The 72,089-nt window shown below is 40.5% G+C and overlaps 1 protein-coding gene across 1 annotated transcript; it reads right to left on the bottom strand.

Annotated features, from left to right (window-relative positions):
* Window positions 1–15,759: 15,759 nt before the first annotated feature.
* Window positions 15,760–59,959, bottom strand: LOC110196078 (speedy protein E4). The gene is made up of 11 exons (XM_078149200.1): window positions 59,785–59,959; window positions 47,317–47,478; window positions 45,593–45,663; window positions 43,673–43,871; window positions 43,277–43,335; window positions 42,615–42,700; window positions 41,274–41,442; window positions 41,026–41,122; window positions 40,149–40,266; window positions 16,875–16,987; window positions 15,760–16,005 (listed from the first exon to the last, which is right to left on the bottom strand). The coding sequence occupies exons 1-8, from the start codon at window positions 59,957–59,959 to the stop codon at window positions 41,063–41,065; spliced, it is 981 nt and encodes a 326-aa protein (XP_078005326.1). The 3' UTR covers window positions 15,760–16,005; window positions 16,875–16,987; window positions 40,149–40,266; window positions 41,026–41,062.
* Window positions 59,960–72,089: the final 12,130 nt, after the last annotated feature.

Below are 72,089 nucleotides of genomic sequence, written 5' to 3'. Positions count from 1 at the left end.
GATATGATACAAAACATATAAGTGCTTACTATGTACCAGGCACCAGGAGCTGGTGATACACCTAAGAAAATGAAAGATAATCCCTGCCTTCAAGGAGATTACAGTCTACTAGGGGAAAACAATACACAAAAGGAAGATAAAAAAGTGGGGGCAAGCGCCACAGCGTACCTGGCCAGTGGCACAATGAGGAGGGTGGAGTTGAAACCAAGGCAGAGTACTGGGCTGCAAACCAAGAGACAGCTAGGATCTTTGTGACTTCTGTAAAGGGTGGCTAAGGGAAGACATTTTGCTAGATCCTCCAGCCCTTCAATCAGAAATGTAAACTCAACTAAGGTGTTGAAACACTCTCCATGATGATGAGTTTCCTGGTGATGATGAGCTTATGTTGGGAAGAAGTGGGGTGCAGGAAGAGAATAATAACGATGGTGGAGTCAAAGCCAATCAGAGCATCTGGTCACCCTCCAACCTCTGATATCACACCAGTTTGGCTCTTCTTAAACATGACAGCAAAAATCAAGCACAGCATTTCAGATGTGGTCTGATGAAGACAGAGGATGACAGGACTATTCTTCTTCTGTCCCTATCTGGATACTCTATATCTATTATTGAAGCCTAAGATCCTGATAAGTCTTTTGATTCTATGCCATACTGTTATCTCATATTGAAGTTAAAGACTCCAAAGATGCCATACTTTTTCATATAAACTCTTGTTTAGTCATACTTCCCCATCCTCTAGATGGACAGTTGATTTTTAGAAACCAGATGTATGACATATCAATTTCAATTAAGACTCTAATTTGTTGAGATTAAAGGAGGAGGCTTTACACTATCATCCAATGTTTTAGCTGTCTTCTCCCAGCTTTGGCACTGGTAGATTTAATATCATCATTTTTGCCTTAATCCAAGTTCCTAATGAAAGAGTTGAGAATGAGGAAAGATAATTCCATGGAGTACCCTTTTAGATCCTGCCTCTGGATTGATACTAATCTATTAATAACTGAAACTCTTGGGTCCTCTCATTCAATCAGTCTTTTTCCCAAAAACTCTATAATCATTTAACTCTCATGTCTACATCCCTTTCATAAGGATAATAAGAGATCTTTTGACAATTTTGCTGAATCCCTAGTTTACTATGGCTATGTAATTTAATATTCTTCCATTCTAATATTCCTATCAAAAAAGGAAATAAAGTGAGAGAAATGCAAATTAAAAGATGAGGTTTCATCTAACACCTGGCAAATTGGTAAAGGCAGCAAAAAAATGGCAAGTGTTCAAGAGCTTATTTGAAGATAAGCACACTAATACATTGTTGGCAAATCTGTAAAGTACTGGGCCAATTTTTGTTGATATCACCTTGGAATTATGCAAGAAAATTGTGTAAATGCTCTAAATCCTTTGACTTACCAATCCTACTATGAGGCATATATCTCAAGGAAGTCACACAGAAACCAAATGCTAACAGATGCCAAAATAATCTTGGCAACGTGTTTTATAGTAGCAAAGAACAAGAAACAAAATGAGTAGCCATTAATATGGCATGTGAATGCATGATAATATTATGATGCAATAATGACTGATCAATATGAAAAATTCAGATAAACATGGGAGCATTTGTACCAACTGACACAGAGGGAGAGAAGTAAAAGCAGACTCACAATGTGTACAATGACTACAATCTAAATTAAAAGGTCACTACAAAAAAATCAGACTCTGAGTAATGGAAAAAATATATAATAATCCAGGAGAACAGACAATGAAATACAAATCCAGGTGGTTTTTTATTTTAAATCTGCCTGTTCACCTTTCTTATAGCACAATAGTATTCCATTACATTCATATACAACAACTTGTTCAGTCATTCCCCAGTTGATGGGTGTCCTCTCAATTTCCAATTCTTTGCCACCACAAAAAGAGCTACTATAAATGTTTTTGTACATCTGGGTCCTTTTCCCATTTGTATGATCTCTTTGGGATACAGACCAAGTAATGGTATTGCTTGGTCAAAGGGCATCACAGTTTTACATCCCTTTGGGGATAATTCCAAATTGCTCTCCAGAATGGTTGGATCAGTTCACAACTCCACCAATAATGCAATAGTGTTCCAATTTTCCCACATCTTCTCCAGTATTTATAGTTTTCCTCTTTTGTTATGTTAGCTTTTTTGATAAGCTATCAAAATGATGTGGTACCTCAGAATTTTCTTCATTCGCATTTCTCTAACCCATAGTGGTTTAGAGCATTTTTCATATGACTATAGAAAGCTTTAATTTCTTTATCTGAAAACTGCCTGTTCATATTCTTTGAACACTTATCAACTGGGGAATGACTTGTAGTCTTATAAATTTGACTCGGTTCTCTATATATTTTAGAAATGAGATCTTTATCAGAGACATTGGTTGCAAAAATTCTTTCCCAGCTTTCTGCTTCCCTTCTAATCTTGCTTACATTGGCTTTGTTTATGCAAAACCTTTCCAATTTAATGTAATCAAAATTGTCCATTTTGCATTTCATAATGTTCCCTATCACTTGCTTGATCCTAAGTTCTTCTGTTCTCCAGGTAAACTATTCCTTGTTCTCCCAGTTTGCTTACAGTATTGGCCTTTATATCTAGTTCATGTAGTCATTTTGACTTTATCTTGGTGTAAGGTATAAGATGTTGGTCTATGCCTAGTTTCTGCCATACTATTTTCCAACTTTTCCAGCAGTTTTTGTCAAATGGTGAGTTGTTATCCCAAAAGCTAGAGTCTTTGGATTTAGCAAACAGTAGATTAATATAGTCATTGACTCCTGTATCTTGTTTAACTAACCTGTTCCATGGATCCACCACTATTTCTTAGCCAGTACCAAGTAGTTTTGATGATTGCTGCTTTATATTACAATTTAAGATATGCTATGTCTAAGCCACCTTCCCTTGCATTTTTTTTCATTAATTCCCTTGATGCTCTGAAAATTTTGTTCTTCCACATGAACTTTGTTATTTTTTTCTAGCTCTTTAAAACATTTTTTGGTAATTTGAATGATATGGCACTGAATAAGTAAATTAATTTAGTTAGAATTGTCATTTTTATCATATTAGGTCAGCCTGCCCATGAGCAGTTGACATTTTTTCCAATTATTTAGATCTGATTTTATTTGTGTGAAAAGTGTTTTATAATTGTGTTCATATGGTTCCTGCGTTTGTCTTGGCAGGGCACTCCCAAATGTTTTATAATGCCTACAGTAACTTTCAATGGGATTTCTCTTTCTATCTCTTACTGCTGGGCTTTGTCGGTAATACATAGAAATGCTCATGATTTATGTTGGCTTATTCTGTAGCCTGCAACTCTGCTAAAGTTGTTTATTATTTCATGTAGTTTTCTTTAATTTTACTTGATTCTCTAGGATGCTCTAAGTATATCATCATATCATCTGCAAAGAGTGATAGTTTTGTTTTTCTTTGCCTGTTCTAATGCCTTCAATTTCTTTTTCTTCTCTCATTGCTAAAGCTAACATTTCTAATACAATGTTGAATAACAGCGGTGATAATGGACATCCTTGTTTCACCCCCAATCTTATTGTAAATGCTTATCCCCATTACATATAAGGCTTGTTGGTGGTTTTAGGTAGATGCTACTTATCATTTTAAGGAAGATTCCATTTATCCCTGTGCTCTCTAGTGTTTTTAATAGGAATGCATGTTGTATTTTGTCAAAAGCTTTTTCTGCATCTATTGAGATAATCATATGATTCTACTAATTTTGTTACTGATATGGTCAATTATGCTGACTCTTTTCCTAATATTGAACCAGCCCTGCATTCCTGGTATAACTCCGACCTGATCATAGTGTATTACCCTCAAGACAGTTGCTGTAATATCTTTGGTATTTAATTTAGATTTTTTTTTTGCATCTATATCCATTAATTAAATTGGTCTATAATTTTCTTTCTGTGTTTTGGCTCTTCCCGGTTTATTTATCAGAACCATATGTGCATCATAAAAAGAATTTGGTGGGACTCCTTCTTCATGTATTTTCCCAAATAGTTTGTATAGTGTTAGAATTAATTGTTCTTTAAATGTTTGATAGAATTCATTTGTAAATCCATCTGGCCCTGGAGATTATTTCCTAGGGAGTTCGATGATGGATTGTACAGTTTCTTTTGCTGAAATGGGGTTATTTAAGTATTTGATTTCCTCTTCCATTAATCTGAGCAATTTCTATTTTTGTAAATATTCATCCATTTCACTAAGATTGTCAAATTTATTGGCATACATTTGGGCAAAATAGTTCCTAATTATGTTAATTTCCTCTTCATTTTTGATATGGTAATTTTGTTTTCTTCTTTCTTTTTTTATCAAATTAACCAAAGGTTTATCTTATTGTTTTTTTTTCATAAAACCAGCTCTTAGTTTTATTTATTAGTTCAATAGGTTTTTTTTTAATGTCTATTTTGTTAATCTCTCCTTTGGTTTTCAGTATTTCTAATTTGATATTTAATTAGGGATTTTGAATCTGTTCTTTTTCTAGCTTTTTTAGTTGCATGCCCAATTCCTTGAGCTCCTCTTTCTCTATTTTATTCGTGTAAGCATTTAGAGATGCAAAACTTCCCCTAAGAACTGCTTTTGCTGCATCCCATAAGTTTTGGTATGTTTACTCATTTTTGTCATTCTCTTGGATGAAGTTATTGTTTCTATGATTTGTTGTTTGACCTACTCATTTTTTTGGATAAGATTATTTGGTTTCTAGTTAATTTTAGTGTATCTTTCCATAGTCCTTCATTATGTGTAATTTTTATTGTATCATAATCTGAAAAGGATGCATTAAATATCTCTGCCTTTCTGCACTGCATTGTGAGGTTTTTATGCCCTAATACATGGCAAATTTTGTGTAGGTGCCATGTGCTGAGGAAAAAAGTGTATTCCCTTCTAATCCTAATCCATTTTCTCCAGAGGTCTACCAAATCTAACTTTTCTAAAATTCTATTCACATCCTTAATTTCTTTATTGTTTATTTCGTGGTTATATTTATCTAGTTCTGAGAGTGTGAGGTTGAGGTCCCTCATTAGTATAGTTTTGCTGTCTATTTCTTCCTGTAATTCCCTGAACTTCTCTAAGAATTTGGATATATGTTTAGTAATGATATTACTTCATTGTCTATGGTGTCTTTTAGCAGGATGTAGTTTCCTTCCTTCTCTTTTAGTTAGATCTATTTTTGCTTTTGCTTTGTCTGAGATCAACATTGTTACCCCTGCTTTTTTTTTTCAGCTGCACCATAAAATATTCTACTCTAGCATTTTACTATTTACTAGCATTTTGCTACATTTTACTCTATGAGTATCCCTCTGCTTCAAATGTGTTTCTTGTAAAGAACATATTGCAGGATTATGGGCTTTAATCCACTCTGCAATCTGTTTGTTTTGTTTGAGAGTTTACCTGATTCACATTCACAGTTATGATTACTATCTGTGTCATTCTCTCCAACCTCTTTCCCCATTTACGCTTTTCTCTCTATATTCCCTCTTACTAGAGTTTTTCTTTTGTCAACCTCCTCTCTCAATCTGCCCTCCCTTCTATCAGCCCCCTCCCCTTTTCTTTCCCTCTTTCCCCCACTACTTCTTCCCTCCTTTCTATTCATCCCCTCCCTATTCTTTCCCCTTTTCCCTCCTACTTCCTATAGGGCAAGTTGATTTCTATACCTATGTTATTCCCTCCTTGAGCCAAATCTGATAAGAGTAATGTTCAAACAATGCTCATCTCCCTTCCTTCTTTCCCTCTACTGTAATAGGTGTTTGTGCTTCTTCATGTGATGTAATTTACCCTTGTCTGCCTCCTCCTTTCCTCTTCTCCCAGTGCAGTCCCTTTTCACCGCTTAATTATGTTTTTATCATCACACCAAAGTCATGCCCTCTGTCTATTTATACCTATTCTAAATGTCATATTAAAGATATAATTCTCAAGAGTTACAAGTATCATCTTCCCATGTAGGGATGTAAATAATTTGCCCTTATTGAATCGCATGTTGTTTTTTTTTTCCTTTCCTGTTTACCTTTTTGTGCCTCTCTTGATTCTTGTATTTGAAGAGCAAATTTTCTGTTGAGCTCTGGCCTTTTCATCAGGAAGGTTTGGAAGTCCCATATTTCACTGAATTTCCACCTGCTCCCTTGAAAGTTTATGCTCAGTTTTGCTGGGTAGTTGATTCTTGATTGAAATCCAAGCTCCTTTGCCTTACGGAATATCATATTCCAGGCCCTCTGATCTTGTAATGTAGAAGTTGCAAGGTCCTGAGTAATCTTGTGTTTCCATAATATTTAAATTGTTTCCTTCTGGCTGCTTGCAGTATTTCCTCCTTGACCCGATAATTCTGTAATTTGGATATATTATTCCTTGGTGTTTACAATTTGGAATCTCTTTCAGGAGGCATTTGGTGGGTTCTTTCAATGACTGTTTTACCCTCTGGTTCTAAGATCTCAAGGCAGTTTTCCTTGATGATATCTTGAAAGATGCTGTCCAGGATCTTTTTTTTTTTTTATGGCTTTCAGGTAGACCAATAATTCTTAAATTATCTCTCCTGGATCTATTTTCCAGGTCAGTTGTTTTTCCAATGAGGTATTTTACATTTTCTTCTATTTTTTCATACTTTTGATTTTGTTGGACTGATTCTTGATGTCTCATAGAATCATTAGCTTCCATTTGCCCAATTCTAATTTTTATTTGATTTTATTTTATTTTTTGGTGAGGCAATCAAGGTTAAGTGACTCGCCCAAGGTCACACAGCTAGTAAGTGTAAGAGGCTGTATTTGAACACAGGTCCTCCTGACTCTAAAGCCAGAGCTCCATTCACTGCACCGCCTAGCTGCCCCTCTAATTTTTAAACGAATACTTTTCTTCAGTTACCTTTTGTACCTCCTTTTCCATTTGGCCATTTCTATTTTTTAACAAATTGTTTTGTTCAGTGCATTTTTTTTTCCATTTTGCAAATTTTATTTTAAAGAAGTTATTTTCTACAGTCAATTTTTGTCCTTCTTTTTCTAAGCTGTTCACTATTTCTTTCATATCTTTTATATATTTTCCCAATTTTTTTTTCCATCTCTTGACTCTTAAAATCCTTCTTGAGCTCTTCCAAAAAGGCTTTTTAGGCTTGAGACCACTTCATATTCCTCTTTGAGGGTTCAGATGTTAATATATTGTCAATGTTGTCCTCTTCTGAATTTGTGTTTTGATCTTCCCTGTCACTATAACAATTATTTATGGTCAGCGTTTCTCTTTGTTGCTTTTTTTTTTCATGGTGTTTTCATTTTTCCTGGCTTTGAAAGTTGATCTCTACTTCTGGGGCAGAGGGGGCACTGTCTCACACTTCTTGTGCTGAGGGATAGGGGCCTGGTTACTGGCTTTGTGTGCTATGCCTCAGGTGCTGATGGATGAATGCTGTAAGGGTCCAGTAGCTTACCTGGTGCTGAGCTGGGGCTGGTGTTGGTGGCTGGTGTGTGCCAAGGCCAGGTGGGGTTTTTCTGCTTTTGCCTGGAGTTTCACTGAAGTTTGCAGGGTGGGGGATAGGGATGTTCTGCCCACTGGAGGTTGCTGTGCTAGAGCACAGGTAGGTTCAGCTGCTGGTGGATAGCTGTTCACCTATGCATGTGGCAGATTCTCCAGACTGAAATCTGCTGGTTTCCCTGGCTGTACCAAGGCACACAGTGGCAGGGAGGGGCGAGGTGTCTTGGTGTTGGCACTTGCTTGCTCCTGGGGCTCAGGATCTCCTGTGGGATTGTTGAGATGTGGCTTGCTGCTGGGTTACTAGAATGCTTGTACTGGTCCCCTTCAACCACAGAAAGAGGGGCCTTTCCCATTAATCCCCCAAGACTTCCAAGCTAAAAGACTGCTGCACCCCATCTTTCTGCTGGCTCCACTGTTCCTGGATGTTTCCTTGGGTGATATTTTCCGGGTTTTTCAAGGTCAATAAGGGAAAGTGAGAGAGACTCGTTACTCTGCCATCTTGGCTCCCAGAATCTTTCTTCCTTTCTCTCTCTCTCTCTCTCTCTCTCTCTCTCTCTCTCTCTCTCTCTCTCTCTCTCTCTCTCTCTCTCTCATATTCTTTCTTCCTTCCTTCCTCTCCCTTCCCTCCTCTAGAAGAGTCTTTAAGGGGAAAGCAGAGGGAGAAGTTAGGATGCTAAGCTCTATTGTTCCTACTTGGAAAAGGATTTTGAGTGCTGTCAGTCCCATCTATAGTCAATACCTTTGGGCAAAAACCCTATCACTCTACCCTTGTTGTCATTCTAAAAATGATAGTCATATAAGTGGGAAGCTCAACAATGCCTGTGTGTGAAAGCAAGAACCCCAACCATATATTATACATGCATCATACCATACATACAATGTAACCTGGTTGGAGTCTTGATAAGCATGGCAGGTGAGAAGAAAGTGGACCTCCTGTCATAGTTCAGGATTTATGAACCCTTGAGCTAGCCTTGACAGAGTTGTACAAGTTATGGTTGGGCCCACATTTCTCAGAGTGATTAAATAACCAGAGTTGTCAAGAGAAACAGATTTTATTTCAAAATTTTCCTGCAGCTAAAAGAGAATGTCTCTGGGAAATGTATTAATGGCCCCTCTCCTAGAAACAATATCTGAATACATTTTTTCAATTCATAAATCAAGTTACAATCATAAGACACTTTCTGGGCAAAAGTGGGCAAGAATACTTCTCTTGAAGGTCATACAACAGGGAAGGGTTGAGGCCAGACATGAGCAGAAAGGAATCAAAAAAGTCAGCATTCACCAAAATGGACTGGCTGAACTGGTTTTGTGGAATTTCTAAGGAATAAGAGACAAGAAGGAAGGTAAATACAATGGTATAATTTTAAGTTTTAAACATTTCTTACCTCAATGCTGATGTCATGCTCCCACCTAGTTTCCAAACTGAGGGAAGACATAGGACCATGGGACCATAAAAATCAGAGTTAAAACTAAAAGGTGATTTAAAGAAGGAAGGAAGGAAGGAAGGAAGGAAGGAAGGAAGGAAGGAAGGAAGGAAGGAAGGAAGGAAGGAAGGAAAAGAGAGAGGAACAGGCAGAAAAAGAAAGGAGAGAAAAGAAGAGAGAAGGAGAAAAAGAAAGAAAGAAAGAAAGAAAGAAAGAAAGAAAGAAAGAAAGAAAGAAAGAAAGAAAGAAAGAAAGAAAGAAAGAAAGGGAGAAAGAAAGAAATACATAACTGTTGGAGCTAAACAATAGTGCAACTTACTGCCTTAGATGATAGTGAACTCTCCACTTAAAGAAAATGCCAAGAGCTTCCATTATGAATAAGTGACAGATAAAAGAGGGCCTTTTCAACTGCTAATATTCTACATTCTGATATTCCATGTTCTCAGGCCCCTCATAACTCTAATATTCTGTAACTGAATAATAGCAATAAGGTCAAGAATTTGAAAATCTGGTGTAAAAAATCCTCTCCCCGAGGATAAGAAAATTAGTTTGGTTTTAGACATATTTAATTGAACACAGTGGTCTCCAACTTTTTTTTTAATCAAGCACCCTATCAGTAAAAATAACATTGAGTATACAAGTCAGATATACATTGTTTTTAATTTGCTCATTTATAATTAATTTGCTACTACATAGTAGTACTGCACTAACAATTGCATATACCATGAAATAAGTATAATCAATTGTTAGTGCAGTTGTACTATATATGTTTAAAAGTACATGTTTAAAAAGGTGGAATGAAGATGAAGTAATATTTTATCCTAGCAGCCATAGAGAGCCTCTGTAGTTTATTGAGGATAGGACTGATGGTGTCAAGCTTGTCCTGTAGGAAAATCACTTATGCAGGGGTACAGAGGATGAAGTAGGGAGGGGAGAGACTAGAAACAAAATGGAAGGCTACAGTATTATCACTCAAGCTTTCTCAAGAAATCATGAAAATCAAAGTCAATATCTTTTTTTTTAGGCAATTGGGGTGAAGTGACTTGCCCAGGGTCACACAGCTAGTAAGTGTCAAGTGTTTGGTCTGAGGCCAAATTTGAACTCAGGTCCTCCTGACTTCGGGAGCCAGTACTCTATCCACTACACCACCTAGCTGCCCCAATGTAAAAACAATTTTTACTTTATTTCTTTCACATTTTGAGTTCCAAATCATCTCCCTCTCTCTCTTGCTTCTGCCAACACTGAGAAGCAATTTGACATAGGTTATACATGTATAATGATGCAAAAATACATTTCCATGTAGGCCTTGCTCTGAAAGAAAACACAGACATGAATAAAAACAAAAACATAAAGTAAAAGTATCTTTGATCTGCATTCAGACTACATCAGTTATTTTTCTGGAGGTGGACAGCATTTTCCAACATAAGTCTTTCAGAATTGTCTTAGATTGCTGTTGTGTTGAGCTGATTCTCATTTTTTAACGTCAATAGTTTGGTTTAATAAGTCAGATTGTTGCAGTCTCACCTGCATATTCTATCTCAATCCTTCATTTTAATTTGGTATTAATTTTGATCATTGCTTTAAATAGTTAAAGGTTGAAGGTGAAGGATAAATAGTTAAAGGATGAATCCCTTATGCATATTTCATTATTTTTATTAAGATTTACTATAAATATGCAAAATCTTTATGAAGATGAATCTATATGTGTATTGAGGGCATCCTTATTGTTAAAAAAATATATGCAGATATTTTCAATGGGAAAAATTGTTTGGAGCAGATCACATCTCCGCAGTCACAAAACTGACTACAAGGTATACACACAAATGTATTTCTTGTCTGTTGATTATAAAGAACATTCACTTTAATAAGTTTATCAAGAATTGGCCTCTCTTCTAAGTTAAGGGGTTGCAATAGAGAATGCATTTGTGATTTTATTGGGACAAGAAACCTCTGGAAGAGGAAACTCCCTCAACCAATGCAGGTCATCAGCTTGTCTATAACTTGTAGTCTCACAAAGTTACCTAGAGCACTAAGGGGTTAAGTGACTTGCCCAGTCACAGAGCCAGTAAGTGTCAAGAAATGAGGCTTGAACTCAGGTTTTCCTGGATCTTAGACCAGATCTCTGTCCACTATGTCTCACTGTTTTCTTCACAAGATCATGAGATTTAGAGCTAGAGGAAATCTTGGTGATGCTCTGAACACCTCATTTTACAGATGAGGAAACTAATCCCCATTGAGAATGGACTTGTTCAATATCTTCCCGTCTTCCCAACTCAAAATCTTGGGCTCTTTCTACTACACCAAACTGCCTCCACACACAGCAAGTACTCAACCCACTGCACACAGTAGGAAACTAAGAAATGTTGATTGTATAAATATTGAAATTAAATGTCCAAGTATAAGTCTGATATCACTGAGACATTATTTTTTTCAGAGAATAGCCAGAGTCTGGTTCTTTGATCTTTTTTTGTAACCTGGAAAATCAGTAAAATTCCATTCCTGTGTCTTACTTTCCAAAAATTCTTTAAATCATAGGAAATCTGATTCTCTCACCGTGTTTTTAGGCAGAATGTACATTGGTTCCCATAAGTCTTCTTATTAGATGCACATACTGGATCAATTGCATGTATACAATACATCTTGATTCTCTCAATTTGAAGATAAAATGCGCTTAATAACCAAGTACATTTAATCTGTAAAAGTAATTTTAAAATAAGAATTTAAATCAGATAGCAAGTCCTATAGCCATGGATTAGGCTTATCAGACCAACAGCATTAATGATGATTACTCTCCTAGGATTCAATGCCACCCATAGGCAAAGAAAGGCTGAGATCTTCCAGGCTTCAGCCTCTAATTGACTAGAATTCAGGCCCTAGACCTGAGTTTCCAAATCATGAACTTCCTCCACCCTGCCCTTAACTAAGGTTTACGTAATCATGACTGCATCCTACTGAACAAGCTTACCATTCTTATCATGCTAAACCTCTATAGTATAATTGACTCTGAAAGATAGGAGAGCCTCACAGAGGATGTAATGCAATCCATAATTAAGAAAGGCACCCACCACAAAATGTATGACAAATTGTAATTCATCCTTCATTTGGTTGTTGAAACTGATGAGGAAACTCCAAATTCTCCAAGGAGCTTATTCCACTTTGGGAAAGGCTAGTTATTAGAAAGTTAGTTTTTCCTCATACCAAGCCTAGATTTTCTTCCCCATAGATATGATCCACTAATTTTAGTGTGATACTCTGGGGACTCATGAAAAAGAAGAATCATAGAATAATAAAATCTCAGAGTAGAAAGGAAGTTCAGAGGGCACGTAGTCCAATTCATATCTCAGTAGGAAACCCCTCTTCAACAAACCTGACCAGTGAAAATCCAATCTCACATTGAAGATCTCTGATCCTTTTGTAAAATGTCCCTTTCATATGATATTCCTTAAAATACTGAAAGTCAAAAATTATCCCCATCTAATCTCCATCACCTCCAACCAAGTCATCCATTCCCCAGTTCCCCAATTCAAACCATTTCATCAACCAATCAGCCTATGACATGGTTTCCAATTCCAGTCAGAATCCTGTTCCTCAAATCCTAAATATATTTTAGATACCAATGCCCATCTAAAATTATAGAATTCATATCTGGATATAATATTCCAGATATGATCTCAAAAGGGTAGGGAAAGGTATGAAAATTACCAGTCTTACTTCTTACGGAACCAAAGATCACAATAGCTTTGAGGACTGGATCACTTTGGTGATACATAGTATATCACTAACTCATCTGAAACTTTTCATTCACTAAAACTGTCAGGTATCTTGAACACAAGCTGCTTCCAAACCATACTTTCTACATCCAGTACTTGTAAATTGATTCATTTTACCCATAATATAGACTTTACATGCATCACTATTCAATTTTATTTTATTAATTTCACCTCATTATTCTGGCTTGTTGAGCTCTTTAAGGACCACCACCACCACCACTATCATTATCATCAATGATAGGGGTCAGCATGTTATGGCTAGAACATCATTTGGCCACTTCATTCTTTTCATATAGCCTTAGCACTCAGCCACATAAAACAGGTGGCAGCCAAATTTGGCTGACAGAACATATTTGTTGACTCCTGATTAATACCCATAATGACTTACTTAACACAGAAATTTAAGATTTACAAAACACTTTATGTGGAACAGTCCTTTGAGTCTGATAACATAGATACTATTCACCCAATTCATATAGGCCTAGTTTGCAAAGTCACAGGGCTATTAAACATCAATTTGAGAATTGAAACTCAAACACAATCATCTGAGTCAAAGTCTAAAATTCTTTCCACAGTACCATAGTGCTCATCTAGAATGCTAGCCATCATTCCCTGTTTCATATCACCCTTGAATATGACATTCACAATAGATATGCCTCCATCCAAAGCACTGATAAAAATAGTGAACATCATAAGGCATGGGGAAGTCCTGAAGTACACATTTAGGGACTTCTCTAAAGGTGAATATTAATCCATCAATCACTACCCCTTAGGTTCAGTGATTCGACCCTTTCTGAATTTACCTAAAACAACTATAAACTAGCACATTCTATTTTTGTCCATAAGGATATTAAGAATCCAGTTATAGTACGCTTATGACATTCCTTTGCAATTCAGTTCTAGGAATCCTGTTGGAAAAAGAAATGAAGTTAGTGTTATTTGACTTATTCTTGCTTAATCCATGCTGACTTGTAGTCATCACTGATTCCCTGGGCAAGTGCTCACCAACCATCCCTTTGATAATACATAATAGTGAAATTAGAAATTATTGACACTAATATTCATCCAATCTGACATCTAACTCACGTTCATTTGCTATAGAACACACAGAGATAGAAAGCTCTTCTCACAGAGTGTGTTCTAAAGCTCTATTTTACCCCATAACAACAAATTAGATGCTTTAAAATGTGGAATAAAAGCGATTTGGCTAATGTTCCCTCATGCTTTACCTCATTCATTCAATACATAGCCATTAAGAGCTGTGATGGCTTTATAACATGGAGTTAGTTAGTTCACACAATTCCCACAGTTCTCTAAGAGCCCAGTTGCTATGTGCCAGGCCCAATACTAAGTACGCAGGGAGATAACACAGAAAAATAACCTGTAGTCTTAAAATCAAAAACCACTGGGATCTGGAAAAGAACCTTAGAACACAGAACACAAAATATTGGAGTAAGAAGAGACCTTAGAAATATAATAAAAGATTGAGGGTTGAAGGTGATCTTAGACATTATCCAGCCCAATTCCCTCCTTTTACAAATGGATAAATGGAGGCCTTAAGAGAGGATGGGATTTTCCCAGCATCACTCAGGGAGTCAGAAGATCTGGTACCAGAAAGGTCTCCTAACTTCCAAACCGATGATCTTTCCATTACACCACACTGCCCTCATGAGGCTCACAACATAATGAGGGAACTGAGACACCTACACCAATAGTTACCAGACAAAGTAGAGTGTTGCACACACAAGTGAAGTACAAACAAAGAAGTACTGGTTTCTCCCTTCAGATTTAGGTTCCATCAAGTTGACATTGAAGCAGTGTGATATCATGGAAGGAACACTGGGATTGGTTTCAGAGAACTTGGGTTTGCATTCTAGTGTTGTGACTTACCTCTATATGACCATGACCAAGTCCCTGAATGTATATGGGCCTCAGTTTCCTCAGCTTTAAAATGGGAATGTTAAACCTGGTTGCCCCTAAACTTCTTTTCAGCTATAGACCATATGATCTAAAATGAAAATTTGGCCTAAAATCCAATCTGTACATTTCTTACCTTTATTTTTGGTTTAGGTTTTTTCCCACTTAAAACATCTGCAATCAGAGGATAGAAGGGTATATTAAAGCACTTAATCTTTGATAGAGAATGTTATCAGGTTTCGGTAGAATAAGACAACACCTTCTTATTATGCAGGCCCTAGCAGAAATCCATAGAGTGTTCCTAACCATGTGGTACTTGAGGTCTAGGTATTCACAAAACAGCCTCATATTGATTAGATAGGCTCATTTAAGCCCAAGAAATCATCAGATGTTTTTTGCTAGGATGATGTCAATGCTCAGGACCCCTGCCCTATTAGAATACAAGCTCTTTGGGGGCAGGGCTATGTTTAATCTTTGTACCCCTAGGGCCTTGCACTGCCCTGGCACTTAAGAGGTATTTGCTATATGCCTGTTTCTGAAGAACAGTAATTATGTGCCCAGAGACAAGTCACTTAACCCTTCTCAGTGCTTCAGGCATCTCTCTAAATCTGCGGGATAGAAATGAGTTGCATATGAGTATCACTGGAGGGGATTTATACATATAGAAAATCAATGAAATCAAACTATTGGACTAAAAAATGTACTTTTAATGTATTAGTCTGAACTTATCTAAACTATTTATATATAAATAGCATATAAATTATACATTTATATAGAAATAAATAAAAATGAATATATAAATATTTATAAATATGAAAAACATTTATCTAAAATAAAAATTTATCTAAATCCCCACTAAAAAGAAAATACCAGGAGGTCAGGGACAATGATTTCTATAAACTCTTCATCCTCCCCATCTCAAAGCACCAATTACTGCCTAGAGGAGATGTTTAATAAAGATTGGATGGAATTGAATGGCGGACAGCACAATTCTTCAGTTTGGGGTTATCATTACATTCACACACATTTCATATTACTACTAGCATAGAAACAAATCTTTTCCTAGTGTGTGCTTGGGGTCCCAATACTGACAGCTGCAACCCAGGCACTGTTTTCTTCCTACAGTTTCTGGCAAATCAGAGGTTTTCCACCTGTGACTAACAATATTGCTCACCTGAGAAACCAGACAATGCCATGATGAAGAGACCCAAAAAAGCCTTATTCAATAACAGGGAAAAGGCCATATTTTCTCTCCAGAATGTCGTGCTCCTGTGCAATTTCCCTTTCTTCCTCACCTCCTGGGCTCCCCATCGTATGATATTAAAATTATCCCTCAGGTGGTAAAATGTTCTTTAGTATTGGTGGACATGGCACATTAAGTACAAGTTACTGAAGACTGTAACAACATGTACGAAACATGTTGTCCCTGTCAAAAGCCAAAGAAAAGAATTGAATGAACTACTTATGAATTGTGAACCCAGTTCTAAACTACACAGAATAATGGCATAGTCAGTGCAAAAGAAGCCACAAAACCCAGAAAAAGGACAATGCAGAATTTGGAACACTAGCAGAAGGCATCATATGTTAACAGGCTGTTGGCCAAAAGTCAATGTGGCCTGAGAGCAATTGTTTAATCCTGATAGGTTGTCCAGTTGGTTATTAGCCACCCATCAGCTGCAGACTGAAGGTAAGTCTCCAGGGTGTACTGAGAAATACCTGATAGGGAGAAGCTGTTCCATGAAGACAGGGCAGTCTGCTTCTTAGGCTCCACTGGCTTTCCCCCACATAGAGGACAGTCCTACCTGATTGTGCAAATGCTTTGGTGTTAGAGTGACTGGGAACAATATCACAAAGTAGATGTGGGCCAAGTATCAACCACATGACTCCATCTCCACTGTATTCAATGGAAGTCTAGAATGGAGAATGAGGAGAGTAGGGGCTCTGCACTCTTCTGCCCTCATCAGACCATTTCTGAAGTGTCCTACTCACTTTTAGGAAAGTCTTTGCTGAGCTGAGGAGCATGCAGAGGAGGCAACTGGGATGGTGAAGGGCCTGGAGGTCATCTCATAGGAGGGTCATGTGAATGGTCCAAGGGATGTTTAGCTTAGAAAACAGAATGTTGATGGGCATGGTAATCTCATCAAAGTGACTGAAGGGCATTATAGGATAAAGGAATTAAGCTTCTTCTGCTTGTCCCCACAAGGTTGAAGTCAGACCAATGGGTAGTAATTTCTAAGAGGCAGAATTTTGTACTAGACTCAAGAACTTCATTAAAAAAAATTACTATTAGCTTACAGTAAAATGGTTTGCCACGTGAGGCAGTGAACTTCTTGCAAAGTGTTCATGCAAAGTCAGGAAGACTACTTCTTGGTGCTGTAATACAATGGACATCCATCTCGGGCAAAGTTCTGGAACATATAATTGTTAAAGGCCCTTCTAACTCTGAGGCTTTTAGAGTCTGTTTCTATTGCTTTTTCATTCTTGAGTCTGTCTCTGTCTTTCTCTGTTTCTGTCTATCTCTATCTCTCTCCTTTACTGTCTGGCTCTATCTCTGTCTTTCTATCTCTTTCAATCTGACTTTGTCCCTCTGTGTGTGTGTGTGTGTGTCTGTCTGTCTGTCTATCTTTATCTCTGTGTTGCTCACCTTCTTTCTCTCTTTCTCTCTCTCTCTCACTTTCTTTTCTATCTACAAATTAGAGAAACAAGACTTTTCTTTCCCATTAAAATGGGAGATTCTCAGGGTGCCTAGGTGGCGCAGTGGATAGCGCACTGGCTCTGGATTCAGGAGGACCTGCGTTCAAATCCAACCTCAAACACATAACACTTACTAGCTGTGTGACCCTGGGCAACTCACTTAACCATATTGCCTAGCAAAAAGGCAAAAAACAAACAAAAAAAAAACAAAAAAAAATTTTAAAAATGTGAAATTCTCAATGTTTCAAAAATGGAAGACTGTTCTGGCCAGGATTATCAAATAAAAAGTTTCTATCTGTACTGTCAATTACTCTACTAGTTTTTGATTCTCCAATTCAGATTGACACTAGTTTATTTGTAGTCTTTTTGAGACATAACTCCTTTTCCCTTTAAGAGACTATAGCTACAAAATGATTAAATTAATTCAACCTTAGAAACTAGATTGGCTGACCAGTAAGATTTTAGAAAACATCTCATCTAATCCCTTTATTATACAGTAAAGAAACTGAGCATTAAAGTGATGGCATGACTTTCCCAAGATCAAAACCTCATGGTAGAACTAATGCTAGAATAGGGGCCTCTTAGAATCAGCCTGGTACAGAGGAATCTGTTTTGGACATTGAGTCAGAGGACCTGGATTTGAAAACTTTGTTCATCTTTCTGACACTCAATTCACTTATCTGTAAAATGGAGTTCAACTCAAAAATGACCTCTGAGAGCCCTCTTAGCTCCAAATCTGTGATCACTTTCCAAGTATTAGAGCAGTGCAACAATGGACTCTATTGTGATGCATAAAGTCTCCAATCTCTGAAAGTGTTCAATTGGATATCCACTTGTTAGAGATGTCATAAAGAAAATTCATGTTTCATGTAGGGGTTGGACTAGACAATGGCTTAATAATCATAACAGCTTAAATAGGATCACATATTTAGAGCTAGATGAGACCTTGGAAATCACAGATTCTTATCCACTTGTTTTACAAATGAGAAAACTGAGACCCATTGTTATTAAGTGATGTTCCCAGAGTGACACATCTACTAAGTGTCTGAGGCAGGAGTTGAACCCAGGTCTTCTTGAATTTAATTCAACTACTCTACCCATTATAGCATGTTGTCACATTTTTATGGAAATTAGGGTTCAAAGCATGCTGCCCTTACAGCTATCCTCTGAGGTAAGTGATGCCTAATGTATTATTCCTCTGGTGAAAACATAAGAACCAAAGCTTCAGAGAAAGGGATTTTTGTCCAAGGTTCCCTTTGAAGACTCAACGAACCAGCAATATATTATTCTCACAAGGTAACTTCTCACTTTCCTTCAGAAAGTATTGACTAAGGTAAACAAGTCAGTCATTCCTGAAGCCCCAGAAATAAGGGGTGGTTGTCAACAGATGTTCTGTTGTAAGGTCTCCAGGGCTTCACAGCCTGCATCAAGATGAAAATTGGAAGCCCATTGGAAATGCCAGATAATGTTTATTATAGAACACAAAAGTTCAAGGCTTGCTACCCAGAACCCATATACGCTAGTTTCGGTAAAGACAGGACTAGAAAATGCATTAGCTTGAGATTCCAGAGACCTGGGATTTATCCCTGACATAAACACAGATTTGCTGTGTGATCTAGTGCAAATCATTTTCTTTCTCCAAGTCTCAGTTTCATCCTCTGTAAAAACTAAATATTTTGTCCTATATTCAGAGAAAATTAGGAAATGAAGAGACCAGAAAAGTCTAACTCCATTTATTTCTGACTTCATTTCTTTTCAACAAGCAATCACCCCACCACCTCTTGAAGACTTCCATTTAGATACCAGTACTTGCCAAGGCAGCACATTCCACTTTTGAACACCTTAATGGCAGAGTTTTTCTTGACATTAAGCCAATTTTTTTCTCTCCACAACTTCTAGCAATTGCTACTAATTCTAACCTCTGAAGAAGGTGATAGAAAATTGGAATATCTAATCCCTCTTCCATATGATAGCATTTCAAATATTTGACCATGTCTACATGAACCAAGTCTTCTCTTCTCCAGATCAAGTTCCTTCAACCAGTTCTAATATATCATTGTCTTTGGTCCCCTAATGTAGGGGAAACTGAGGAGATTCTTCCCAGCCCCCAAGGAGATCCTACCCAGCCCCCTGTGTAACCACTTCAAGGCCTGACACAAAGATAAATTGGAGTTACCATGCATGGTGAGACCAAGGAGACTGGAACATTAAGTAACAAACTATGTTATCCGGGAAAGCAATTCATCTCAAGGAACATTTTTCTTGAGAAAAGAGTGCAACTGTCCAAGGAACTAATCACTCCTTGGAGATTTACACTACAAACAGGTATTTGGACTTCTGATCAAGCCCCAACCTTTGTTAAGATGTGTGCGTGCCCTGGACCTAAGTGCTCACCAAGGATATGTACACAAAACAAAACATCAAGATTGTTTTTCCCTGGTTTACATAGATATAAAAGGGGTCATTAGGAAAGGGATTTTTGGAGTACTTTGACTTCAGAGATAGGGATGCTGTATCTCTGTTGACCAGGGGCGGATTGCGTGCACAGCCTCTGTTGAGTCAGAGGGGGACACGGCTCTGTTGCCTCCTTGACCATACCTCTTCACCATTCTTCAGTCTCTCCAGTCCAGTAGGTATGAGCTCACCTGGTCAGTGAGTGTGTATGCTTTCTTTTCTTATTCCCCCTTTTCTTTATTTTGATTATTACTTATATTGAATGTTATTCTCATCTTTATTTGTGTGTGGTTTGCCTTAATCACTATTAATCATTGTAAAATAAATGTGATCATTTGTTAAGATTATGCCGAGCGTGTGTCATTCCATCTTGAGATCCGAACCGAAAGTGAAAGTACCGCGCAGTCCACAATCCTTTTGATTACACCTAACCACCCCAGTGATGCTCCAGCGCCTTGGCCCATTCTAACTCGCTAATACTCTTCTTACAACATGGCACCAAGAATCAAATCGAGCATTCTAGATGTGATCTGATGGAGACAGAGGACAGCAGGAGCATCATGCTTCTTTCACCATTTTGGGTACTATCAATGGGCTAATGTCCTGATAATTCCTTTGACTGCCAAGTCAGTTGTCATGGCAGCTGAGGCAAGTGGATGTTTCAGCGGATAGTGTTTGGGGTCTGCAGCTAGGAAGACCTAAGTTCAAATCTGGCCTGAGATGCCTGCTGTGTAACCCTGAGCAAGTCACTTCATCTCTATCTGTGTCAGTTTACTCAACTGTGATATGGGGATAACAAGAGCACCTACCTCACAAGGTTGCTGTGAAGATCAAATGAGATAGGAAGTGCTTAGTACAGTGCCCAGCTCATAGTGGGTGCTGTGTAAATGCTTATTCCTCTCCCCTTTCCCAGTGTCACACTATGGTCTTGTGCTGGACTTGTTCTTCAGTCATCTTTGACTTGTCATGACCTCATTTGGAGTTCTCTTGGCAAAGACACTGGAGTGGTTTGTCATTTCCTTCTCCAGCTCATTTTAAAGATGAGGACTGAGGCTAACAAGGTTAAGTGACTTGCCCAGGATCCACACACCTAATAAAATGTCTGAGGACCGATTTGAACTCAGGAAGCTAAGTCTTCCTGACTCCAAGATTAGCACTCTCTCCACTACACCACCTAGCTACCTTGTGCCACTTAGCTGCCCATATTGAACTTATAATCCAATAAAAGTGACGTATATCTTTCATATAATTTTTTTTTGTTTAGTCACACCTCCTCTATCCTCTGGTTAGGCAGTTAATTTTTAGAATCCAAATAAAAGATTTAAATCAGCTGTATTAAGTTTTTGAGATTTGGAGACTGGGGGGGGGAGGTGGGAGGTGGGAGGAAAAGAGGTCTTGACACTATTATCCAATATGTTAACTATTGATTCCCCCCATCTACTTTGGCATCTGTAGATTTAGTACCATGATATTTGCCTTCATCCAAGGGACCAATAAAAGTGTTGAGTATGGCCAAAAATAAATCTCTAGGGTACTTTTTTAGAGCCCTCCTTCCAGGTAGATATTGATCAATTAATGACTGAACTCTATAAGTACAGTCACTCAAATCATTCTTTTCCCCCTAACTCTATAATCATCTAGCCCTCATGTCTACATCCCATTTATAGAGATAGCAGAAAACATTTTGACAAATGGTTAGCTAAATCTCAAGTATACTAAATATGGCATTCTCACCTTCCACTTGAATATTCTTATCAAAAAAGAAAAAGGAAATGAGATGAGAGAAATGCAAATTAAAACACCTCTGAAGTTTTATCTTCCACCCTGCAAATTGGTGAAGATGACAATGAAAAGTCAATGTTGAAGAGATTGTCTGAAGCCAAGAACACTAATACAATGAGATACAACAAGGATTTATAAACTTTATAAACCTTAGAGTGTTATAGAAAAGTGAGCTATGACCATGTAGGTGGGAGGAATTAGAAGAATACACCCAGGATTTAGAGAAGATAGGAAGCTGGATCTAGTTATTATAATTTGAAAATAGGGTCTGGTTTTAACAAGTCAACACATCAATTTAAGAGACAATGTGGTATAATGGAAATTAATTGCTCAAGGAACACTGGACCTAGAGAGTCAGAAGTCCTGAGTTCAGATTTTGCCTGTGTTACTTACTGGCTATTTGGCCTTAGACAAATCAGAGAATTTAGAACCACAAGGAACATGCAGTCCAACCACCTCGTTCTAAAGATGAAGAAACTGAGATCCAAAGAGTTGAAGCGATTTGGCCCAGGTCACACATTCAGTAAGTATCCAATCTAGACCCAGTCACTTAACTCCTCTGCTCCTGACTTTCCTAACACATAAAAGTGTGGATTGTGATGTAACCCAACGGCATGGGACTTTTGTTAGGAGCAAGTGAGATAAGACTTGAAATTTCAAAGTGCTCTATAAGTGAGTTTTCATTCTGTTGTGGTCCAGCTCCTGCCCCTGCTCCATCCAATGAGGGAGAATGACCTGATCAGGCCAGAAACAGCTAGTAGAATAAATCCTTCAGAGACTCAGGCTTCTTTCAAAAGGTTTTTATTCTGCATCTAACTCTTGCAAGCAATATGTGAATTCAGATAGAGATCCACGCCTTTCAGGAACTAACATGAATTGGCACAAAAATGTTATGTTCAGAATGAAACCAGCAACATTAAGAGGTGGATAATAGTGTAATATATCCAAGTGGGGTCAGTTTAATCTGGGTGGGAGGATCAAGGAGAACTGTCACATAGGAAGAGGAGTTTGAATGCAAGTGTGGAAGAGAAGTCTTGAGAAACTAGGCAAAGGATGGTGTTTTAGAAGGAAACCACCCAGTGAAAGGAAGATCTGAGGTAGGATAGGGAATGAGCAGCTGGAAAAAGTGCTGAGTGGGGGGGGTCTGGGACTAGAGGAAAAGGTGGGCAACATGAGGTCCTCATATTAATATATTAGTGTGGAACTCAGATGCTATAAAGGGTTCGTTTGATAACAACTACAAAATAGTAAGGTGTTTCTGAGACATGGTATATGGGTGGTAAGGGAAAGTAGCATCTGTAGAAATGGGAGGAAATACAAAATACGTAAAATAAGAAAAGTAAAAGATATGGGAGCATTTTCTTCTATGGAAGAGTCCAGGGAGGCAAAGCATCTGAGAGGTGGAAGAAGCTGGAGAATGGGAGAGAATGGAGGAAAGTTAGAGATAAGAACAGTTACAGAAGTGAAGAAATAGAAGTTAAGGAAATGGGAATTGCTGAGGAGATGGGAGCAGCTAAGGGAACAAAAATTATCAAAAGAATAGGATGGAAGGAACAAGCATTTATTAAGTGCCTTCTATGTGCCAGGCACTGTGCTACGCACTTTACAAATACTATCTCATTTGATCAGAAGAATGGAAGAGATAGGAAAAGGCAAGGGGCTAAGAGAAACTGAGAAGATAGCAGAAAGGGGCATGCATGAAAAGAATGAGGAGGTGGGAGGAAATGAGATAGGCATAGCTAAGGAGATGTAAGGAGCTTAGGAAGGGGGAAGAGCTGAGGAGAGGGAAGGAACTGAAAAAAAATGGAAAGAGGGAATGGGAACAGCTAAAGTATGCAGACCTAAGCAATGGTAACAGGTAAGAACTGAAGAGATCGTATATCTGAGGATGTGAAAGAAAACAAAAAATGGCAGCATCTAAAAAATTTGGAGCTGCAGAAAAGATGAGAATGGAGTTGAGAAGGAGATGAGAAATGAGACAGTAGGGAGGGCTTAGGAGATGTGTACAGCTGACCAAATGGAAGCAGCTGAGGAGGTATTGATGAGCTGAGGAAGTGGGGCAGGGTTACAGGATGGGAAAGAAACCTGGAGGGGTTGAAGATATGGGAGAGAATAAGAAAGAGGAAGATCTTGAGTAGTAGTTAAGGGAACAGGAGACAAGAACGTGTGAGGAGCTAAGGAAATGGAAAGAGGTCAGGGGACGTGGAGGGGTCAAAGGGATTGGGAAGGAATAAGAGGTGAGGAGGAACTGAAGAATTAGAGGAAGTAGTGGTAATGGTGGTGATGGCAGGAGGTGAAAAGATAGAGGAAAATAAGGTGTTAATAGCTGAAGGGGCTAATAGTTGGGGAAAAGAGCAGACAGCTGAGAATACTTAAGAAATTCAGGAGATAAGACAAGTGAGGAAATGGGAAAAACTGAAATGGTAGCAGATGTGGAGATAGTAACTGAGACAGACACTGAAGAAGAGGCAGAAAGAGAAGATGGAAGACGATGAGGAAGTGGGAAGATATCAAAAGATAGGAGCAGCAGAAGTGATAAAAGAAGTAGAGGGAGTGCAAGGCAAGAAAAGATATGAGAAACTAGAACTTTAACTCACACCTAGCTTAGAAATAAATATAGCACTCCACAGAGTATAAACATGTGTTAAGTTTTGATGGACACACACTGCAGGAAGCCATCTTAGATGGCTGGCCATTTTGCTGAATTTAGTCAACTCTCATGTATACATATCACCAAAGATTGGTAATCACCAGGGAGAAAAATAGTTTTAACCCATTATGTTAAGGTGAGAGGAAGTGATGGGTTGGGATGAGAGTGAGTAAGGGGACTGGTGAGGCTAAGAGAACTGAGAGAGCTGAGTAAATGGGTAGAGTTGATCAGATGGAAGGATATGAGAAGAAAGGAGAGGAGTTGAAAAGATGAAAGGGATTGAAGGAATGGGAAGGGTTGATGAAATTGGGGGGGCAAAAATGAGGTGAAAGAAGCTGAGGAAATAGGAATAGCTAAGGAGGTAAGAGGAATTGAAAAATAATGGAAGCTGAAGAAATGGAAGCAACTATAGAAGTCTGAGGAGCTAGGAGATGACATGGGAATATATAAGGTTTTCCTAGAGTCAGGAACAGCTGAGAAACCAGAAATAGCTTCAGGAATGGTGAAAACTGAGAAGCCAGCTACTGAACCAGGAGGAAAGGAGGAATGGGAAGAACTGAGACAGGTTCAAGCTAGGAAGCAAGCTGAGAGAGAAGCTACAAAGAAACAAGAGTTCTGAGGCAGAGCTATCACTAGCAATTTCATTGCCTAAGGAAATTACTGTCCCAAGAAAGCCACCAGCTAAAGCAAGACATGTGATATCAAATCAACACACTAATTCATAATGTGAAAATAATATAAAAATAATTGCAGCATTCAATTGAAAGGGGCTGAAATGAAAGCAGCAGAGACCAAAGGAGATGGGGGGAAGAAGGATAATGTGTGGTATTCTGAGGGATGCTTATGAAAAAAGAATGTTTGAAGTAGGAGCAACACACTTATGGTAGTACAACAGTTGAGGTGGAGATGGGAACTGCTAAGGGACTGAGGGGGGTGGGAGAGCTAAAGAAGTGATGGAAGAAATTGAGGTAGTAGGAAGAAGTGATGGGAAATATAACAAGAAAATATGAGAAGTTAGAATTTCCTGAGAGGTACAGTAGCTACAGATATGGGAATTCCTAAAAGTATAGGAGAGGCTGAGGACCTGGGACAGTTGGGTAGTAAGAATTGAGGGGAAAATCTAGAGGATATAAGAGAAACTGAATAAATGGAAGGAGGTGAGAAAAATCAAGGATGTAGGAGGAAATGCTGAAGAAGAAACTGAGGAGATGGAAGAGGTTAAGAAACTTAGAGGAACTGAGTATATGGGAGGAGTTGAAGGAAAAGAATTATAAGAGATTGGAGTAGCTAGGGAAGAAGGTGGAGCAGAGGAGTTAAGAAAATCTGAGGGGAAGGAGTAGAAATGGGAGCAGGTGAACTAACAGAAGTAACTGAGAAACCAGAAACAGCTTCGGTAATGGGGATGATTTAAAACAGAAGAGTTTAGCTGAAAGCAGCAAAGTGAGTAGGAGTAGTTGAGGACAGATCCAGGCTAAGAAGGGAGTTGAGAAGAAGGCAAAAGAAGCAGGCAATCAACTAAAGTGATAGAAATAGATAGTAGAAGTAAAAATGGGATATGGGAGGAACTAATAAGATATGATCTGTGTGTGGATCTGTGACGTGACGTGACGTGACATGACAGAGACTGACTAATGCAGAGGAAAAGCTGAAATAAGAATGGAAGTGATGCCTCAAGCTGAGGAGAGAACATACCATGGGGGAGAGAGAAGAGGAGAAAAAAAGGGGAGGGAAGGGGAGGAAAAAGAGAGGAAGAGAAAGGAGAGAAGACATGAGGAAAAGAGAGACAGACAGACAGAGGCAGAGACTGAGAAGAGGGAGAGTGAAAGAGAGAGACAGAGAGAGAGAGAGAGAGAGAGAGAGATGAGAGGGAGAGTATGGAGCAAGGAAGAGGGAAAAAGGCAAAGTAAAGAGAGAATAAGGGGAGAAAGAGAAAGAAGGGAGATGGGGGAAGTGAGGGAGAGAAAGGAGGAAAGAGGAGAGAGAAATAAGGGAGAGAGAGGAAGGGGAGGGGAGAATAGGAGGGAGAGAAAGAAAAGAGAGGAGAAGAGGGAAAGAGTAGAGGGGGAGAGGGAGAAAGGGGAGGAAAAGAGGAGAAGAGAAGGGAAAGGGGCAAAGTCAAAGAGAGAATGAAGAATAATACTGATCTGGTAGCAGCAAAAAAGATGAAGGGAGAAGGGGGTAAATGCTGGTAGAAGAGTATCTTAGAGGGAAAAAAATAGGCTAGAAGAGAATAGCTTAGGCAAGTAGACCAATAAAGATTAAAGGAGAAGCAAAGGAGATAGAAGCTAAGGTAAGGACTAAAAAGGACAAGATAAGAAGTTGGATTATGAGAGAAGTCTATAAAAGGAGTGATTAGAATGAGACCATAACCAGAAGTGGTACAACAGCTAAAGAAATGGTCTCTAAAATGCCTTCCACCTCTAAATCTATGTATTATGGGAGAGAGAGAGAGAGAGAGAGAGAGAGAGAGAGAGAGAGAGAGAGCAGTAAAGGAAATAGTAGTATTGGAAGGAAGAGAATTAGAAAACACAAGTAAACTAAGGAACTGAGCTTGCAGAAGGATCTAAGAAGAAAACCTGTAATAGTGTGAGGAATAGTATAGATAGAAGCTAGGGAGGATGGAGAAGCTAAGCTGAAAAAACTTAAGAGAAAATAGCAGATGAGAGAACAGATCACAGAATCACTAATCTCACTGAGGTTGGCTTTTCTCTATGCAGTTTTCAGCCTATCCACAACTTCCATTCAGCACAATTCTTGTAGTTGCCCTTCTAGAAATTCTCCACAGCAGCACTGTGAAGCTTATGGCTGGGGGGTGGGGGTGGAGCTTCTCTCAGATATTTTCCCCAGGCTGTCTGTCAGTTCTTTCTCCATTTTGCCACATGACCAGCCTGCCTCTTTTCTTCAGCCATACATCTCTCTGATGACATCTTTTACACTTCATTGCACTCTTTCACTGGTGATAAGTTGCAGTCTTCTTTAAACTTCAAATGCATTCTCCATTGCCAATTGGGTAGCCTGGAATTTGCATTTTTCAAAGACTGTGGCGTGCCATGTCTCATAGCCACAAAGCATCACTAGAAGCATATTGATTTTTAAAATATGGGCCTTTGTTTCAGAGTGAAGGCTGAGTGTCATTAAAACGTGCAGTTTCCCAAAGGTGATCTAGCTCGCTCTCTTCCTCTTGTTCAGTTCCGGGCCTAGCTCATCCATCTAGTATCTGCCCAAAACAATTTTAAGGAATGGCCGGCTTAATAGATTGCTCATCCAACTGCACATTGGGATCCAGACCACAGGCATTTTCCATCTATTTTTTCTCCTCTTTCAAAAGTTAGGATAGACTATTTTTGTTTGATTACTAATCTCATTTAGGAATTGCAGCAGTGCTGCTAGGTTTGAGGTAATCAATCCAATATTACTTGTGAATAAGAATATCTGAAAGACCTCATAGGAATCTCTCTTTGACTTGGACTCTACATGGGTTCATGATCATGACAAATGCTTTGCAAAGCATGACTCCTTGTTTAATATTAATAATCACATCATGGAACAAAGATATCTCTATTGTTAAACCTCATTTATATAGTTTTGACCTACATAGGACACATCTTATCAGAAGAAAACCTGTGTGGTGACAAATAGCTCAAACAAATCAAATGTGTTCATAGTCAAGAAGCAGCAGAGTGAGCTCTTATATTTTCTATAACTTTCAATAAATTGTATGACTATAAAGCTGTTATATGTTATAGAACATTGTTGCAAAGGCCTGTCTTTTCCCTTCTCAAACTTTCATCAAGGATGCCCTGTTATACATAATTTGTTCCCATAAAGATTTTGTAAAGATGAAAAAGGAGGCATACTGATTAGCATATTTATATTTTCTCAATCACTTTTTTTTTAAAGCCAGAGATTTTTTTCCCAAGTATACTTCTTTTCAGCCTCTTTCAGAAATCTTAAGACTCAGTCCTTCCACAACTTCAAAATCATGTTACCCTCAACAGAGATGACTTCTGTCTATACCTGTTCCAATCCAGCTATTCTTTGACATCTTTTTCTTTAGCGCCATTTCAATTTTTTCATGCAGCCTATTGGAGATCATGATGTCAAAATCCACATGTGATAGTTCCACTGTCACTGAAGCAGAAGAGAATTTGTTACATAAATTAGATCCTTCTCCATTTTTTGTGCCTTTCCAGTTTTACCTCCCAAATGCTCTTGGAATGATTTTCCTTAGATCTCTCAGCAATCTAAATGTCTTTCTCCACTGCTTGTTTTATGAGCCAGTATTTCTCAAAACACCATCCTTAAGATTTTACAAACTGTTTATTTTAAGCTGGCTTTCCCATCTCTCTTCTTAGCAAGGGAATCCTGTGTTTTCTGACTACAGTGTTTAACTGTGTTCTTTTGGTCTCATGTTTCCGAGTGATTTAAATTAAATTTCTTTAGGAAATTTTAATAATTTTTCAATATTTCTTTTACTTATTTCTGATTTTTGAGCAACAGCAGCTTAGATGTCTTAGCTATCTCAGTTGTGCACTATTTTTATCCTTTCTTCTAATTAGATATTGGTTTTTGTGTTTGCTTTAACAAGTTTTTTTTTTTTTTATGATGGTCAATAGCTGATTCACAAATGACTCCACAAGGGATGGCTATTTTGATGAAGAGTTTGTTAAAGAAGTCATTACAGATCCTTTTCAATTTTTGCCTGTTATCCTTCTAGTTGCATCCATCAATGCCTTTGAAATGTTTTTCCTTAGTCAGCTCTCTCAACTTTTTCTAAATTTATTGTCCCTCTACTCCTCCTGTTTTATAAGCCATTATTTCTCATTACACCTTGCTTATCTGTAAGATTTTGCAAATTAGTGTTTATTCTAAACTGACATTGCCCTTGACTCTCCTGATCTCTCTGCTTAGCTAAGAGATCAGATGTTTTCTGGCTGAAGTTGTTTCTAGTCTGTTTTGGTCACATAATGCTAAGTATTTATATCAGTTAAACTTCTTTAGAATATAATGTGCTTTAATTTCTATTCGTTTACTCATTTCTCATTTGTAGCATCAGTAATCCCTATGGAGTTGTCCCAGTTGTCCACCATCCCTTTATTTATAGTCTTTCTTCTAACTGGATACCAACTTTTGCTTTGTTCTTACAAGTATCGCATTGTAAGCAGATAGCTGATTCAGAACGGACTAAAACATCAGCAACCTTCACTTCTGGTTGTTAAAACGTATTTCAATTTGTGTTAGTGCTCTCCCAACTATTCCAATATTTCCTAACTGTCTTCTTGAAGAATGTTTTCATAATACATAGGGGTAAGGCTTCTGTAGTCTGCAAGCTTTTGGCCTTTCATTTCTTACTCCAAAACCCTTGCTACTTCTTGGAAAGCAGATCATTTTCTGCTGGAACCATATCTGAGCATGGTAGAACCTATCAGACCTTGCACCCTGACAGCATAGTCTTTGAACACCAACTCCATGCCATAATGAGGCATTAGAATACAACTTTGTGTAACAGATTTGAGCAAATATAAAAACAGGAGCAGCTTCTGGAAGGAGAGGAGCTTAGAAAAGAGAAGTTAAGAAGTTGCTGAGTAGTGAGGCAGCTAAGAAGACAGTCCTAGCTTAAGGAGGAGGTAGAGAAATACAAAATAAAGATCTGGCAGTTGAAGCAATGGAAACAGAATACAAATGGCAGGTAGAAATAAGTGAAGACAGGAAAGGAGAAATGTAGAGAATGTAATGATTTGAATCAATAAAATAGGATGAGTTTATGAAAGAGAAATGGTGGAGACTGGAGCAACAGAAGATGCAGGAACCACATCTTAGCTGGGATGGATGCTGCTGCATTGGGAGCAGTTGAAAGGGAGATTCATTTTAACACGAGTAGTAGAGTATATGGGAAGAGTTGAAAGATGGGGAGCAAAGATCAGCAGATGAAAAATGTCAGAGACTGAAAAGAGTGACCATATAGATGTAAATAGTTAGTTGGAAGCAGAAGATGGGGTAAGAAAATCTGAAGACATTGGAGAAGCAGAAGGGACCACTGGGCACCAGGACCTCTCTTCAGCTCTCATTTGCTCTCTCAAGCAAGAACAGCTGTAAGGAACATTCTGGTCTGGACTCTTTGGCATGTTGGGGGCATGGGTGTAAGAGTAGTGTCCAGTCCTTATGTCCACCAGAAAAGGGATAGCACCTTATGCTGAGAGGACTGTGTCCTCTCTCAGAACCCCTGAAGGAGCCCCCACTTATCTAGATGGAAATGCTGGGGAGAAAGTGATAAGGAGATGTTGAAGGGAAGGACTCCAAGAGATTCTTCACACACTACAGAATTCCTTCCTTCAATACATAGATGAAGCCTTGATTCCTCACTCTTCTCTCCTCCAGTGCATTTCAAGCCTCAGAACCTGTTCCTGTCACTGCAGTTTGTCTTCTTTGACTTCACAGGTTTGTTTCAGCTCTTTCTACCTCCTGGATTTAAGGTCCCTTTTACATCTTTGCCCTCAGTTGTTTCTCTTCACCACCATTCAAAAGTGCGTCCAATCTCCTCTCTCCAGTTTCTTTGGTGGTTCTTCTGTTCTCTGTTGTTCTCAGCTCTTTGGTTGCTATTATCTTCTCATTTGAGTCTTTCTCTTCATCTGTGTGGGTGTGTTTTCCACAGCTCCTCAGTCACTTCCCATTTCCCTGTTCCATTATCCTTGGCTTCTTCTTTCTCCTCGGCGATTCTCTATTCATCCTGTTGTTATTGATTCTTTCACTGTTTCTATTTCCATGCTATGCTAAGCTTCTCTTGAGATTTCATTTTCTTCAAGCATTTACACATCTCTGTCGTTCCAAGAACATAACCTAATTAGATCTCCATTGCTTCTCCGTTTGCTTTCACAGCTTCTCCACTACTCCCATCACCTCTCTTCAGCAGCTCTTCTACTCTTGGTTCTCTGGCTGCTCCCAGAACCCTGTTTCCAGGAGCCTATGCTTCCCTTCTCTCTCTAGATTTTCCTTCATCCATTACTTTTTTTTTCAGCCAAAGACAAGATTTATTAGAACATCCATCATATTGGGCAGACTCTTAAGGAGTCTGAACATTAGTAAGCTATTGGCTACATTATAAGAATCCAAGCAGTGGCTAGATTATAAGAATCTATGCATCTTAATGGAGACAAGGTGGACCTTATATACAGAAGGACTATGGGAGGGACCTAGGAGTGGCCAGTAATCTGGGGTGGACAGAGGGACCTGGACCTCAAGGCCAAGGGAGAATGGAGCCTAGCTAGGATTAAGGGTGGGAAATGGCCAGGGGACATACATAGGGAGGTAAGACAATGGAGGGGAGATTGGGCGTAGCCACAATGAAAGGCCAGTTGATGAAATTATAGCCTCAGGCAAAAGCCAGAGATTTGGCCAAGTGGGAAAGTCTAGGGTTTTTCCTTTCTGGGGGTCTAGATCCCAACCCCATCATTCCCCCCTCAAACAAATGGGACCCAAATTTGTTTGGAGTAAGGGGCAAAGGTCTAGGCTTCTGAAACTGCTTCCTGCTGGCAAGGGGCATAGAACTGTCCCTGCCTGGAGGGGATCCCAAAGAAGAGGTTGACTGGAACTGAGCACAGGCTGCATCTGGGGGAATGATGGGAGGACATTGGCTGGTACTCACTGTTTGCTATCAACTGTAGGTGAATGGCCCATAGTCTGGAAAACATAAATCTGACAGAAAAAAACTGCAGGGCCCAGATATAAAGCAGGGACTAGATTTAGGGCCCAACTTTGAGAGGATAAAACATCCTTAGCTCTGTATGGATTCAGATAATTCAGTTTTCCAACCATGCAGTGTCAAATCTACCTCATAGCCAGACTCAGGAATAGATAGGTGGGTAACATTCCCTTTCAAAGGAACATACTTTCCACCCATATCACCTTCTCTGAGTAGCTTATGGCATTTCTCTCAAATGGTGGATTATTGATTATTGATGGATTATGACCCATCAGACAACTCAAAATAAAATCCTATGAGCTTTCACCTCAAACAGCAAGTTTTACTAATCACAGTTTAGGAAAAACTTTTCCAGGATTTACATCTCAAACTTAAATCTATCCTAATGTAAAATGCCAATCATTAGAGATTTCTACACACTTGCAAATTCTCAGCAAGTCATACATAACCCAAACAAGCTTTTCAGCTAGTTTACACATTAAAACAATAACCAACAATAGCTAAATTATTTTAGCGGTAACGAAGTTATGAAAAGTTACTTGACATAACTGATACAGAAAGTTCACCAATTCGAAACTTGAAACAAACCCATTACAGTCAGGTGACTTCAGTTTTGTTAAATGCACTTCCAAGTTACTTTACACAGAGAATCAACATCTCACCAGTAAGTTAAAACTACAAATTTAAAAAAGCATGCTTACCCAAGTTCAGAGGCCAGCTTCTTTACCTTAAGCAGGATGTGGTGAACCTGGGTGATGCTTCCAGGCAAAGGTTGCCCCAGAGCCCAAAGCCATTGCCAGGACGGCCCACCTCATAGCTGCTGCCTCTTCCCCCTCCTTTCTTTCCCAGGTAGGAGAGGGCAAAATCAAAGGTTACAGGTGCTTCAAAACTCCTTAATGATCAATCACAAAACCTCCAGAATATGCCAAGATATTTTTTGCTCTTCTAACTTTCCCTGTAACCTCCATGAAGGAGGATTCAGAGGTGCAGAGGGAAGGGAGTAAGTAAGCCTCAGGGAACCAAAAAGCAACTGCAGTTTTCCTCAATTCCCTAGCTTCAAGAGAATTAACAGAATTAAAAATACACTTCCAGTAGGGCATCTATCCTTGTCCTCTATGCTGCAGAAGGTGTACCCAGGCCCATGGCCTTGAACCGACCCAGTGGACTGAGCACCTGACAGCATCAGGCTGAGTGAGAGACAGCCTCATAACTGTCTGCCCAAAAATCACCTCCAAGCCTTGGTGCTTGGAGAGCAACCCTAACTGCAGAGCAAGAAAGGAGGTGAGGGGGGAGGCTCGCATACCTTCCAGTCTTGGCTGGAGAAGAACTTGGGGTTAGGCAGTTTCCCAGTATGGGAACATGCAGATCCTGCCCAAAAGAATTCGACCCGAGCTTTCTTTCAGCAAAAGACAAGGTTTACTGAAGATTTGTCATATTAGCTAGACTCTTAAGGAATCTGAGCATCTATGGGCTATTGGTTAGATTATAAGAATCCCAGCAGTGGCTAGATTATGAGAATCTAAGCCCATCCATTACTTAGTCCTCTTCCGCTGCTGCTGTCTTTCTGCTCTGCTTTTCTCTGCTTCTCCTTCCTCCTCAGCGGCCCCTTTCTTCTCTTTTCACAGACCCTCAGCTGCTCCCCTGGCTTTGCTCCACTCTCTCCCAACTTCTTTCTCTTCAGCTGCTTCTCTTGGATCTTGAGGGTTCTGTTGCTGCTCCAGTTTCCTTTTTGTCTCCATTTGCCTCAGCTCCTCTGCTTCATTGTTCATAGCTCTTGGGCTGCCTCATCACCCTGCTTTGCTGACCTTTTTCTTCAGCTGCTCTTTCCTCTCTTTCCCCTGTTATTTATGATCCTTCAGTTGCTACCATCTCTCTGGTTGCCTTCACTAATTCCTCTTCTTTTTCTTTTTTCCTCCCTTCTTTTTATCCTTAGCACTTAGCACAGTGCCTGGCACATAAGAAATGCTTAGTCAATCTTTGTTTTTGTGGACTTTGTCCTCCGTGGTTTTTCTATTTCTCAGATCTCTCCAACTGTCTCATTCACCCTGATTCAGTCTGCTCTGCTTCTCTTTTTTTTTTCCTGATACTACTTCACCTGCTTCGATCTTCACTGCTCCTCCCTCCTCCTCAGCTCTCCTCTCTTATTCCCAGCTCCTCAGCTGTGCTCATCTCCTACTCCCAGAGCCTCTGCTCGTCCTCAGAGGAGCTTCGTTCTGTTGCTCTGCTTCTTCTACTCCCATCTCCCTGATCCAATCTCCTCAGCTTCTCCCTTTGCTTTTTTTTCCCTCTTCTTTGCTCTTCTCCAGAGTTTCCAAATTGTTCATAGCTCCGTAGCTACTCTCCTCTTCCAGCTCCAACCTCCTGTGTTCCTATTCCTTTGCTTTTGTCTTTTGTTCCTTGCTCTTTGCTTCAATCTTTCCTGTTTCTCCTTAGTTTCCCATTTCTCCATTGTTCAAAGACCCACAGAAGCTTTCATTTCCCTGTGCACTGTATGCTCACCTTTTCCCTCCAGCTCAGCTCCTTTAATCATTTAATAATTTCTCCTACCTCCAGGTTTCAAGGCCATTTCTTCCCTTTCACATGTTTTTCTCTTTTTTTCCAGCTAATCAGAAACTTGAATTTCTCCTGCTTTTCTTTTTAGTTATTTATATTTTTTCATGATCTTTCTTATGCTCCTGTCATTCATGTCTTCTTTCTCAGCTGTTCTTTTCTCTTTTTGGTGTTCCTCACAGTGTTTCAAAATCTCTGCCACAGCCTTCTCTGTTCTCATCTGCTATACTTATCTTCTTTGTGTTTTACAGCTGCCTGGATGCTCCCAACTCCCTGCTCCATTCTTGTCTTCTCTCCTCGTCTTTCTATTTTTTTCCTGACTCTTTAGCTATTTCCCTAAACCTTCTTCTTTATGTTTCATTTCTATGTCCTCTTCAGTTTTCTCTTATTTTACAAGGCTTCTGAGTTATCTCAGTCTCTTCTGCTTCTCCTTTTTCTTCCTCTGTATTGTTCACAACTTTTTAGTGATTTGTTTCATTTCTCCAGTTTTCTGTTTCTCTGTTATCCCTAGCTGCTCCCTTCTCCTTCATCCATTCTCCTCTCCTCTCTTTTCATGACTTCAGCATCTCCCCGCAACAGTATCCTTTGCTTCTTTCTCCTCAGAGAAATTAGGTCCACACAGCTATCATCTCCAGTCTTCTCTGCTTCTCCTTTTTCCTGGGCTGCTCTTTCATTTCTGACATAGACAGTTCTATCATCCCTGCTACAGTCTTTTCAGCTCTTTTCTGTCATTTATAACTGTCCTTATCTTCTGTTTTCAATCTCCTCAATGTTTCTTTTTAACTACCCTTCTCTGTTTTCATAGCTCAACTCTTCTGTTCCCATCTCCAAAATTTAATGTCTTCTGCCCATTCTTTAGAAGCTGCTCTCTGGACTGGGTGTAGTTGTGCACACCTATTACCCCTGTTACTAGGGAGGCTGATGCTGGTAGAACCATTGAGGTCAGAAGTACTGAACTGCAGTGAGCTAAGGCTTATCGGGTGTCCTCACTAAGTCCAGCACCAATATGGTGAGCCCCCTGGAATAGGGGCCTACCTGGCTAAAAAATGGAGCAGTTCAATAGGTCAGTCATTAGTGGGGTCAGGCTTGTGAGTGCCACTTCATTTACCACCTGGGTTAGATAGGGAGACCCAATCCAAAAGAAATTTTTTTTCTCTCCTCTGATGTTCACAGTTCCTCAGCTATGCCTCAGTCAAGCCCATGTCTTTTGTTCCTCCTTAAGTAGTGGTTGTTCTCAGCACCTCAGCTGAGTCTTTCAGGCCAGCTTCTCCTGCATCTCCAGTTTCCCAGATCTCTGGTGCTTCTTTCTTCATTGGCCTCCATTTCTCCTGCAGTGCCCCTCTCCTCCACTTTTCTTAATGTTTAGCTGCTGTTTTAGAGATTTGCTCTCCTCCTTTTCTTATTTCACATCTTAGTTGCTCTTCTCTGATCTTTAACCTGTTCCTGAGTTGTCTCATCTCCTTGGTCATCCCATTTTCTTGGATGCTTCAAGGTCATTTGTTCTTTTTGCTTGTTTGCCTCTGGACATCTACTTTCAGGTGATCCTCTATCTTCAGTTTTTCTCATATCTTCAGCTGCTCTAGTTTCAGGTATCTTTGCCTTTCTCAATATCCCTTCTTGTGAGAGCTGAATTTGGAGGGAGCAAGAAGATAACATTTGTGGACATAGAAAATACAAAGCTTTTATTCCTTGCTTTGTTTATGAGTTCCTATCCTTCCTGCCTTCGACATGCTTCTATCCCATCTTCCACAATGATTCCCTCCCTCCACTAAAATTATGCTACAGATCTCATAGCTTACTTATTTGCCCTAGAGACTTCCTTCTCTAACTCTTCTGTATATATTTGTCTCTCCTTTTTTATCTCTCTTCTCTTTTCTCCTGTCCTCTCCCTATCATTTCTTTCCCTGTGTTTGTCTCTTCTTGTCTCCTTATTTCCATCTCTCATTCCTACCTCTGACTTCACCTTCTCTTTTTTTCCTTTATCCTTCCTCTTTCTATTCTGTTCTATCTCCTTTTATCTTTCTCCTTCTCTTTCTTCCACTCTCAATATTTCAATCAGTTTCTTCTGCTCAAAGAGTTATACCTTTATTTCAGTAATTGCCTTTTCCACTCCACCAAACTCAGCCACTGCTTTTCCTGAGACTCCCTTGCTTTAATTCTTCCAAGTGGAACGAATTATTTCCTCACCTCCTACTCACATCGTTTTTCTTGCCTGTAATTGACAACTCTTCATTCATGCCTTTCTTCACACTCTGAAGTGGTCTAGCTCATTCTTTGTTGTGCTGAAGTCCCCTCCATGTTCTTAGCCTGATTCTGATGGAATCCTAATAAAGCTGCCTCCAGCTCCAATATTCTAACTTCCTTGTAAACCTCACTGAACGGCAGATGTGTCTTGACTTAACTACACAATCTGGTTTTAACCAACCACAGGCCCCAGACCCAATCATAGGCCTCACTGAACAGCAGGCCCACTGCCCCTACCTAACCACTGCTCCCCCAACTCAATATCCTAACTTCCTCATATATGCTTCACTGCCTCACTAGAACAGCAGGCATGTCCCTGAACTCATGCCCCACTAGAACAGCAGGTGTGTCCATGGGATGGGATCCCAGCCACTGCCTCTAGCTAGCCACTGCCCCCAGAACCAGTCCTCATATTTCTCACAGAAACAGCAGGTATGTCCATGCCCTCAACCACAACCATGTCTATCTAATCTCAGACAGGACCACAATAGCCAGCCAATCAGAAAGCAGCACCACAGGGATGCCCAGGCAGGACATGGATCCCAAAACAAAAGAAGGGACTTTCCCTAAGTAAGCACCTGCACAATAATAGCAAAAGCTGTCCTTTAGGTGAATGTATGACACAGAGGGGCTTATTATAATGTCATTATCATACATACATGCCCCCCAATGAGTTTTTCTGTATGCTTTGTGGGAAACTGAATGTGCAGTTCCACTGAGGCTGGGACCCCTGCCCTATTACCTAATCCCTTGACAAAACCCTCCTTCCTTTTTAATATTAATAATTTCTGTTGGTAATCATCATCATCATTAGAATATAAAATTGCCTGTCTTCCTCTGATCAGTTGCCAGTTCCTCTTGGAACCCAGCCAGCTTCATGAAAGGTATCACTCTCAGTAAATGCCCTTGGATTGGAGGTGATCTGAGTCTGAATTCTTTCAAGATGACCCCAGAATACATCATGAAACTGCCAAAATTCTATGCTGTCCCCCATTTCAAGCTTTCTTAGATGCACTGTGTGATCATGCACTTTCTTAGAAAATCTACATTGTACAGTTTGTTTGCATTCAGATTGACTCCTGGACCATTTCCAGAGGCCTCTCCCTCCATGACATCCATTACCATCTTTCCAAGCTAACTCCTGCCAATTTTTTGGTCCAATGCCAGAGTCAGAAATTGAGACTCTCCTTTGGGCATCTCTTTATAAAGTCTCTTTCTTCTTCCCCACCCCAACTTCTATTACTAGTCTCCTTTTGACAATCCATTCCTTGCCTTGGGGAAAGGAGGGTGTGAAGGTTAGATACCCAGGAAAGATAATTAGGATATGAGAATGGGAAATCAAAGAAGGGCATCTCCTCCCCCCTCATACAATCATTAATGACATTGACCATTACTTACTTTAACTAATAACCTTGAATTTTAAACTCTGCCCTCCCAACTTAGTTATGATATGAAACTTGACGCGTAAGCCTAAAAAGGCATACTTTCTGATCACAACTCTAATCCTAACCTGGAATACAACCAGAACCAGCGATTCTATAACTCATGTTTTTGTTTTTGTTTTTGTTTTTTTACTTCTGTTAATCACCCTGAATCCTAACCCATCACGGAAATTCCCATCCCCAATGTTAAACCAGTACTCTTAGCCCCTGTCTTGTAAAGAAAATCCCATCCTTGAACTCTAAAGTCTTAATACTGAATGCACTTTGAACCATATACTTTAACTCTTAATTCAGTGTTTCCCAACTGTTTTTCCATTATGTGACCCATCTCAAGAGTGATAAATTTTATGATGTTGGGATTTATACACGTTTTCTTGGTGGGGAGATATGGAGCACAACAAAAACAGTAGAATTTCATGTAAATGCTGGCAAAGTGAAGGTGATGGTGAGCCTTTAAAAATATTGACTCTGTAAATTAAGATATAACAAGAAGGGAAAGAAAAAGGAAAGAATAAATGGAGTTTAAAAGAAAATAAAGAGAAAAAAATAAAATAAGAAAAAGAGAACTTAAGAGAAAGACAAGAAAGACATAATGAAAAAGAAGTGAAGGATAAAAGGGCATGGGAATGGAAAGGGGAAAAAGTTGCAGCAGGGCTGAGAACAAGGATGAAAGGATGGAGGGAAGAAAAAACATGTAAAGAGTGTTAGATAATCAGGAAATAAAGTAATGGGAAGGACATGTGAGGGAAAGTCATTTTTTTTTAATGGGAAAAGACAGAGCAAAAGAAAGTGAACAGGACAGGAATGAGAAAAGAAAGGGAAGGTGGAAGGATGGGAAAGGAAAGAAGAAAAAAGGTTGGCTTTTTCAGAGGGGCAAGAGATATTTCTTACAGCCCCTTCCCACAAGCAGCTCAAAGGTTGTGTCTTCTGATTTCCTCCAGTTTTGAGAGAGGATGGTGAGCAAAAGAAGCTGGGAAAGGGAAAGGGCTGAGATGAGCAGGGACAGGAAATCTTTTCCCACTGGAACTCTTACTTCTTCTTTCCTAATTCTAATTCTGAAAAAGACGTTTAGACATAACTTTCAATCACAGTGTGGATCCTGAAACCTCACTTTAAGAGGAAGTCACAATCCCTAACACTATCACCATCCCTTTCCCTAACCTTTAACATTAACTCTGCCCCTAAACTAGCTAGTTAATGTATCCTAACCTTTAGCACTTGGTAATAAACCTCTACCAACCAAAGTTTTCTGTTACCTTAGGTGTATATATAGGTTCCCCCATCACCCTGTCCCCAACAAAAATAAAATAAAGCAACTCACCACAGTTTGGAAGGGGTATGGAATCATACTGAGGGGCAGTATAAAACTTTTGTCCTTTCTCTTCTCTCTCCTTGTTTTTCTTCTCTTTCTTCTTTGGTCTCTTCTCTTCCTTGCCCTGCTCTTTCTTTTCTCTCATTCTTTTTCCATTTACTTCCTCTTGACACTTTCTTTTCCCTTTCAATCCCCCTTTGCTACCCCTTCCCTTCCCATTCCCCATCTCCCTCCCTCCTTACCCTTCACCTTCATTAAAATAATTCGGCCTTTATTTTCCCAAGGCCTGTCAGCTTTGCTATCCCTGAACGCCCACATCAAATCTCCTCCAAAAAGCACGTAGGCTCTGATGTATACACTAATGGTCACTACGCGGATGCTTGTATGTATGTATACACACACATAAAGCCAGTGCTCCTCCAATGCCTCAGCATAACATGGAGGCAACAGGGACTTGGCAAAAAGATTTCCAAGGGAATGTAAGCTCTGGCTAGGTCGAGGAGATCTGGAAAAGCTTCAAAGCTGAAATGGCCTCGACTCCACGTGTGCTTCCAGGGCCAGCCTAGGGAAATATGGAGAGGCTCACACCAGAAGCCTGTCCACTGGGTGAAGGAATCACCTACCGAGGCACAGAGAAGTTGCAATCTGCAACAGGACGGCATCTGTCCCACACTGATGAAGGCTGGATTACTGAATTATTGAAGCATGTCCCTTTAAACCTTACATATAACCAGTAACTCACCTCTCGTTTAACTTGCATAGGCTTTAAGTGCGCTTCTCCAGGCGGGTGTCTCTGTATCCCTGGATCTGCTTGTGTTTTTCTCTCTGGTCTGTTCCAGTGTCTTTGACTGCCTAGCTGCCTGGGTGTGACAATGTCTGTCAGTTTGTAATTGGATCTACCTGGCTAGGTCTACCTTAAACTGACTGACTACGTCTAACTGCATCTGAATAACTGGGCTTGGCTCCATCTTTCTATGCTTGTCTGCATATGTAACCTGATCTGTCTATGTCTTTCTGTTATATTACCTATGACTCTGTATCTGTCTGGGCCAGTTGTTCTATGTTTGATTATATATGATTGAGACTCTGAGCTATAACTAGGTCAGGATATCTGGGCTTTGCCCCCAGGGTACCAAAAATGAAAGGATGACAAGTACATTGTCCCAGTGCATACTCCCTCCCTATGTCAGCTGCAGCCCAGGTAAGTTACACATACACACACACACACACACACACACACACACACACACACACACACACATGCACACACACATATGCACACATACACATGCACAAATGCACAGATGTACACACATGCACACGTATAACACCCTGCCCTGCCCTGGACACAAAAATTCTTAGTTATAGCTCTAGTCTGGTTGTATCTGACTTCTTCAAACAGATCTGTCTGTATATGACTGATTGGATCTGCCTAGGCTTACTAGGTCAGTCGGGGGCTGACTAGGTCCATCTGATGGTTTTGCTATAAGGTTGGCTAGGTTAGGACCTCTTAAGCAGTAAGCAGGAGGAGTGAGAGCTCCTTCACACTCCTGAATATACCATCTCATCTCACATCATCTCTGCTCCAATCTGATGAAGACCTCCTCTGCCATTCCTACCTCCAGATACTACTAACAGACTCCTTATTAGGGATCTCTACTGAAGGAGGGACCGGTCACGCTTCCATACCCAGTGTTCAGGCTGATATGCCTGAATCTGTAAAGGAATAAAACAAAACAAAACAAGATGTGACTACACACATAACCTTGCAATCTTGAGGTCTATACCCTCTCATAGCCTAAAGCCCAGCCACAGATTTCCCATAAAAGTACTCCTGACACCACTTCTCCTCCCCAGAATATCCTACCTCCTCACACTCTTCTCGGGTAACCCATGCTTTCCAACCAATGGCCCGGAAGAGCTGGGCCCGAAGCCACTGGAACTTGACACGCTGGGTGTGGTCTTGGCCATAAAGAAAGGCAAACATGTCATGCTTTGGTCCTTGGCGATCTTCTTCCATGTCATTGGCCAGGTAGCTGTGGGAGGCCAAGAGGGTCACATTGTTTAGCCTTAATCTCAACTTTTCAGTTAGTGAGGTCTTCTTAGATCTTTACCAAACTATAATCTATATCCCCCTACTTCCTATGAAGTGACAGAGGGCTCCACCAATAGAGCAACTTTACTCTATCCTCTGCATGCCCACCCAGACCCACAGAATCCTAGGATTTCAGAATAAGCCACCCTAGGGTGGCCAATCCAAAGATTTTACAATATCTTTAGCAAGCTGTCAGCCAACTTCCATTTAAAGACATCCAGTGACAGCGAATTCAGCACTGCCCCCACCAAGACAAGTCATTGATTGTTAATGGATTTTTTTATAAATGAAGATGAAATCTTCCTCTCTTTTTTTGTAAATTTTCCCCATTGCTTCTAGTTCTATCCTCTAGCACCAAGCAGGAAAAAAAAAAACAACTTCATCTCTTTTCTACATGATTGCTTTTTAGATAGAATCATAGTATTTTACATCTGGAAATGAGCTTAGAAGTCACCTTGAAGCCAGTGCTCATGTCAAGTCTTCCTTTCTCTAGGATAAATAGTCTCAGAGTCATTAACCAATCTTCTATAAGCCATGGTACCTAGGCCCCATCACCATCTTGGACATACTCCTGCAGGAGTCTAACATTAGCATTTCTCTCCTGTTTTGATGAGAACTATACAACTGTGGCCCCCTTTCCTCTCATCCTCCTTGACTGGTATGATCAATCTGGCAAAGCTAATGAGAGAAAAGTTTTGCCCTGGGAAGGTCATTCTGAGTTCTGACAGCAGAGAAGTTACTGAATGCCAGAGTTAGAAGGATCCTTAGAAGTTGTCTAATTCAATCCTGCTCCCCACATTTGACAAAGGAGGACATTGAGTCCCAGAAAAGGGAAAGGATTTAGCCAAGTTTACAGAGCAAGTTCATGGCAATTCCAGGACAGAACTCAGGCCTGCAGATTTAATAGTTTTGTCTTTTCATTTTATCACTAGCACTTAATACAATGCCTGGCACATAGCAAACACTTAATAAATGCTTGTGGGCTAACAGATAAAATGAATTAAGGCTCAGAGGGGTCAAGTGCTTTGCCCCAAATCCCATAAAGCATTAGCAGATAGTTTTTTCTGGTAAGAGAGGGAGGCCATTGGATAAGGGGAATGAGAAACCACTCACAGAGCCAGGAAGAAATGGAGGCGCTTGTATTGCCAAGAAGGACGGCCAGCCCGGGCAAAGTAGGCTATGACCATTGCTAGCAGGTACTGATGAACAGAAAGAGAGAGAGAGAAAGGGTCATTGTCAGGAAGGGAAGGGGATGGCCAGCAAAATAGGGGATGTACTCTAGAGTTGTGGGGATCCTGGATACGGGAGGTTTGGATCCTTGTTGGGGCACAGCAAGACAATATGTTGTGGAGAATGGGTTACCAAAACAGAGAGAGAAAAGAGGAACTGTGGGACAAAAGTGAAGTCTATATCTGAATTGCAGATGTACTTGTGATCTTAAAGAAAACAAGGCCTGGAGCAGAGGAAGTATAAGATAAAGGACTGGGACTAGAGACATGGAGAAGGGAGGAGCCTAAAGCTGGGGGGCTGATGTTGGGCAGTGGCAATTTGGGGTCTTCAAGCTCTAATTCTCAGGGGTAAGAGAGAATACAGAACTGGGCCCAGCATGCCTTCTTGGATGGGGGCCAGGAAATCAGGACCCTCATTCCATCTGGAATAGGGATAGGGGGTTGTTGGCAGGACAGAGGGCAATTTGGAGATGGGGAGGATCAACATTTTCTAAAAGGGATGTTGTACATGAATAACCCAGACCAAGCCATAGGTAAGAGTTGCACCTTGTCTGACACCTGAAGTTTTCTGTCCCAGGCCAGGAAGTTCTGGATAACAGGATCCTCTATGGAGGGAGATAGAAGGATGTTCTATTAGGCTGGGGATGGAGAGTGGTCCATTTGAGCCAAGAGAAGAAGCTGTTTCCCCTATTCTGTTCCCCTCTTGGAAAAGAGACCCAAGGCTGGAACCAAATGGGGAGAAGTGGAAATAAGACAGCCCCTCTGGAGCCCCTGTGAGGTTATCAGCCTCTGCTTGAACACCTCCAGGGAGGGGCTTCTAATAAACAATCTTTCGAGGTTTCCTGTTCCATTATTGGACAGTTTTCTTTGTTAAGAAAGAGAGTTGGGAGGGAGGGTGGTTTGAAGTGTTAGGGATGAGGAAGGAGCTCGCTCCATTCCTACCTAGCAGCCTATTGAAGGCCTTGTGATCCTCAGGCCGCACTGGGGACATCCTGCGTCTCTTCAGCTGCATTTTGAGACCAAACATGCCTTTCACAGCCCATCTGTCCTGGGTTCCTGTGGGTATCCAGTCTGAATGTTTCCTCTTTTGGCCTTGAGTCCTGGGAGGTGAACTAGGAGGTATCCAGGTGGCTGGAAGAGAGAAGACCAGAAGCCATTAGCAAACTGTCTCACTTTAGATACCTTCTTTTGACCCCCTTTAACTACCTTCTCTCATCTTCTACTTCACAGAATCAGCAAATCTAATAAATGGAAGGAGGTTTGAAATTCAACCAATGCCTGCAAGAGGTATGCCTCTGCCTGAAGACCTCTCATGATAGAGAATTCACCACTTCCTGAGGCAATATATTCCATGTCTGGATTCCAATCATGAAGGAAGTTTTCCCTTACATTGAACTGAAATATACCTCTGTGCAACATCTCCTCATTGTTCCTAGTTTGGCCTTCTGGGTCAAGGCAGAAAAAATCTAATTCCTCTTCCCCATAATAGCCCTTTAGATACTTGAAGTCACATATCATATCTCCCCTAAATCTTCTCTTCTCCAGGCTAAACATTCCCAATTTCTTCAACTTTTCTTCATATGGCATGATCTCTGACCTCGCCACCATCTTAGTCCCTGTCTTCTAGAAGAACTCCAACTAGTCAGTGTCCTGCTCCGCCTTTTCATTCCCTCCAACCCTTCCCTTCACCCTCCCCAATATCCTGTCTTAATGGTTCCTATTATTTTCTCTAATCCTTTCCTTCAACCCCTTCTAGCTGTTCTCTTGATCAACTTCCACCCTCCCTTTAATTCCTCCTACCTCCTGTTCTGTGGCCCCTTCCTCTCTAACTCACCCCTTTTATCCTGGGGTTCCATTCACCTTCTCCCACTAACCCCTCCAACCCCTCTCTACTTGCTATCTTATGGTTCCATCCGTCTCCCCCCCCATCCTCCTCCATCCCTTCTACCTTCTGTCCTGTGATTCAGTGTGCCTCCCTCCCACCTTTTGCTCTATCTTGTCCCATTTCCTGTACTATGGTTCTTTCTGCTCTTTCCTATTATATAGCCTGTTTCATCCTACCTCAACTTTTCCTATATTCCTTCACAATCTTCTCATCCTTCCATCTCCACTCATCTCCCATCCTGTGGCCATTTCTAATCCCTCACAGTCTTACCTCTCTACTTTTTCCTACCTCCAGTCTTGCCCTAAGGAAGCCTTTCTCTTAGCTTTCTGATCTCTCTCTCTCTCTCTCTCTCTCTCTCTCTCTCTCTCTCTCTCTCTCTCTCTCTCTCTCTCACTCTCATTATTAGTTACTCTTTCCTCTGTGAGTTTCTGAGGAAACTTCTCCTGGTTCTCCTTCCTATCACACCTCACCCCCCACCTCTAGCCCCTGTGCTGCTCTATAGAATTTAAAAGCTGACAGATAGACATCATTTTGTCATACCTTCTTTATGGGGGAGGAAAGAGAACTAGAGAGGAAAAGTGAGCTAAACAATGACACAGGGCTGTGTAGGACTTAGTCCTAACCCCACATCTCTGATACAGATCCAGATTTAGAACCCAAGTCCCTTAACTCCCCGTTGGCTGCTCTTTTCCCCCTTTGAATGCCTCTTCTTCTTCACCGCTTTCCATCCCACACCCTCTCTCTGCCAATGACTCATATCCTCAATCTTCCTGTCATCTCCTCTTTGCCCTTCCCACCCACCTTCTTACCTGAAGGTCCTGGAGCTTCTTCTTTGATCTCCCATGTTGGAGAGGGCTTTGAGGAGACAGTAGGGGTGCTCTGGCCCACAGATGAAGAGAAAGGGAAACACCTGGCCATGATTTCCCCAGACAGGCCCCCACCCACCCACCCCTCAGCTCTGCTTCCCTCCCTCTAACCCTCTCCACAACCTCTGCCCTGGGTGCTTCCAAATGGGAATGTATTTGTCTCTGGCTCGGTGTCCTCCGATCTGAGAAAAAGAAAGAACCAAGCTTTCTGAAAATAAGAGTAACCAAGCTCAAAGGAGATGCGACTGCACAGCCCTGAGACTCAGTCCTCACTGAGCCCCAGGGTTCCGAGTGGCAGCTTAGAGAGCTCTGGTGACATCAGCCATTGCGCCCTGGCAACCAGGCCAGTTTGAAGGAAAACGTGCAGAACCACCAGACTGAAGAATTCCCTCTGGGGAGACAGGGAAATGGAAGCACCAGCTCCTCATTTCATCCTTGATTAGCCTCATGTATTCAGCTTCCCCCAAAATGTTAAGCCCTTCATATCAATAAGTGGTTTACATGCCATTGCTTCCACCTGATTCTCCTCCTCCCTGGCTGAGAAGTCTTTCTCAGCAGGACGACTAGCGAGATAACAATAATAATGAAGAAGTTTGCTAAGAAAGAGCTTGAATTCTGCAGTGAAAGGAGTCAGATTCCACCTCCAGTGCTTTCTACCTATGTAACCTTGGGCATCACTTAACATCCCTGGATCTCAGCTTCCTCCTCCGTGCAAATGAGGAATTTAGACTAGATGGTCTCTGAGGTCTCTTCCAACTCTAGATCTGTGATCCTTTAATCATAGGTTTAGAGTTTAGACTATCTACAATAACATTAGCTCTAGTCTCTGTAATACCTTAAGGTTTACAAAAGTGCTCTACTCAAACAACCTTGTGAAGTAGGTAGATACAGTGGGATGAGTACTGAATTCTGGAGTCATAAGGCCCAGGTTCAAATCCTAATCTTATCGCTTAGGTAAGTTCCCTTGCTGGACTTTGGTTTACTCACTGTAAGACAGTTAGGTGGTGATGTGAATAGAGTGCTGGGCCTAGACTCAGGAAGACCTGAGTTCAGATACTTTCTATAGCTGTATGATCCTGGGTAAGTCTCTTAACTTCTGTCTGCCTGAGTTTCCTCAACTGGAAAATGGGGATAATAATAGTGTCTACCCCCTAGGGTTGTCATGAAGATCAAATGAGATAATGTTTTGTAAAGCACTTAGAGCATTCTCTATAAATAAAAATTCTCAGCTAAAACCCCACCATCTGCAAGAAGCCTTTCCCAATCTCCCATAATACTTGTTGCTTCTCTTTGAATTATCTCTAATATCTTATTTGAACGTAGCTGTTTTGATGTTGGCTCTGCCATTAGATTGTGATCTCCCTGAGGACAGACTGTTTTTGCCTGTCTTTGTGTCTCCACTACTTAACCTGGTACCTATGACACAGTTAAGTGTTTAATGATTGCTTGTTGATGGCACTTGACTTGATTCCTTAGTCCCAAACTCAGAATAAACCTTTTCCTGCCCATCTAATAGATCATTGGGAGAATTAAATAATACAAAGAACGAAAAGATCTAGAGATATGTAGGCTGTTAGTACTGTACACAAATGTAATTTAGAATAGCAGAAAAAGCCTTGCATTTAAAGTCATATCTGTGTTTCAATCTTACTTGACATCTTGGATGTAACACAGATTAAGTAATTAAGTAATCCAGCTCATGCTTCTTTCGGTGATGGCAGCCCACCCTCTTTCTAATTATTAAAAAGGTCTTCCTTATATTGAGTCAATACCAATCTTTCCACAATATCTCCTCATAGTTCCTCATTCTGTTCCTTATTGTGGCTCTCCTTCTTACTGCTGATGGGTTGTGAGCAAGGCCTGCCTCAAGTTCATCTCCTGGCAATTTAGGTATGCAAGTGGAATGAATGGGCAGTTAAGTGGTGCAGCGGATAGAGCACCAAGCATGGAGTCAGGAAGACTCATCTTCCTGAGTTCAAATCCAGCCTCAGACACTTACTAGTAGTGTGACCCTGGATAAGTCATTTAGTCCCGTTTGCCTCAGTTTCCTCATCTGTAAAATGAGCTGGAGAAGGAAATGGTAAACCATGCCAACATCTTTGCCAAGAAGACCCCATAAAAAGGAGTCAAGAAGTATATGACTGAAACATCTGAACAACAACGACAATGGAATGAATGCGATACTCACATCATTCAATAGTTAACAAAGGGGGATTTATTTAGTCATAGAAAAAATATCACTCAGCAGCACTAGCCAGTGAGGACACTGCGGTGCTGGTCAGCAGCCTCAAGGAAGGCCCGAGGGCTCTGTGTGGCCTTTTGTACTCAAGGGACCATCAAGTCTCAATACTTTATCAGGGAGAAGAACCAGCCCCAGGCTTTATGGGGCAGTCCCCAACCATACCACAGAAACTTGGGGAGTTCGGTCAACCTCCCAGGGCCTCAGTTTCCTCAAATGTAGAAATAATAGGTTAGAATAGATGATCTTCCAGCCCTCAGTTCTATGATCTAGAAGCCTCTGCTTTCCCTCCTCTTCTGGTTTAATCTTGCCTTTGATCTCACCTTCCTCTTAGCCCAGAATGCCCTGCCCCTCCTCATACTGGTCCATTCTTTGGTGCATGTTCTGTGCTTTTATTTTTCTCACTTATCAAGCATTTATTTTTTTTCCTCCCTTCTACCTCTCCCACACTGAAAAAGGAAAGGAAAAAGAACCTTTATAACAAATATGAATAGTTATACAAAACAAATCTTCACGTTCACCATGTCCAAAAATGTGTCTCAACCTAGCCCATCACCCCCTCTATCTGGAGGTGGGAAGCATTCATCATCAGTTCTCTGGAATCACAGTTGATCGTTGTACTGTTCAGATTTTTTAAACATTTAAAAATTGTTCATTTTTGCAATGTTGCTATAGTACAAATTGTTCTCCTTATTGAGCTCATTTCAGCTCATTTCATTCTTTATCAGTCCACGCAAATTTTCCCCGCTTTCTATGAAATCTCTTTCATCATTTCTTACACCTGAATAATACTCTATTTCACTCCATAATTTGTTCAGCCCTTCCCCAATTGATGGTCACTTCCCCCCCCACTTACTTTCCAGTATTTGCAGCTATATATTTTTAAAGCTGCTCTAAAAATTTAAGTTCAAATAAGTCCTTTTTCCTCTTTTTTCTGATCTCTTTGGAGGAGCTAGGTGACACAGTGGATAGAGTGTTGGGCCTGGAGTCAAGCCTTGAGTTCAAATCCAGCCTCAAACACTTACTAGCTATGTGAACCTAAGCAAGTAACTTAATATCTGTTTGCCTCAATTTCCTCAACTGCAAAATGGGAATAATAATAGCACCTACCTCAAAAGATTGTTATAAAGATCAAATGATATAACAATTGTAAAAATTTTAGCACAGTTCCTGGCACATAGTAAGCACTACATGAGTATTAGCTATTGCTTGAGATATAAATACGTATGTATATAGAGGACTTTTGGGGGGGCAGAAATTTAACAAAGGGCAGGCAGAGACAATTTTATGAGCCAAATAGCCTTTATTAGCAGGAACATGCTAATGGTAACAGAGAGGTCTTACTATCTTGGCTCCATTTTGGACCCAGAGAGAGGATCGACCTCACTTTATACCTTGGTGTGTCTTCCTTCTGATTGGCCTGACAGTACATCATTTGGACATTCCCTGGCAAATGTAAGGCAACCCTAATTGGTAGACACTTAAATGAGGAGGTGGGCCAAGAGTTCATAGCTAATCATTACTTTATCATTGGAAGGGGAGAAGATTGATACTCAGGTCAATCTACAACGAGGGAAAATGACTTTCAAATGTGGCTGACCCTAACCACTCTGACATTTAAGGGACAGAATGTTAGCCGGTTTATGAAACCCAGCTTGCCCCCAGCAAACTTGGCCAGAAATGCACAAGCCATCTCATCTAGCTTTTACTGGCTTGATCTCTTTTTTCTAGACCAGGTCATCCCAAATCTTCGTGAGAGGAATGACAAGAACAAAGGGAGAACCTAGCTTCCCCCCTGCCCCCCACCTTCCCTGCCCATATAGATGCCTTGGGGGCTGGGAATAGATCACTTTACTCAGTTACACCCTTCAAAACTGCCTGAGCATCAGAGGTTAGGGGTCTTGACAAAAATAGAAGGAAAAAGGATGAATCACAAATAAATAATTGGTTATTAATAGAATAGTATAATATTAATTTCCCTTAATTTTTTTCCCTTTCTTTGATCACTTTAAGGTATAATCCTATTAGTGGTAATACTAGGTTGAAGTATATATGGAGTTTAGTAATTTTGGGGGGCACAGTTCAAAACTGCTTTGCAGAATGGCATGTCACAGCTCCCATAATGCATGTGTCCCTATTTTCTCATACACTCTGCAATATTTTTCATCTTACTAGTTTGACTGCTCATCTTACTTCTTTTTTGCCAGTTTGGTGAGTGCAAGGTAGATATGCTAATCATTCTTCAAAGCCCTTTGTATATCCTGCCATCTCCACAGAGCCCTTTTGATGAAAGTCTCCACTCATAGTGTCTCAGAGTTAGAAGAGTCTTCAGAAGGCCCCCTAGCCCAACCCCTAAGTAATGAATCCCGTCTTTGATATCTCTGATAAGCAGTCACCCTAGGTTTTACTCCTCTAATGACATTTGCCTCTTCAATTTGGGGACAACTTTAAGTAATTAGGAAGTTCTTCCTTATAATGAGTCAACATCAGCCTTTCCATGACCTTCCCTTACTAATCCTCAATATGCCCTCTGAGACCAAGCAGAGTAAACAAGACAAAGTTGCAGACATCTTAAGATATGGGTCATGCCCAATTTCTCCTCCCCCATCTTCTCCTCTCCAAACTAAGCCTGTCAGTCAACTAGCACTTATTGAGTAGATACTGTGTGCCAGCCACTGTGCCATGAACTGAGGATACAAAGAAAAGCAAAATAAGTACCTGCCCTCAAGGAGTTCACAATCTACTGGAAGAGACAATATGCAAACAAATACATACCAAAAAAAGCCATATATAGTATAAAAAGGAAATAATCAACAGAGGGAAAGTATTAGCCAGAAAATCCAGGAAGCAGAAATGAAGAGGGAGAGAATTCCAAGCAAAGGTGGCTGGGTGGGGAAGGGGGGGGGGAGATTGGCAGCCAGAGAAAATGCCCAGAGCCAAGATATGGAATGTCTTATTCAGGGAACAGCAAAGAGGCCAGTATCACTGGATCAAAGAGTACATGCTGGGGGAATGGAGGGAGGGTGTATGGTATAAGAATGATGGAAAGATATGAAGGAACTCATTTGTTAAGGGCTTTGCATGCCAGAAGATTTCGTATTTAGTCCTAGAGATGATAGGGAGTCACTGGAATATATTGAGTATGAGAGTGACATGGTCAGACCTGTGATTTAGAAAAATTACTTTGACAATCAAATGGAGAATGGACTGAAGTGGGGAGAGACTTGTGGTAGGAGGATCAACCAACAGGTTATTGCAATAGTCAAGATGTGAGATTAGGGCCTGTGCTAGGGTGATGGCAATACTGGAAGAGGGAAGGGGGCATATTTGAGAGATGTTGCAAAGGTGAAAATGACAGGTCTTGGCAACAGATTGGATATGGTGGGTGAGAGATAATAAGGAGTCAAGGATGACGCCTAGGTTTCAAGCCTGGGTGACTGGTTATATGGTAGTACCCTTCAGAGGAATAGGGATGATTAAAAGAGGGAAGAAAGTAAGTTGAGCTTTGGGCATGTTAAGCTTAAAATGTCTACTGGAATCCAGTTTGAGATGCCCAAAAGGTAGTTGGAGATATGGGACTGAGAGTCAACAGACAGGTCACTGCTGGAAAGGTAAATTTGAGAATCATAAGAGTAGAGATGATAATTAAATCCATAGGAGCTGATGAGATCACCAAGTGAAATAGTATAGAGGGAAAAGAGGAGAGGGTCCAGGTTATGGTTAATGGATGTGATCTAGATGAAGATCTAGCAAAGGAGACTGGGAAGAAGCAGATAGGTAGGAGGAGAACCAAGAAAGAATACAACCCTGAAAACCTAGAGAAGGAGTAAAGGAAGAACAGTGGGAGAATGCATCTGAGTGAAATGAGATCAAGAAGAGGGGAGAAGAGGAGCTCTTCATGCCACTGATCCTTTCATGTACCATGAAGAGATCCTTTTCTTCACCATTCTGGTTACCACATTTAGAACGCCCTTCAACTTGGCAATGTCCTTTCTAAAACTGAGTGTACAAAATTAAGTAAAATAGGCCAGATGTGACCAACCTGGACACAGAAGAGCATGACTATTCCATCACTTGCTCCAGATACTTTGTTTCCATTAATAGAGCCTTCTGACTTTTAATTTAAAAAAATACTGCTTTCTAGTTAATCTTTTGTCCTCCTGGTTCCAACAACCCCACCCACCTACCGAATGCTGTACTTGCACAACTGACTGTTAGGATCCAAATGCCTTTACATTTATCTGTATTAACTTATTGGTTTCATAAGTTTAGTAGCATGAAGTAGACATTAAAATATTATCTAGTCTCATTCTATCTTGTCATTTTATATATGAGGAAATTGGGGTAGTGATTTACCTAAGGTCATATGAATAGAAAGTAACCTCAAAACCAGTCATCTTTCTGTCAGGCTAAGCTTATTCATTTAACATTAATGATATCTTGACTCCATCAGGATTCCACTCTTACCCAAATTGCTTCAGACTAGAGAATGTGGAGTCAATCTGTGCCAGTTGCCAATAAATTTGGCCCACCACCAATTTCTCAGCTATAAAAAGTATGTACAGTAAAGGCCATAGTGGCAACATAGTGAAGTTAAAAGAATCCAGGACTTAGAACCAGATGACCTGAGTACAAGTCAATATTAACTCAGCTATATGACCTTGGAAAGTGCATGCACACACACACACACACACACACACACACACACACACACACACACAGTACAATATAATATTAGCTCCCATTGCTATGATATTTTGTAGAAGACAATGAGTTTCTCTTACAAGTTAACAAAGCCTGGAACTTTCTCCCTCCTCTTCTCTGCCTCCTGGCTTCCCCAACTTCCTTCCAGTCCCAACCAAAATCCTGCCTTCTGCAAGAAGACTTTCACCAGTCTTCCTTAATACCAGGGTCTTCTCTCTATGATGATCTCCAATTTATCCTGTTTATGTCCTGCTTGTACATAGTTGTTTGCATGTTGTTTCTCTCCTGACACTGCAAGCTCCTTGAGGGCAGGACTGTTTCTTGTCTTTCTTTGCATCCCCAGTGCCACATTGCCTGCCACATAGTGGACATTTAATGAATACTGGTTGACTTGACTTGGCTTGCCATCGTCATCCCCTTCTTATAGAAGAGGAAATGGAGGCACACAGAGGTGAAAAATGTGGCCTAAGGTCACTCAGCTGGTACCTGTCAGAGATAGAACCAAGATCATATGACTCCAAGTCATGGAATCTTGTGACGATATCAGAGATTTCTGAGGACTGAGAGATTTCCTCTGACTAGGGTGATTAAGAAAGGCTCAATGGAGTCTAAATTTTGGCCTGGTCATGGACAGAATGTGTTTTGTTTAGGCAGGAGAGACCATCTCCATCTTCCCTAGAGCCTCCCAACCTGCTTCTGAGCTTCCTGCTTTGTATGCCCCCTTCTTTCTCCACCTTGCCTTTGTTAAACACAATAAACAGGATAATACATCTATCTCTTTTTAGTTTAGAGATCTGTGGGCTTTGTGACCTGAGACCGAAGGAAAAGGAGGAGAAGAGGAAGGAAAAGAGGAAGAGAAGCAGAAGGCAAAAAATGAGTTTTCTGATTGTAGATTGTGCATCATAGGAAAGGACTGTGAAGCCTTAATTGTGCTGTGAAACATTTGGAAACAGAAAGCTGTCACATTTCCACTCTTGCTATTTAACTGTGTGTCCTAGGGGAAATACTTATCCCTCTCTGGGCCTAAGTCAGTCAGCCAATAAGTGCTTGTTAAGTGTCTACCCTACAGCAGGCATTGTGCTAAACACTGAAGATACAAAGAAAGGAAAAAGGCAGTATCTGCCCTCAAGGGACTCTAATGGGGGAGACAACCAGCAAACAGGGATGCACAAACTAGAATTATTTAGCATAAATTAAAGATAATCAAGAAAGAAAAGGCACATGTACTAAAGGGGATCAAGAAAGGCTCCCTGGAGAAGGTAAGATTTTAGTTGAGACCTGAGGAACCCAAAAGGTGAGGAGGGAGAGCGCTCTGGCACTGAGGACAGCAAGTGAAAATGCCAGGCAGGAGCTGGGAGACAGAGGGTCTTGTGCAACAATGTGTGTGTGGGGGGGGGGAGTGTCACTAGATTTCAAAGATATAAGAAGGGTGGAAAAGTAGGTAGAGGACCAAGTTATGAAGGGCTTTAAAAAGCCAACCAGAGGATTTTCTATTTGATCCTGGAGGTGATAAGGAGTCACTGGAGTCGACTGAATAGGGAGGTGACATGGTCAGGCCTGCACTTAGGAAAGTCACTTTGGCGATTGAGGGAAAGATGGACTGGAGTGGGGAGAGGCTTGTGTCAAGCAGACTCACCAGAAGGCTGTTGATTGCAATTGTCTAAGCATGAGGTGATGAGGATTTGCACCAGGGTGGTGGCAGTATAAGAGGAGAGAAATGAGCGTAGACAAGAGATATCATGAAAAAAATCCACAGCACTTGGAGACTGAATGGGTATTAGGAATGAAAGAGGGCGAGGAGTTGAACAAGAAAAAGAATCCATATGTTCTAAAATATTTGTAGCAGCCCTCTTTGTGGTGGCAAAGAACTGGACGTTGCAGGAACACCCATAATTGGGGATAAGCTGAATAAGTTGGGGTATATGATCGTGATGGAATATCATTGTGCCATAATACATGATAAGCCCAACAGCAAGGGAAAGAAAGAGAGATTTAATTTAAAGTTACTACAGACAATATCAAATATTTGGGAGTCTGCCTGCCAAGGCAACCCCAGGAACTAGATGAACACAGTTACAAAAGACTTTTCACACAAATAAAGTCAGATCTAAATAAATGGAAAAATATCAGTTGTTCATGGGTAGACCAAGCTAATATAATAAAAATGACAATTCTACATAAATTAATTTACTTAATCAGTACCATACCAATCAACTACCAAGAAATTATTTTGTAGAGTTAGAAAAAATAATAACAAAATTAATCTGGAAGAACAAAAGGTCCAGAATATCAAGGGAACTAATGAAAAGAAATGTGAGGGCAGGTGGCCTAGCTGTACCAGATCTTAAATTGTATTATAAAGGAGCAATCATCAAAACTACTAGCTTCTGGCTAAGAAATAGAGTGGTGGATCAGTGGGATAGGGTAAGTATACAAGACACAGTAGTCAATGACTATAGTAGTCTACTGTTTGATAGACCCAAAGACTCTAGCTTCTGGGACAAGAACTTATTATTTAACAAAAGCTGCTGGGAAAACTGGAAAATAGTATAGCAGAAATTAGGCATAGACCAACATCTTATACCATATACCAAGATAAAGTCAAAATGGATGCACAGGGCAGCTAGGTGGTGCAATGGATAGAGCACCAGCCCTGGAGTCAGGAGGACCTGAGTTCAAATCTGGACTCAGACACATAACACTCACTAGCTGTGTGCCTCTGGGCAGGTCACTTAACCCCAACTGCCTCACCCCCCCCAAAAAAAATAGGCCCACGATTTAGATATAAAGTCTGATACTATAAGCAAAATAGGAGAGCAAGGAATAGTTTACCTATCAGATCTATGGAGAACAAAAGATTTTATGACCAACAAGAGATAGAGAATATTATAAAATGGATAATTATAAGTGTATTAAATTGAAAAGTTTTTGCATCAACAAAGCCAATACAACCAGGATTAGAAGGGAAGCAGAAAGCTGGAAACAACTTTTACAACCATTGCCTCTGATAAAGGCCTGATTTCTAAAATATATAGAGACCTGAGTCAAATTTATAAGAATACAAGTCATTTCCAAATTGATAAATGGTAAAAGGATATGAATAGGCAGTTTTCAGATGAAGAAATTAAAGCTATCTATAGTCATATGAAAAAATGCTGTAAATCATTATTAGAGAAATACAAACCGAAACAACTCTGAGGTACCACATCACACCTTCTAACATTTGGCTAACAGATTGGCTAACAAGATAAAACAGGAAAAACAATAAATGCTGGAGAAGATGTGGGAAAATTGGAACACTAATGCATTGTTGGTGGAGTTGTGAACTGATCCAACCATTCTGGAGAGCAATTTCGATCTATATCCAACGGACTATAAAACTGCACATACCCTTTGACCCAGAAATAGTTCTTCTAGGTCTGTGTCCCAAAGAGATTATAAAAATGGGAAAAGGACCCACAGGTACAAAAATATTTAAAGCAGCTCTTTTTGTGGTGGCAAAGAATTGAAGATTGAGGGATACCCATCTATCAAGGAATGGCTGACCAAGTTGTGGTATATGAATGTAATGGAATACTATTGTGCTATAAGAAATGATGAGCAAGTGGACTTCAGAAAAACCTGGAAAGACTCGTATGGACTCATACTGAGTGAAGTGAGCAGAACCAGGAGAGTGTTGTGCACAGTAACAGCCACAGTGTGTGATGACTTTGATGACTTAGCTCTTCTCAGCAAAGCAAGGATCTAAGACAACCCCAAAAGACTCATGATGGAAAATGCTCATGGCATCCAGAAAAAGAACTATGCAGTCCGAATGCAGATTGAAGCATGCTATTGGATATCTCTCTTCTTTTGTGTGTTTCTTCTTTCTCACGGTTTCCATGGGTTCCAATTGTTCTTAACGACATGACTAATCTAAAAATATGTTTAATATGGATGTGTTTGTATAACCTATATCAGATTGTGCTCCATCTTGGAGAGGGGAAAGGGGAGGAAGGGGAGAAAATTTAGAACTCAAAATCATATAGAAGTGAATGTTGAAAATTAAAAATAAATAAATAAATAAAAGTATACATAGTCGGGTCATTTTAACTATTATAAATACCCAAATTAACTACAAAGGACACATGAAGGAAGACACTCTCTGCATTGAGAGAACTGGTGGTTAGAAATATGTACACAGACTGATTTTACACACACACACACACACACACACACACATTTATACATATACCATATATACACAAATTTGTTTTTTTGGTTTTTTTTTCTTTTTTTTGGTTAAGCAGTGGGGTTAAGTGACTTGCCCAGGGTCACACAGCTAGTGTTAAGTGTCTGAGGCTGGATTTGAACTCAGGTACTCCTGACTCCAGGGCCCACGCTCTATCCACTGAGCCATCTAGCTGCCCCCCACAAATTTGTTTCTAATGTTAGCCATCTCTAGGGTGGGAAAGAGGGGAGGAAAGAAAAAAAAAGGAAAAAAAGTTACATGATAACTTTATTGTATATTTAAAAGGAATAGCAAGTTGTACATAATACTTTTGCAATTTCATGTGCAATCATCTTTTTTTTAATTCTACTATGTTATGGAAATGTTTGTTATTTCATAATTTAAAAATAAAATAAAAGATTTGAAAGACAAAAAAAGACCTGAGTGACTAAGAGGATTTTAGTACTCTTAAGAGTAATAGGGAAGTTAAGGAGAGGGAAGGTTCTGTGAAAACATCCTAAGTTCAATTTGGAACATGTTGAATTTAAGATTTCTACAGGACATCCAGTCTGAGGTATCCACTAGGTAGTTGGAAAGGTAAGACTAGTGATCAGGAGAGTTTAGGGTCAAGTTTTGAGAATCATGAGTACTTTGTTCACATGTAAAATAAGGAGGCTGGATCCAACAGTCTCAGTGGTCATTTTCCACTATAAAACCTGCTCATGGAATTGTCTCCTCTGAACTGGGATGTGGGTTCAACTAGTCTGTTTATGGGTGATGGCAGACACTGAAGCTGTGTGTTAGGGGAAGCCTGGTGTCACAGCAAGGGCCCTAGGCTTAGATAGAGCACACACGGTTTCAAGTCCCGCTTCTGGAGTTTATGAAGAATCTGGATATCTGGGTCCAGCTTTCCCACTGTGTGAACCTGAACAGATCATCTTTTCTCTGTGAACCTCAGTTCCTCATCTCAAAAATGAGGCATTGGACTAGACAATTGCTTGGGCTGCCTTCCTGCCATGAATGCATATGGACCAGGAAAGATTAGGCATCCTGACTGAAAGGAATGGCTCAGTGAAACGGTATTGAGTCTGGAGTCAGAGCCTCGTGATTCAAAATCTTACTAAGGACTTTAAGTAAATATCTGGACTTCACTTTATTTAACAATAAAATGAAAAGGTTGATCAAGTTGACCTCAACACTCCCTTTGACCTTTCAATCTATGATTCTACAATTGGCGGAGCTTATGACAGTGGAGAGGCCCCTGAGTAGCTGGGTGACTTAGGCAAGCAATCATTTCTCTTGATCTCAGTCTTACTATCTGTAAAATGAGGAGGTAAGACTGGATCCAAGGACCCTTCTAGAACTAAATCCTGTGTTTGGGCTCAGTCAAGCCAGAGCATCCTAGTGATTGGTCTGAATCAGTATATTCTGACTTGGGGGCTATAAGAAACTGCGGTATGAGCTCCAGATCAGGACAATCAGGGCCTAAATTTGTTTTTGTTTCTGTTTTCTCCCTGGACACTTAGAGAAGTGTTAGCAGACTAGGCCCCTCCACCCAGCCTGGGCTGGAGAGTACGTCTTAAATAAACTTTCCATTCTCTGCAAATTTACTCTGATTGTTTCTGAATGCAACTCCTTTGTGAATACACTCTAGACAATTTGTTCTTATGATGTAGCACTGAGCGGTCAGTCTCCAATAACAAGAAAAGTCTTATGCAAATGACCTTCGAGCAGAGGATTACCAAAAGAAACAGGAATTAGAGCCACCATGAAATGGGGGCAGCAGGGAAGAAAGAAGGTAAGAGGGCTTCAGATGTGCCTGATCTCTAACCTGAGGTCTCTGTAGTGTGGCAGAAAGAATAACACGGAGCCATGGAGCATGTGCTGGTTCGACTTGGGATAAGGAGACGTGGGTTCAGGTTCTGGGTCTGATGATGATTACCTCTTGTTTAAAAAAAAAAAAAGCAAAACAGAGCTGAGGTTCTACAGAGGGAGGGTAAAGACTGGAGGGAAATCCTGAACTTAAGACTTGCCAAGTTAAGAACAATTTCCATTGTTCAGACAGGTGCCCTTTCCCTTCACTACAGGATTAAAGTGGGAGTTTCTTTTTAAAGGAAAAGACTGAATTCATTCATTATATAAAAGAACCAAGATATTAGCAGAAGATAACAGATTAGTGCCTAACTGGGGGCCATGCATGTATGTGTGTGTACATGTGTTTGAACCAGTTATTTCATAAGTGTAAAGAATTCCCAGGGTAGAAAACTACCAATCTGCAAGGGTTCTGCAATTTATAGGGTTTTATTTTGTTGTGTTTTTTTGGGGGGGAGGATGAAGAGAAAGGTATGAGAGTGTTATGAGTTGCCTGGAACACTGAGGGATTAAGTAATTCACCCTGAGTTACACAGGGTATATAAAATGTCTTCCTGACAGCAAAGCCAACTTATGCATTGCACATTAGAGGCAGCTAGGCGGTGCAGTGGATAGAGCTCTAGATTTAAAGTCAACAAGACCTAAGTTTAAAACTGGCCTTAGACACTAGGCTTGGAGTCAGCAAGATCTAAATTCAAATCCTGCCTCTGACACTTGCTAGCTGTGTGACCCTAGACAAGTCATTTAACCTTAATCTCATTTTCCTTATCTATAAAATGGAGATAATAATAGAAAATATCAAATAAGAGAACATATGTAAAGTGCTTTGCAAACCTTAAAGTGCTATGCAAATGGTAATTAGTATTATTAGTATTATCATTGTTATGGATGAGGATTATACTACTTGTGATAGAAATAGGATAACTAAAATATGTTTCCCCCAAGATTAATCCTAATTCATCACCAATTTCATCCTTAAAGTTCACAAACATACCTCTTTCCTTTGCAGCAGCAAGACCTATTCCTACGTCATAGAATAAAATCAAACTCTCAGAAGGCAACCGGTCTAACCCCGAACCCAAAGCATGAATCCCATCTACATCAGTCCTGGAAGATGATCATGTAGCTTCTGCCTGAAGGCCTCCAAGGAATTGGACCCTTCCCTTATCCCCCTTGGATAGCTCTCATTGCTTTTCCTAATGTTGAGAAATGGGCCTCCCTATAACTGGTCCTTGCACTTCCTGGAGACAAATAGAAAGTTTGATCTCTCTCCCTCACGGTAATTCTTCAGATCCATGACAAAGTGATCATGTGTGACATCACTAAGTCTTCCCTTTTCCAGCCTAAATGCGACCAGTTCCTTCAACCTAACCACATGATATCCCGGCTGCCTTGATGCTGACATGTTCCAGCTCTCTAGCAGCAATGATGCTATGTTGGAAGTAACAGCCATGGTGTCAGAGGCAATGAGGTGACGTGGTGGATAGAGAGCTGCGCCTGGAGTCAGGAAGACCTGAGTTCAAATCTAGCCTCAGATATTTACTAGCCATGTGACCCTGGACAAGTCATTTAACTCTGTTTGCCTCAATTTCATCAACTATAAAATAAGAATCATTTTAGCACTTACTTCTCAGGATTATTGTGAGGATCGAACGAGATAATATCTGTAGAAGTACTCATCACACTCCCTGACACATAGCAGATGTTAAATAAATGTGCATTCTTACTCCCTTCCTCCCATCATAGAATGAACACTCGTCTTGGAGCAAACTCTGTCTCTGATGCTTGCTTAGCTGTGTGACTTTGGACAAGTTACTTCACCTCAGTTACTTCATTTATGAAATGGGGACCATACAACACCTACCTCGTTATGAAGAAAGAGGCTTGATGCCTTCAAATGTTATAGAAATTGGAATTATTGCTTTTATCATACTTATCCTGCCATGTGGTACTCAAGCACTGGACACGGCTTCTCCAAATGTAGTCTGACCAAAGGGCATGGAGCTCTTACCTTCCTTTTCCAGCCACCGAAAACCTTACTAAGCCAAGCTGTTAATACACAGTAACACGGTGCTGCATCAACACCAGCCACATACGATGGGCTTGCTGCACACCACTGCACACAGCTAGCTCACTGCAGGTGAATATTCCACAAGACTATGGCTGAATGGGAGCCCAGTCCAGGGACTGCCCCTTTTCCACTCCCAGGCCAATACCAAATGGAGAATATTTCTCAACCGGTGAACCGAGGAGAATGAGTGAAGTTGCAGCCCATAGTGGAAAAGGTGGCCAGGGAACCTGTATCATCAGGGGAAAACCAGGTTTTAGTAAGAGCTAGTAGATGAAAGGAATGGGACAAGAAAAGATTTAAGATGGAAAAGACTTTGTTGCTTAGGGAACAAACATTCCAGAGAGTGCAATGGAAAGGCTGAGTGGAGTTAGGTCAAACTTTAGGGTGGGAGGATTGAAGAGAATGGGAATGAGTAATTGGGTATTGGAAGGGGTGTGGAAGGGGGTTTGGATAATGATCTACAGGAGCTCAAAATTAATGGAATGTGAAGGATATGACCAGGTGTGAGAACGGTCATCAATGAGTGGAGCCCAGCATCCTCTGTCCACAAAGGACAGGCTTAGCAGGAGATAAAAAGCCTAAAATCAAAGGGAGGATTACTTTTTGTTAACAAAGTATCTGCAAAATACATATACACATATATGTATGTATGTGTATATGTATATATGTATGTATAGATGCACACATACATACACATATATGCTATAAAAGTGTATATGTGTATGTGTGTGCATATGTGTGTGTGTGTATATATACGTACAAAGTTGCATACATATACATGTATATACACATGTGTGTATAAAACTCCAATCTAGTGTTGCCTTAAGCAGCTCTCTTAACTGTCCCCTCCTCTCCAAGCACACCAGCCACCATCTTAGTTCAAGGTTCATCACCTTTTGACTAGAGTGCTGTAATAGTGCAGTCTCCTAATTTGTCACCTGCTTCTAGTTTCTATGTTCTCTACTTCTTCCTCCAAAAGTTTCCAAATTAATTTTTCTAGAGCTCAGGTCTGTCAATTCCCCTGCTCAAAAACTTCAGTGGCTCGCTATTGCCTGAGGATAAATAAAATCACCCCACCCTGACATTTAAAGATTATCATATTCCAACTGTGACATACTTCCCCAGACTTTTTCATATTCATTATTCATGTATATGTATGCATTCCACATTCCAGCCTATTTGTTGTTTCATAAACTTAGCATTCCATCTACTCTCTCTCTGCTCTTTCACAAGCTTCTCCCCATGTCTGAAATATATTTCCTCTTGACCCGAGTCCCTTAAATCCTTACATTCCTTCAAATAATAATTTTCAGCACCACTTCTAATGAGAACCCTTTCCTAGTTCCACTAGTTATTAGTGTTCACTACATCCTCCTCAAATATTGTCTACATGTAGTGAAAGCCATCTCATGTGAAATGGTAGGGATAGTCATGTGCCCTGGTCTTTTCCAGCAAGCCACACATACTCTGGCCCCTTGCTAGAGAACTTTTACAATCAGCAATGCCTGGTTGGTGCCTGCATGGTACTTTCGCATTAGGCGGGTCTGCTTTGGAGATGATTGGCAGCTGAGCCACAAAGAACCACACACATAGTAGGCTTGCACAAGAGAGTTCTTCAAATATTTAAAGACAGCTGCCTTGTCCTGGCCAAGTCTTCTCTTTTCCAGATAAACATCCCCACTTCCTTTAACTTAGTCATGTGGAATAGCTTCCAGTCTCCTCACCATCCTCACCATCTAAATATGTTCTGGTCTCTCAGTGCCATCCCTCAAAAATGTAGTCTAGATTAGCACACAGTACTCAAGATGTGGAATATACAGTGGAATTAGTCCATTCCTCTTTTTTCCACCTCTCTCTTTTCTACTGTCTTTGGAGAGTGCTGCTTGGGATTCATCAGGAAATTTCTCCTGTTGACTTCCCAATGAGCAAGAGAAAAATCACTTCTCCCAAATTATTCAAGGACAAGGTAGAAGATAGAAATGTATTTATTTGTGACATTTTGTATCTCCCAGTCAAATGTAAAGACCTTGAAAAGAAGGATTGTGTTTTGTAGGTTTTTTCCTAACTTAGTATCTCCAGAATGTAAGACAGTAATCTACATGTCATGGGCACATGATAAATCTTTGATGAGTTGAGGAAGTCATTAACTTTGTATTTCCAAATCCATCAAATGAGATTAAAAGCCATAATCTGACTTCCTGGACACCATCTTAATACTGGACCCACTTAAGGACCTATGATGCACAAATATGGATAAATAACAGAAAAAAAGGGACCAATAACTTTTATTTTCAATCTTATTCAATTCAACCTCAGAAAAATAGAGCCAGGTGGAGAATGAAAACATCTCTGGTCTACAAGTCAGAAGATGCAAGTGTGAGTCCTGTCTCTGCCACTAACTCACTAGTGTGATCTCAGATAAGCCATTGCCCTTGCCTGTTAGTAAAATGATGACTTGGTCAGCATGTTATTGTGACAAGAGTGTGCCAGGTGTGAAACCAAGATGCCTGGGACCCAACACTTACCTAAATGACTTCATCTCTCTGGGTGTCATTTTCCTTTGCTATAAAATGAGGATAATTATATTCACACTCCTTGCCTTGTGGGGCTGTCATGAGGAAAGTGTTTTTCAAACCATAAAGTTCTATAGAAATGAGCATTATTCTTCTCTCTCCAGGGTAAATAAAATATTGTTGTGTGTATAGTAAGTCCTCAGTACAGGGTTTTTACTGATAAGTCAATAGGAACCAAGCCCACCGCAGAAATCAAGTGACTCCCTTTATTTTTCATTAAAACAACCAGCAGATGGCGCCATTTTGTTACGTTTTGTTGGCCAAAGAGGAGAGAATGTCCGATGTCTTTTTTGCAGCTGGACTGTGCGAGAGTTAATACATTCCGCCTGAACTCGACGAGCTACTGCAATCTGATCTCTTTCCCAGTGTGTGGCCCTGATGGTACAACCTACGACAACCATGTGAGCTGTGTATTAAGATCAGGTGAGGGGGTGAGCTCTAGAAAGGGAAGAGACAGTACACAGTAGGGTATGGGGGCCAGCAAAGAGAGTCTGGATCCCTAGAATCACAAGAATGAGGCATGTAGCTTTAGAACAGTCAGCAGTCAGGTCTTTGTCAGAAGCAACGAATGGTAGGATGATATGATTGGATATCTACGTATTAGACAGACATGACACAGACACTGTGGTCTTAAAGCACAGCTGCAATTTTACATAAGAATCATCCTTCTAGAGCTGAAAAAGACCTGTGAGACCTCCTAGTCCAGCCTCTAACTTGACAGAAAAGTGATGCTAGATTATTTGTCTAAAGTCACAAAGGTAATCAGGATTCAAGGCAGGATTTGAACCGAGCTCCTCTGCTTCCAGAGCCACTGAGCCACATGATAAATTCATAAAAAAAATTGCTATTTTTGCCAGAACAAAAGGCAGCAAAAATGAGGGAGGCAGAGAAAACACATGTAGGGCAAGAGGGCAGATGGCAAGATGCCCAGGGTCAGTAGTGTGCAGCATGGTCTGGAGCTGGCTAGATGTAACAGATTAGATCAGTTTGCACTCAGCCACCAATCAGAACAGCTCCACCCCGTCCCAGAGATCTTACCACTGTGAAATGCTGCCATTGTTTTATCCTGCAGAAGAGGACATCGATGCTTAGTTAAGTGAAGAGACTTGCTCAAGGTCACACCGCTAATAAGCGTCGGGGGAGACAAATGAACCCGGGTGTTCCTAACTCCAAGGCTAGCCCTCTTTCCACAAGGCCATGTTGCGTGTTGTAGATAGCCCTCAGAGCCTCTGGTAAGAGACTGCAGCCCAAGAGGGGCCCCATTTTCAGGACTTGCTCCAGGATATGTGGTGCTTTGTCCTGCCTCTGCCTGGGAGCTGAGTGGTTCATTGGTCAAATTGTATTTCTTTCTTGAAATTTTAGAGAGTGTACTCGGGTTCCCAGACCAGAGCAAAGCTGCTAAATCTGCCCCTTGGGATTCCCGGGGACCCTGAGTATTTGGGAGTCTCTGCTGTTAGCTTAAGCCCGTTCTAGCTGTGTTCTACCCATTGTTAAGGGGCCCCCGACTAGACTCCCAGTTTCATTTAACCATTTAATATATATATATATTGGCTTTCACAAATAGATATTTACTTCAAACATATAGCAAGAATGAATGAACAAAAATCCCTCTCTTCCCACTCCATCACCTGGGGTCATACTATTCTCAAGGCAACCTCAATCTCTGGGAGATTGCCTGAAGGAGATTGGCTCTAGGGAGAGTAGGCTGAACGTAGCTCAGTTTCTAAATAGCCTTGGTCCCAACAAGTTCATGTCCAGATATGGCATAACTGCCAGATGAGGCAGAGAGGAAGCAGCTGAAGCTGACCGGCCTTTTTGAATGCCTCCCCAACCAAAGAGGCTCCATTCCAACAGTCAGTCAATAAACATTTATTAAGCACCTGTTATGTGCCAAGCACTGTGCTAAAAGCACTGGGGATATGAAAAGAGACAAAAGACAGGAGCTTACAATCTATTAGGGGACACAACATGCAAACAAATATATACAAAGCAAGATATATACAGGATAAATAGAAAATAATTAATAGAGGGAAGGCACTAGAATTAAGAGAGGTTGGCAAAGGCTCCCTGTGGAAAATGAGATTTCAGTTGGGACTTGAAGGGAGCCAGGGAAGGTAGTAGGTTGAGATGATGAGGGAGAGCATTCCAGGCATGGGGGATGGCCAGGGAAAATGCCCAGCGCCGAGAGATGGAGTCTCTTGTTTAGCTTTGAACCCTAAATGGAGAACTTTGCCTTTGGTGCTGGAGGCAGCTGGAAGCTACTAGAGCCTATTAAGCAGGTGCTGACACAGTCAGACCTGCACTTTAGCAAAATCACTTTAGCGGCTGAATGGAGGATGGATTGGAGTGGGGAGACTTGAGGCAGGAGACCCACCAGCAGGCTACTGCGATAGACCAGGTGTGAGGTGATGAGGCCTGCGCCAGAGCTGGTGACCGTGTCAGACAAGAGAAAGGGACATATGTGAGAGATGCTATGAGGGTATGTAGGGACCAGGTTGTTAATGGGCTTTACGTGACACACAGAGCATTTTATGCCTGACCCTGGAGGAGATGTGGAGTCACTCTAGTTTATTGAGTTGGGGGTAATATAATTTGGCCAAATATTGGGAAAATCACTTTGGCAGCTGAGAGGAAGATGGACTGGAATAGTGGGAGATTGGATGCAGAAAGATCAATCAGAAGGATAACTGGTCTAATACTATAGATGATGTTTCCATAAATACATGAATTCACAATTATTGAACTTTCCCTTCCCCCTATTTTTTCTTTCCAGGGAAAGTAAAGGAAAACTTGGTCTTCGCCATAATGGAAACTGCCAATCCTTGCTTGTCAAGTTAAAGAGAACAAGCCATTAAAGTTTCCTTTACATTGTTAGGACACATGAAAGAAACAATTAGAAATTTCTCTCTCAATCAGAACAATAAAAAATTTAGCTCCTTTTATTAGTTCTTTCAGACTTACACAGTTCTTTCTTCACAAGTTTGTAAGACATTCCCATTTTACAGATAAGAAAACTGAGGTTAAGAGAGAAGGTGTGAAATTGCCCATAGCCATCCAAGTAGAAACTACAGTCAAGGTTTCCTGACTCAAAGTGACTGAAAAAAATACTGAATTTGGAGTCACCTGGCCTGAAACTATTTCTACTGATTACTACCTATGCGACTGTAGGCAACTCATTTCCCTTTTCAAGGCCGAAGTTTCTTTATCTCACTGAAATGAGGGAGTCAGACTGGATAATTTCTAAAAGTCCTTCCACTGTAAATTCCATGATTTTACGATTACAAGTCCAATACTTTCTAACTGTACACAATGCTCCTTTTCACTATTGCTATCATTAACCTCATCCTTCAGTCAACATTCAGTAAGAATCTACATGAGCAAAGTTCCTTGCTCAGTTAAGCTGAAGGGTAAGGGTATGGAGAAGATGTTTCCCCTATCCCTGAAGAGCTCAAATTTTCATTGCACACTTTTTCCTGAGGGCAGCTGTGTAAATGGTACGTTTTCTGCTCCAAGCTAGATTTTTCAATAAAGAAACCTGGGCACTACTTTGCATCTTCATTTTTTTATTTGAAAGTGGAACTTGGGATCCATTGGGCCTTGAGCCTGTAATCTCTCTGTTTTGTTCAATAACATAGCCAACCAACATTTACTAAGTGCCTACTGAGTGCAAAGTATCATGCTACTCACAAGGGAGGACACAAAGTGTAGCTACAGTCTGAGGTTTTTTTAATTACTTTAAGTTAACAATAATAATATAAGTTACTCCAGGGAATGTTCATGGCAGCATGATCCTATTAAATAGAAAGGTCATCAGATGTGACGACAAAGAAGCCCTTTCAAACCCCACAGCTTCCATGTGCACAAGCCAGCAACGGAGAGTAATCGGGGTTATCAGTCACAGCTCTCAGGGCTTCTCTCAGGTTATGTGTCACTTGCCTCTTTGGCTATGGCCCTTGTGGTTGGTGGCCCAGATTCTTGGCTTGATGCCTCCACCTACTCAGAGCCCTTCCCGCTTTCTCCTATGTAGTAAAGACTTTCTCCCTTGGAATTCACATGGTACTGGCAGGTGAGGAGAAAAGTAGCTGCCAGGCACAGCTAGGTGGTGCCATAGTGCACACAGCACCAGCCTAGAGTCAAAACAACTCTTCTTCCCAAGTTCGAATATGGCCTCAGACACTTATTAGCTGTATGATCCTGGGCAAGTCACTTAACCCTGTTTACCTCAGCTTCCTCACCTGTAAAATGAGTTGGAGAAGGAAATGACAAACCACTATGGGGTCACAAAAAGTTAGACTCAACTGAACTGCCAGGTGAGGAGAAAAGTGGCAGGTGATACTACTGTCATCTCTCTACAAGGGTCACCACGAAGCCTTGAAAGTTTGGCACTGCTGGGTTTGTCCATCGCTGTTTGGTGTTATTCTTTCCTGTTCTTAGGCAAATGAGTATAGGAGTCAGAATGGGCTAAGCTGTGAAAGGCTGGAAGAACCACCAGAGGTCTGGGACTAGAGTCCAGCAGCTGTGCCTGGTGAGGAGACAGACTAGAGGCGGGAGTGATCTACTTGATCCAATCAAGCAGTGAATTGTTCTGGCTGCCAAGAGACCAAGACTTGTAAGCAAGGGTACAAACTTGTACAGCAGCCACATATTATTCCCAGGAACAAAAGGAAAGAAAAAAAGAAGGAAAGAAACAGGCATTTATTAAGCACCTACTATATACCACTCACCAAGTTAAGTGCTTTACAAATATTGTCTCATTTGAGCCTCACGACAGCTCTTGGAGGTAGGTGCTATTATTATCTCCATGTTACAGTTAAGGAAACTGAGGTAGACAGCAGTTACATGACTTGTCCAGGATCACACAGCTAGTAGGTGTCTGAAGCTGGATTTGAACTCAGGTCTTCTTGCCTTCAAGTCTAGCTCCTTCTCAATCTGCTTTGCTGAAATATCTTCTGTCTTGCCACCAAAACTAAGGTAGTTACCCAAAGCTATGCTCTAAGCACACTCACTATTGATTAGAGAAATGCAAATCAAAACAACTCTGAGGTACCACATCACACCTATCAGATTGGCCAATGTGACAAAACAGGAAAATGATAAATGTTGGAGAAGAAGTGGGAAAATTGGAACACTAATGCATTGTTGGTGGAGTTGTGAAATGATCCAACCATTTTGGAGAGCCATTTGGAACTATGCCCGAAGGGCTACAAAAATGTGCATACCCTTTAACCCACACTCTTTCTCTTGGCAACTTCATTAACTCCTATGGGCTCAATTATTATCCCTACATGAATAGTTAGTCAATAAACATGTATTAAACACTTATCATGTGCCAGGCATGGTTCTAAGCACTGGGGATACAAAAGACAGTCCCTGCTCTCAAGGAGGTCATACTCTAATGGTGACGATAACAAGCAAACAAATATATACAGACAAGTTAAATACAGATACGTAAGGAATAACTAGAATTGAAGAGTTGGAAAAGACTTTCCATAGGAGATGGGAGTTTAATTTGGATGTGAAGGAAGACAGGGATGCCAGGAGGCATCACATCAACAAGGGATATGTGAGCAAAAGACAAGGACCTAAAATGAAGATGAAAAATGGTTTGCTATGTAATATTCTAAAAGAACCAGTTCCTCCTTTCGTGAAATCCTTTCCTTTCTAATACAGGTGTCCATGCCAGGAATAACTGGTTCTGCCCCTCCCATCTCACATTTGAAGAGAAGCAATACAGAGTAATTTGCTTAGTCTGTCTAGGAATTGGAATAAATGGGAAGAAGAAGAGGAACCTCTTCAAGCCCAACGATTCAATGGGAAGTGTTGGCTAAGGAGAAGGCACATTGTCCAAGCACTAGAGAAAGGAGAAGCTCACATGTATTGGCTGTGAGCTAAAACAGAATGAGAAATGAAAGCGTTTTGGAGCTATCCAATAGTGAATGGGTTCTCACTACTCCCAGAGGAAATTCTGTTTGTTCATTTCAAAAACAAATCGGAAAGAGCTGAAAAGTAAATAACGAAAAAGGAGAGAACTTAGGCATGGGCAACAGCCAGCGAATTGCTCAGAGTCAGGCAATATATGTGTCAGGAAGTGTCACTGGATGAGAGAGCACTTGGAGGAAAGTAAGGTACAAAACATCTGGAAAGGTGGGAAGAGAACAGGTTTTGAAGGGTTTTAAAAGCCAAACAGAAGATTGTATGTCTGATCGTAGAAGTGACAGGGAGTCACTTGAATTGATCGAAGGGGTTGGGGATGGGGGTGACATGTTAGACTTGCACTTGAGAAAGATTGCATTGATAGATGAGTGAAGGACAGACTAGAGCAGAGACAGGCTTGAGGCATGGACACCTAGCTCTACTGATAATAGTCTAGTTATGAGACAATGAGGTCCTGAACTGGCATGGTGGCAATGTCAGAGCAGAGAGAGGGGCGTGTACTAGAGATTTTTCAAAGGTAAAAATGGCAGCATTTGGCAACTGGTAGGCTATAGCAGGTGGAAGAGAGTGAAGAATTGAAGATGGTGATGTGGCTTGGAACCCAAGTGCCTCGGAGGATGGTGGTACCCCTGACAATAATAGGAAAAGAACAGAGTTTGAGTTCACTTTTATACAAGCTGAGCTTGAGATATCTAGGAGACATTCAGTTCAAGAAATTCAATAGGCAGTTGGACATGCAAGAGTGGACAAAAATATATGAAAAACATCTGCATAGAGATGGCAATTAAATCCACTGGAGCTGATGAAATCACTAGGTAAAATAGTATAGAGGGAAAAGAGAAGAGGGCCCAAGTTAGAACATTGAGATATGACCACGGTCAGCAGGGGTCAACTGATTGAAGCTCCATCTAAGAAGAATGAAAAGGAGTGGTCAGAGGAGAATCAGGAAAGAATAATTTTTATGAAAACCTAGAAAGAAGAACATTAAGAAAGTGGTAATCAACAGTATTTGGTGCCTTGTGAGCTGGGAATTCAATCTATGACCTTTCCCTCAGGTTCCACCTGAGGTGGATGTATTGCAAGGGAGTGATGAGAGTAATCTCTGATCAAAAGTCCTCCAATCTACTTAATAAAATTGCATAGCATGGACTTTTGTCAGAAAGTGGAATATTCCATGAAGTCAGACTAATACTCTGGCTCAGCATTAAACTACATGCACTTTGAAATGACACAATGCCTGATGACTTCTCTTCATAACTGGGGGATTCATAGGCTCAAGTAATTGTAGGATTAGAGCTGGAAAGGAATTTAGAGGTCATGTAGTGCAACCCCCTTATTTCATAGATGAGGAATCTAAGGCACAGAGTTGTTAAGTTGCCCAAGGTCACACAAATAGTAAGTAACAAAATCTGAATTCGAACATGGGTCCTCTGACTCTCAATGTAGCACTTTCTACACTATACCTTGCTAAGTCCTCTGGGTTGAAGATTTTGGTAGCTAGGCTAAGAGGAACATTAGAGAAATACCTCATGGCCTAGCCATTCCAGATCTTAAACTGTATCATAAAGCAGCAATCATCAAAACTGCTTGGTACTGGCTAAGAAATAGAGTGGTGGATCAGTGGAATAGGTTAGGTATACAAGACACAGTAGTCAATGCCTATAGTAATCTACTATTTGAAAAACCCAAAGACCCCAGCTTTTGGGATAAGAACTCACTGTTTGACAAAAACTGCTGGGAAAACTGGAAAATAGTATGGCATAGACCAACACCTTATACCATATACCAAAATAAAGTCAAAATGGGTTCATGATTTAGATATAAAGGCTGGTATGATAAGCAAACTGGTAGAGCAAGGAATAGTTTACCTGCCAGATTTATGGAGAACAGAAGAATTCATGACCAAACAGGAGATGGAGAGCATTATGAAATGCAAAATGGATAATTTTGATTACATTAAATTGAAAAGTTTTTGCACAAACAAAGCCAATGCAACCAAGATTAGGAGGGGAGCAGAAAACTTGGAAAGAATTTTTGCAACCAGTGTCTCTGATAAGGGCCTCATTTCTAAAATATATAGAGAATTAAGTCAAATTTATAAGAATACAAGTCGTTCTCCAATTGATAAATGGTCAAAGAATATGAACAAGCAGTTCTCAGATGAAGAAATTAAAGCCATTTATAGTTACATGAAAAAAAAATGCTCTAAATCAGTATTGATTAGAGAAATACAAATCAAAACAACTCTGAGGTACCACATCACACCTATCAGATTGGCCAACGTGACAAAACAGGAAAATGATAAATGTTGGAGAAGATGTGGGAAAATTGGAACACTAATGCATTGTTGGTGGAGTTGCGAAATGATCCAACCATTTTGGAGAGCCATTTGGAACTATGCCCGAAGGACTATGAAAATGTACATACCCTTTAAGACAGCAATAGCACTTCTACGGCTGTATCCCAAAGAGACCATAAAATGGAAAAAGGACCCACATGTGGTCCTTTTTGTGGTGACAAAGTATTGGAAATTGAGAGGATGCCCATCAATTGAGGAATGGCTGAACAAGTTGTGGTATATGAACGTAATGGAATACTATTGTGCTATAAGAAATTCTGAGCAAGTGGACTTCAGAAAAACCTGTAAAGATTTGTACGTACTGATGCTGAGTGAAGTGAACAGAACCAGGAGAACGTTTTTCACAGTAGCAGCCACGTTGTACGATGACTAACTTTGATAGACTTAGCCTTTCTCAGCATTGCAAGGATCTAAGATATCTCCAAAGGCCTCATGATGGAAAATGCTATCCACATCCAAAGAAAGAACTATGGAGTTTGAATGCAGATCGAAGAATAGTATTTGCTATTTTTTTTCTTTCTGTTTTGTTTTGTTTTCTCTTTCTTGTGGTTCCTCGTATTGGTTCTAATTCTTCTTCACAACATGACTAATGTGAAAATATGTTTAATAGGAATGTATATGTATAGCCTATATCAGACTGTATGCT

This window comes from Phascolarctos cinereus, unplaced genomic scaffold (assembly GCF_003287225.1).
Source record: "Phascolarctos cinereus isolate Bilbo 61053 unplaced genomic scaffold, phaCin_HiC Scaffold_2;HRSCAF=192, whole genome shotgun sequence".
Taxonomy (NCBI): domain Eukaryota; kingdom Metazoa; phylum Chordata; class Mammalia; order Diprotodontia; family Phascolarctidae; genus Phascolarctos; species Phascolarctos cinereus.
This window is presented reverse-complemented; position numbering and strand designations above follow the sequence as displayed.

Excerpts from the sequence above, each read along its gene's own strand:
- LOC110196078 (XM_078149200.1), bottom strand. The coding sequence starts at position 59,959 with ATGGCTGTTACTTCCAACATAGCATCATTGCTGCTAGAGAGCTGGAAC. Across the intron at positions 47,479-59,784 it reads CATGGATCTGAAGAATTACC|AAGTGTCTGAGGCTGGATTT; the intron begins GTGAGGGAGAGA and ends CACACTACTAGT. Across the intron at positions 45,664-47,316 it reads GCTCACAACCCATCAGCAGT|ATCGGAGGACACCGAGCCAG; the intron begins AAGAAGGAGAGC and ends TCTTTTTCTCAG.